The sequence below is a fragment of the Mixophyes fleayi genome, chromosome 4 (genome assembly GCF_038048845.1).
Source record: "Mixophyes fleayi isolate aMixFle1 chromosome 4, aMixFle1.hap1, whole genome shotgun sequence".
Taxonomy (NCBI): Eukaryota; Metazoa; Chordata; class Amphibia; order Anura; family Limnodynastidae; genus Mixophyes; species Mixophyes fleayi.
In genome coordinates, this window is record NC_134405.1 from 1622321 (window position 1) to 1678061 (window position 55741).

Consider the following 55741-nt stretch of genomic DNA (forward strand, 5'->3'; position numbering starts at 1 on the left):
TATTGAAATAATCTATCTTTTATCTGGTGCCCGAACTGCACCTTGCGGTGGATCCTTTATTATTATATGTTTGGATTCCAAATTGAGCCCGCAAAGGAAATGATTATTATAAATTGCTAAATGGATTGGTATTAAGAAAAGTTTGGATGGTGGCTTCTCTTTTTGGAACACAAGTAATCCATACCATTCTCTAAAAATAGCTCCAAAGGAACAATTCTATCTCACAAAGCAGGCGGCGGATTGGATTTCATTAGTGGTATTTTATTATCAATATTTTTTACATATGGTACCATATGATAACTATATCTTGGCCATAGCTTGATTGTATTTCTAAGATAAGTTTGCTTTTGTACAGCTGTTTGATATATTTAGCATTTGGTTATAGGCTTAATCCATTTTAATATTTGTTTATTTTTGGAATAAATTTTTATTTAAGTACTTGGTGCTTCGCGCTCCTCTTTTTGCACTTGGTAAGTTAATTGGCTGCACCCGGAGGAAACCCACACAAACACGAGGAGAACATACAAACTCCACACAGATAAGGCCATGGCCGGGAATCGATCTCATGACCCCAGTGCTGGGAGGCAGAAGTGCTAACCACTGAGCCACCGTGCTGCCTTTTTCATATTTTATTCAAATTTTCCTCTCTTCCTCACCCTCTTTCCCCTGCACAGAATTAGCCAATGATTGGGCCAAAGATCACTGCATTGTCACTCAACATTTGTCTCTTCCCTAATAAAGCAGTGTGATATATTCATAGGAAGCAAAATGACCAGTATGTTGTATGTGTACAGCATGCACTGTGCTCTCTTAGCAGCTCCACACTCCTTTACATATGTAGCCCCGATTCAGGTCACATGGTAGGTCATTCCACATTTGAACTCGTCCAAGGATCTCTGCACAGTGTTCATTATTTTTGTCATTATTGGGTTCTCCTTCATTCCAGGCACTGTAGTAAGAAAATCAAATATGCCATATGAATAACATGTTCCCTCTGACGTTATAGTTCAGAATTTAGTGAAACAATAAAGGTGAAACAGTGTCTGTGGGATGGGATTCTGTATTATGCTCAGTTGCATATTGTCCACCATGACAGCCACTGTGTGCATGTATTATGTGTAAACAATTAACACAAAAAAATGCAGGATCATTGGGAATTCACCTGGCAACTCCAGTTGGGGGCCCTGACATCAGACTATTCTATAACTATTCTGTTTGGCTAGTATTGGAATACTCCATAGACAGACGTCTATACATCCATTCATTTCCATTTAGTTAGCTGCTGTGGAAACAATATTGAAATAATTGGGTAAAGGACGTATGTTTTTATCTCACTGATTTTGACCTGTCTCTCTGAAAACCGTGAACCATTTTTGGATGGAATTCATGATGAATGTATTACCTGATCTTTCATAGATTTAATTTGTTCTATATATATATTAGTGAGAAATCAGTTTTTTCCATGATTTTGCAATGGCAATTGTTTGTGGGGGTTATTTTCCTTTAATATATTTGGTGATTAGGAGATCAACCTGTAAATCCTTAAAATATAGGGATTGTTATTACTGTTTGTGAAAATAGACATTTAGTAGATTCCAATCCCCTCTGCTGTAAATCCTCACAATTTAGGGATAGTTCCTGTGAGTTCTCAGACATAGTCCTACATGTAGGCAGCGGCTAACTCTGAAGCAAGATTATCGTAATATTCCAGTGTTCTTAAATATACAACTGCAACTTCTTCCAAAAGTACAAAACCTGTTTATTCTTTTCTTCATTACCATGATGTTCCCCCAAGGAGGGGAGAGTGCTGGTAATCAGGCCCGTAGTATGGCTACACCAGCTACATGCTGATAATGTTATTATGGGAGGAATGCAGAATGCACTGTTTCTATTTCAAAGTCCGATTCCAGGGATTACTAACTACCATCTGACCATACTCACCTGAATGACAGAGGTGTCCCATCAGTCCATACCCACGTATCAGTATCCTCAGGATCCCGCTTCAGTCCTATCCAGTATCTTTCGCTTGCTATGGTTGGCAGTAAAGCATTCTGGTAATAAAATATGAATAATTAAATACATACTGTAATTACATTACCATTCTTTCATATCATAGTGCCTGCATATTCTGGAGCGGTGTACAATGGTTGATGTGTGGGGACTTGCTGGTGCCTGGAGTTTACCAAGTTAAGAAATTGTATCCAAAAGAACTTTAAAACAAACACAAAGCCCTCAATAATAGCACTGTACCATTTAATACCATCAATTAGAGATATTTCACTAGCATGATTCATATACGCCATACTTATCTATTTCTGTTACTTGTGAGCACATTTTAAATCTCCTATTCAGAAAGTCCCGACATACTCTTACTAGACAGACATATACAGTGGGACATACAAGGAACAAAAGGAACATGCAATAGCACAGGTGAGAGGAGGCTATTTTGATGCACAATATACAGGCTACAATGTAGAATGTGTTAACATCTTACATAGGCATTTATAGACAATTATTGCGGCAAGCGGCTTATTTGTCTCACCTACCCTCTAGGGAAACAGGTAGATACCCAGCTAGTCTGCAGGAGCAGGGTGCAGACAGTGTTAAATTCCCTCTGGCTATTTCTTCTAGCACACACACATACACAGATATACCACATGGGTGTAGTAATTAGTTTGTTGAGTTGTGATTGGTTGGTTGTGTTTGGGTGGATGATAACAACACTGTTTGTATTTGTGGGTGGGCCCACCTATGCCAGTTAGTGGCCAGCTAGTAGTGAGGGAACTACTGTTTAGCCAGACGTTGGGCTGTGGGAGAATTGTGATGGTTTACTGGATATGTCTCCTGTAACCATAAATGAAACTGTTTAAGCCATCCTGACAACTGCCAATAAACAGTGAGATGGTTCAGCCAAGCTGTGTGAGACTCCAGTAAATGCCGTACTTTACCACACTATGTACTATCATAGTTGTTGTTTTTTATCCATGTGCAGAACAGTAACTAAAATATTATACCAGGTCTACAGAATTTAAATCCTGGCCACAGTCTACAGCGGTTGTGCTACATGGACACTTGCAGTGACATTTTTCCAAAATGTCCTGATGGAAGTGTAAAAGCTTCAAAGGACTACTCAGACCCAAAATGGAAATCTTCACACATGAAGGATGAAGCTAATATACATAATTCTGTGTGACTTTCCCCTGCATCTCTATTAAAAGGTAATGTTGTGTAGTATTACAGCCCAATTGAATTATAGGCAGATGAATTTTACTCACATCTACAGGAGCATGTCATAATGGAATCTCATTTAGATTAAAAAATATATGAAATTGCAGTGAGTTAAGCTGCTGTGATATAACCAGCCTAGATGAATCCACAAATCCTAAATGTATAGATACAGAGCAAATCTAAGTCTACTGCTCACACCCTGTCTTCTCAGTATCAGAATATCCTTCCTGCCAACATGAAAACCTGCTGGAAGAGAGCATTACGGACATATTCAGGTGTGTAAACCACTTCATGTATTGCATATATATATATATATATATATATATATATTACACAATACACATATACATGTGTCAGTTATGCACAGCCTTGGAGAATTTATATATATATATATATATACACAAGTTAACCCGTGCATTATACGCATGCATTCTAGTCAAATCAAGCTACTTAAGGTGTTAAAAAAGTTCTTGTCATGCATTTGGGCCTCGCCGAGGCCTCCTCAGGGGAAGAGCGTTACTTCCCGACGCAAGAGCCCTTTTTTAACGTGGTTTTGTCCACATGTCACCACCTCATCATTTTTCTCCATCACCTCATCCTTCATCTTTATCGCCACATCCTTCATCAAGCTACTTAAGGTGTTAAAAACTCCCCACTGTTGCCCCCGGCAACCACCAACCACTCCCAACTGTCACTTCTCCTTCAAGAAATATATAGGTCAGTGTATAACTCTGCCCAGCAGGTGGCGCTGCAGCTTTTTTTTTTTTTTTTTCACACGCCACTAGGCATTTATATAGTAGATATATAGAAATATAATTTAGGTTGAAGATAATGTCCATTAACCTCCTCAGTTCCCAAGTTGTTGCTATTATCATTGCTATTATTGGTAACATCACCTCTTAAATACAATGTAAATGTAGAACAGTTTTCAACATGGTCTCAGAATGTGTCATAAAGGACATTGTGGTGCCAAGGAGAAGACGACCTATTCTGTAACCAAGGTTTGGGACTCACCATTTCAGATGTGTCTGTCATTACGAGGAGGACAGCGTTACGTGTTGCACATTCATCCACACTCCTCTGCCATGATGTAGCAGTGGATTGAAAATAATAACAATTGGAACGAATCAACTTCCATCCAGGGGCGCAAGTCTTGCAGGAGACTTCTGTGGTGTCCACTTGGGAAGAGAGGGAATAGTGGGGTAAGTGCACAGACATTGAGGGATATGAGAGCTATCATTAAATCCATGAATGGAGAAACATTTTATGAGCCATTCAGCTTTTGCGCTATGTGTAACGATTAGAGAATAGCACATGGAAAGGTGAGTATCTAGCAGACAGGAAATATGATAAGCTCTGGCCATTTTTTGTCTGAGTGTTAGAATAGGGGGCAATAAATGCTGGGACTTGTAGTTCCTAGGCAGTTGAAAATCTACAGTTTGCTAAACAGTGAGTGGAGTAATATAAGGCACACAGTTTGTATTCTTGTATACTCAGGCCCTGATTCATGTCCTAATGAATTTTAAAAATGAGCACAAAACGTGTGCGTAGTTATGACCGTATGCAAATCAAAAGCGAATCTCCATTTGAATCTGGGTGTAAGTTTGCTCTGTCTAAACATTACATGCCCCTACTGAATATGACTTACATTAGTCTGCCTCCTCCCTTCCCCATTCCACCTCTCAATTCGTAGGCAATGGTGTCATTTGTATATGGCAAGGTGTGGTAGATGCAGATCAGGCAATACAAGCAATGGTATTGTACGAGCAGCTGTGTGAGTAGGAGTTAACCGCACTCCTAGATAAATATTAGTAATAGGGGTAGTTCACTAAGCACTCAAAATACAATCAATGTTATAGCAAGGAGTGTAACGCGGTATTGATGTATAGTGTCGGTACATTGAGCAGATATGACAGCATGTGATTCTTTACATGACAAAGGATAGTGTGTTAATCCAACCAATGGGTAGGTGAGATTATGAAGTTTCTCGAGGGACTGCACCTTGACTCTGGCGACTTAAATATGGCGGATATATACAGATATAATACATCATATCAGAGCAATCTCACCTTATGTATATAAATTTTTTTATTAAAATAATGATTTTGTTCGGAGGTTCAAAACAGTTCTTTATTAATTGAGATTATGAAGGTGTAATAATGCCAGGATGGGATAAGGGGGTACACTGCTAAATGATGACGAACTGGAGGAATAGGATTAGGATACGAAACAGAAGGAATCAGAAAGGACTGGAAAATGGAAATGAACTTTCATGCTGTGAATCTCCCGTTCTACCTCATCCCAAAGGTTCTCTGTTGGACTGAGGACTGGTGACTAGAGGACATTGGAGTACGCTGACCTCAATGTCATGTTGGTGGAACCAGCTTGCGATGACGTGTGCATTGTGACATGGTATCCTGCTGGAAGTAGCCATTAGATGGTAGACTGTGGCCATAAACGGATGTGCATGGTCAGCAACAATACTCGGGTAGGCTGCAGCATTTAAACCATGCTCCATTTGTATCAAGAGTCCTATTGCGTTACAAACATTTCAACAACCATTACATCACCACCACCAGACTGCACTAATGACACAAAGAAGGATGGATCGATGGATTAAGTGGCCACCGAGTGTAGGTATAGTTAGACTATGTCCACAAACGGAATATCTCCTGGAAGCTCCTGTACGTCCATGTGACAGTGTGTCGGCTACTGTGGGAGGCGAAAACAAAGCTGCTCTACCAGATGGTGGTGTGCAGATGGAGCAGCGCTGCTACACTCGGTGTGAACTGGGCTCCGTTAATGGACATTGCTTTAAAGAATCACCTTCTGTAGAAATTGTTGGTTTGGTGGAGAAACGCATCGATTGGTAAACTTGTATATTATGTGTCTGCATCTTTGCAATTAATGAACACAGATTACCCTCATTTATGTTTGGTTGGAACTTTGATTTTTACAGTCACACTGCTTTATATTGTTAGTTCTGGTTTCAGAGTTCATACTGCCCTCCCAGGACTTGACAGGGATACAGGGGGACGTCATTTGTGGTTGTACAGCAGAAAATGTGCCTAATAAGTGTTCCCTACCAGCCACCACCCCTCCCCCCTCCAGCTGAACTACTCATAGGAGTTCATACACTAAGATCACTAAGATATTGTGGCCTCTTTGTATCAAACCTATTCCTGAGTTAACCAATTAATATAAAAAGATGAAACCATTAAACATTTCTGCCAGTCCAGATTGATTAATATTATACTCGCAGACTTTCATCGACTGCGTTCCACAACTCATCCTTTGATACTAACATAATGATACATGTCATATGTCACAGATAGTATCGCTCATATCAATAACATTTATCAATTAATCAGATTCTTTATTTTTCCAGGAACACAACATTGAGCAAACTCATTGACTTATTTTGAATTCTAAAAACAATCAGGACATTAGAGATAATGATTTTAGTATCTGTAACAATAGATTGTTATAGTAGGGGGGTGACTGATACATTTTTCTCTCTCTTGTATTCTTCCTTATATTTAACAACATGAGGACATGGGAGTCAGTGGCCCTAATGCTACACTTCCAGCTGCCCCCTGCAGACTGTGTATGGAGTTAGGCTCAGCTCTTAGTGCTGATAATGGAGGGGATGTCACACACGGTAGATATGTCTTTCCTTACAGGTGTCACTGAGGACTTACTTGTATTTATTTATGATGACTGGTTTGTAAGATGTATAATGTGACATTTACCTTTCTGCTTAATCTTTGACAGGTCACCCATGATGTTGGAAACTGAAAAAAGAAAAATGCAAAATTAAACTTCATAGAAGCACAGAACATTCCCATCTCTTTATTTTTCTCCAATGTTGCTTCAAACCCTTCATCCCATTGTCATTCCTAGATCCTTCATGTCATACTCTATGCTTTCTGTCTATAAACCTCAGAAGACTTCATGAGTTGACACCAGCCTGTAGCATTGAGCTTCCAGTCTCCTAAGCCTGATTCACGAGAAGTTGAATGTGATACGTTAAATGATGAAAGAGAATCCATCCTCCCCATACTAAGTTAATAAACTATTGTTTTCCTGGTGTGAACCCCATTGTCCCCAATGTTTCTCTCCAGTTTCCATGGAGCTAACTTCAGCAGGAGGTACAAGGTAAACTCCCCATCACACCATTCGCTTCAGATAAGAAGGACAAATGGCTTCAGACCTGTGACTCCACACCAATGACCTGGGCAAGGGGTGTGGGAACGAGGAAGATTATATTAATTAAGGTCAAAAGACAGTGAGAGAGACTGGACAGTACTGACTGGGATTAGGCTCCTACTGGAATGAAGTCACTGAGGTAGGAAGAACCACTATGAAGTAGCCAAAGAATATAGGGAGCCTTTGGGTGATCAAAAATGAGTGCATCTGCCAAAAGTGTGATGGCACTGGAACTTTACAGCTAAATAGCTTGTGGTGAGGAAGAACTCTCAAGGTACCTAAAAAAATACTCTCTCCTGTACCCCTTGTATGCTTATTCCAAGTCTTTCTTACTAGCTACCGTAAAGATAGTTAAATGATTATTGATATTGATTGTAAGATCTTTCGGTGGAGTGGTAATAAAATTAATAGTTTGATTGCACTGATATCTATCTAGATGGAGGTTCTTACCCACACAACATTAAAAGAGAAAATGAGCGTAGGCTATATTTTTCCTAAACAGGTGCTACACCACTAGCAGTTTATACATTAGGTATAATACATATAAGCACAATTCAATGAAGTGGGAGTAGACAAGAAGACAGGAGGAGAGGAGGCCTTGCTCATGTGAGCTTACAATCTTCAGACAACTTTCATCAACTTGCTTGTCCATATCCGCCTGCAACTTTTACTAAATTAATTAAACTAACTTCTGTGTCTTCATCAATGATTATATACAAAACATGGCCCCTTCCACCCAGTACAAAAATCAGTACACCTGAAGTCCTCACGTAATTTAGTAATGCAGTAACTGCAGTCAACTAATTAATTCATATATATTAAAAGAACACCTTTCACCACATGTAACTGCAATAGTAAATTAAGCAGGATATTCTGAAGACGAGCATTAGCACAGGGTGAAAGGTTCATCCTGGATGGTCTGTTTATATCACCTGGTAGAGATGGGATACAGTCCTGCTACGCTCTCAATATTGGATACAACTGTGTGTAGTATGGAGTGCTGAGAGAAAAAAATAATCTGCCCATCACTGGCTTTCGAATGCAGAGTTTGTGAAGCTGGCGAATTGTCGATAAGAGAACTTAGGTGGAGAGAGGAGTATCCCATCTATGTACAGAGGTCCTGATGCTGAGCTGATGGTTGTAAATAAGCAATTTTTATAGATGGCTTCTATGAACGTAAATAGTGTCAGGCCCAGAGTAAGCACCTAGTGGAATGATTATTAAACTGGAATAAAGGAGTGCTCCATGCTACAATGAAGGGTGTGTAGTCATTTTAATTCCACAAAAACACAGCAATTTTGCCCCAGCTCTGAGCTGGCAGAGATCATGTCTTCTCCTACAGTTTTGTTAGGACAGAAAAAGATGCTTAGAACCCACAAAGTGTCACATGTAATAAAAGCTGCCATGTTGTCTCCTCACCTCATGACCAATTAAGACATAAATGAGGCTAAACCGAGCAGTGTATTAGGAGAAAACCCAAAGGAATGGCTCTAGACTGGTCGGAGGTTGGACATCGATATCATTTGATTCCACCTCCAGGACCTACTGTTCCTTCCCGGGGTTGTCTCACAAGAGCAGACAATAAGCTTCCACATTGATGTGTGCAAGTCACACTAACTAGAGGCACCAGTGCAATCCAAAGCTATTTGTGTTACACTTTCAGTGCATTTCATTTATGAGGTGCAGTGATTGGGTGTTCTGCTGCATGGTGTGATATTACATCAATTATAATTACCTGATTTCCAGAGCTCTGAAACATCATTTCTCAGACTAGAATTTGAAGCTGGGGAAAAAGGAACAATACATTTTGTAACTTTTCAGTCTATAGAGTCTCTTAAGATATATAAAATCATTTGACACAAATGCTGACATATTCTTATATGATTGTAAGACTTTCTACCTTTATACCCTTAATATGGACCACACCTGGGAATTCTCTCTCAGTATATGGAAGAGAGTTATGCTGGCTGTTCAAATACAGATATGTTCCACACTACTGAGCAGTGTTGGACTGGCCCACTGAAGTATCAGTAAATCCCCGGTAAACCAGAATGACTGATGTCGCCGCCACTACCCAATGACGGCAAAAATGTGAAATGTATAAAATGATTAAGTCATCTAGGCACCAGTGTGGCTCTCCTAAGTTCTGCGTTGGTGCTGTTTTTCCAGCACGCTTGATCTGGAAGTGTTTCTGGGACCACCCAGCATGACATAATTTGTTGGCCGTCACACCCTGACTCTGACGAAGGCACAAGCATGGCTTTCCTAAGTACCGCACCGTGCACTTGTACTGCTCCTCCACTGGGCTGTGGTGCTGATCACCTCTCCTCCTTCCCCCCAGCACATGGAGCTGACAGCTTGGAACTGAAGGTAAGTTTGTCTAGATAAACACATGTTCTACTTTTCTTTGGAGTATCATACTTTACTCTATGTCCACTCTTTCTTACCTTCTCTCCTGTCTGTGCCGTTCCTTCTGCCCTTCCCCTATCTATGTTTGAATCTCTGCCCTTCCCCTATCTATGTTATTATCTCTGCCCTTCCCATGTCTGTGCTAGCCTCTCTGCCCTTCCTCTATCTATGTTAGTATCTCTGCCCTTCCCTTGTCTGTGCCAGCCTCTCTGCCCTTCCCCTATCTATGTTAGTATCTCTGCCCTTCCCTTGTCTGTGCTGACCTCTCTACCCTTGCCCTATCTATGTTAGTATCTCTGCCCTTCCCTTGTCTGTGCCAGCCTCTCTACCCTTCCCCTATCTATGTTAGTAACTCTGCCCTTCCCTTGCCTGTGCCATCCTCTCTGCCCTTCCCCAATGTATGTTAGTATCTCTGCCCTTCCTTTGTCTGTACCAGCCTCTCTGCCCTTCCCTTATCTATGTTAGTATCTCTGCCCTACCCGTGTCTGTGCCAGCCTCTCTACCCTCCCCCTATTTATGTTAGTATCTCTGCCCTTCCCTTGTCTGTGCCAGCCTCTCTGCCCCTCCCCTCTCTATATTAGTAACTCTGCCCTTCCCTTGCCTGTGCCAGCCTCTCTGCCTTTCCCCTATCTATGTTTGTATCTCTGCCCTTCCCTTGTCTGTGCTGGCCTCTCTACCCTTCCCCTATCTATGTTAGTATCTCTGCCCTTCCTTTGTCTGTACCAGCCTCTCTGCCCTTCCCCTATCTATGTTAGTATCTCTGCCCTACCCGTGTCTGTGCCAGCCTCTCTACCCTCCCCCTATTTATGTTAGTATCTCTGCCCTTCCCTTGTCTGTGCCAGCCTCTCTGCCCCTCCCCTCTCTATATTAGTAACTCTGCCCTTCCCTTGCCTGTGCCAGCCTCTCTGCCTTTCCCCTATCTATGTTAGTATCTCTGCCCTTCCCTTGTCTGTGCCAGCCTCTCTACCCTCCCCCTATTTATGTTAGTATCTCTGCCCTTCCCTTGTCTGTGCCAGCCTCTCTGCCCCTCCCCTCTCTATATTAGTAACTCTGCCCTTCCCTTGCCTGTGCCAGCCTCTCTGCCTTTCCCCTATCTATGTTAGTATCTCTGCCCTTCCCTTGTCTGTGCCAGCCTCTCTACCCTTCCCCTTCTTTTTTTTGGGAACCTGTCTTGATAATGTACGCCAGCTGAAGCTGGCGTACATTATCAGAATTGAAGAAATCTAATGCTGTCAGCTCTGCTCCGAAGAGCAGAGCTGGACAGCGCATGTGTGGAGGGATAACATGACCCCTCCCTGTCACTCAGCGCGCTCACTCTGCAACGATAGTTGCAGAGACAGAGTGGGGACTTTGTGCGCATGTGCACTGCACATGCGCAATTGAAGGAAGAAGAGGAACGAAGAGGAGATCCCGAGACAGCGCATCCGAAGAGGGGGGTAAGTGTGATTTTTTCTATCACAGAAACAGCAGTTTTTCGGAACTGCTGTTTCTGTGTTCCCTTTGCGATAAGGATTGATAACTATTTCTCACTTTTGCCGATTAATGATAAATGTGCCCCTAAGTATTAATACAAGGTCCCGCTGCTGTAATAAAGCCGTAGGTTAGATAAAGACAATCAAAAAAAGGATACTTAACAACGCTGAGACCTTGGACTAAACCTAGTAAAGAATCCACGTTTGAATAAACAAAATTGTTTAATTAAATAAATAAAAACATATAGCAATAAGGACACATCACATCAATAACAGATTATCAGTGCACTGTTAGCAAATCCCACTGCGCTAAAGACTGCATGCACGATGTTAGTGAAAGTTAATGAATCAACGGCTTCAAAAATACAAGAGATCTAATCGCTTCTTTAGAAAAAAGGGATCAGTGATACATAAGCCAACAATTCCTCCAATAGTTATGGAAATGTAAATGTTAATACAGTTGAATCCTAGTACATGTTGAATAAAATGAAGCCATAAACCACATTCCTATTTCAAACTTCACCTTAAACGGCAATAATATGAGCGGACACATAGGATCATTCCTGGCCTTGGAATTATTACACTTTGGTAGCCAATCAATTGTCAATAATCACACATCGGAGTCAGAGTGGATAACTGTTAGTTAAAACTGAGTCAGGAAAGTTCCGATAATTAGCAGTAATGCAATCATGAATAAGTAATCCGTTACTTTCTTGAAATTAGTAGCCGGTTCTTCGACAGCCCCAGAGAATGTTCCCAATAATAGGATCTTGATCTTCACATAAGGGCTCACCGATCAAAGCTCCTGAGTAAATCAGTCAACTCCGTGTCTGCATGAACTGAAGCTTGTTAACATGCAAAGCTGCGTCTGCGTTTAGCTCTGTGATAGTAAATAATAAATGACAGACAAGTCCACGTCTGTATTGATAATCAAAGAGTGGAAAAGGCTGTGCTACAAAGGCTGACGCGTTTCTTCACCGAAGTGATTTCATCAGAGGTAGTGCAATTCCATTCAAGGTAAGTATTACACTTTATATAGAGTGCTTTGTGGACTCAGTGTTCGGCCTCTTCCGGCAAGTATGCAAGTGATTAATAAGATTTCAATGTTAACTATTCCCTCGCCAAAAGCAAAAAGTTGAATTAAGGGGAAATAGTTCTAAGCAATTTATACACAAGTCCACAATAATTTCTTTCATGTTATTAAATAAATAAACAAACGTGGATTCAGAAAATAAAAACCATAAAACAAAACCATACCAAATAACTTATAAAGATGTATTTAACTAATAATATTGATAACATCTGTAACCTCAAAATACATTGATCCAGATTACTTATCAAAAATTATTATTTGTGTTTGTATCTCATGATCAACACATTCTGGATCATTCTTTCACCCTACGTAGAAATAAATGTTAACAAATATCAATAAATAATAATATCCATAAAAAATAATAATTGATTTAAATATAATAATAAAAATAATAATAAAAATAAAAATAAAAATAAACATCAACACTCTCTTCAACCCATTGAGAAATCTCTATTCATTAACCAAACGAATAGTAGTTATAATCTTCAATTCTCAGCAGATTTACAGATTATAACCACAATAGAAACACATAAACTCCTTGTTGTTTCTAAAAACAATATCTTAATCTTAAACTAATCTATACATAGTCTAAGTTTCTCTGACACTTCAATGAATCCTTGTCCTTGACACCCTCCCAAGGTAAAGGGTAGAAATAAACCTCCTATCTCTAACCTAAAAATAGGCAATAGAGTCACTCAGTATAACCCAAAAAAGAGAAGGAAAAATGATAATTCTGTAAATGCACTGAAAAACCAAAACCCATGGTCCCTAAAACTCCTAAGAGAAAACATCATTCAGTTCCACCACCTCATTTAGTCCAGCTGGACTTAAAGTGTTTAATTGTTGAATCCAGTAAACCTCCTGTGTACATAGCTTCCTGTATCTGTCACCTCCTCTCAGTGTATGCGGTATATGTTCTACAACACAAACACTGAGATTTTCAATATCCCCTTCATGTACTAGATCAAAGTGTCTAGACACACTGTGAATGGACTTTCTATTAACAACATTCCTTCCGTCTTCTAGGAATCTCACATCTTTCAGTGGCCTCGTTGTCCTTCCGACATAAAGCATATTACAACTGCATTTGATTACATAAATGACATAACATGTGTCACAGTTAATAAACCCTTTAATCTTATGTGTCTTATCCATATGTGCAAAATTCATGGCTTTATTCTCTAGATGTTTACAAGTGATATGTCTCTGATGGCCGCATTTGTAGCAGCCTTTTACTCTATCCGGTATCCCGTTTTTAAGGTTCTCTTGACTAGAACATTCTAACAAATCATTTTGTAAGAGACTCGGCGCCAGAATGTTTCTTTTAAATATCACTTGTGGATTTTCTGGTAAAATCTTTCTCAGAGTATTATCTTGTCTTAAAATAGGATAGTTTTTTCTAATTATGTCTCATATTGATGTGGCTTTCTTATTATATTTAGATATAAAAGCAACAGATGGGAGAGTCTCATTCTTATCCCCCTCTGTTGAACCTATAACTAATTTATTTTCCAACAAATCTGATCTTTCCATTTTATTAACAACCTCCAACGCTTCAGTCAACAATTTCTCTGGATACCCTTTCTCTCTAAAATCTGTCATCATCTCCCTTGCTTGTCCAGCAAAGGCTATTTCAGACGTACAGTTCCTTTTGAGGCGCATAAATTGGCCTTTGGGTATGTTGTTCTTCCATTTATGGTAATGTGCACTCTTATAGTGCAAATAATTGGCAACATCCACCTTTTTCTTAAAAGCTGACATTTCCACTACCCCTTCATGAATGGAAAATTGTAAATCCAAAAAGTGCATATTGGTCTCATTATAACGACTAGTGAATTTTAGATTAAAATCGTTATTGTTCAGCACTGCTACAAAGGATTGTGCTCGAATCTCACCACCTCCCCAGATGACAAATAGGTCATCAATATACCGACCATAAAGGACCAGGTCCGCACCAAAGCCACCCCCCAAAACATGGGCCTCCTCAAAGGCGCCCATGTAGAGATTGGCATAGCTTGGTGCAAACCTGGTCCTCATGACCGTTCCCATGATCTGCAGGTAGTATTTTTGATCGAATAAGAAATAGTTATGGGACAGGATGAATTGGATTGAATCCACAACAAAGAGGCAATGATTTTCTGTCAAATTGGGATCCTCTAACAACACCTGTTTAATTATCTCAATACCTCTCTCATGAGGGATGTTACTATATAAAGACTCAACATCAAGGGTCAAGAAAGCATAATGGTCCTTCCCTTCTACATCTTTTAGCATTTCAATTACATGCAAGGAATCTCGTATATAAGATATATCCTTCTCCATCATGAAAATCACTCTAATCATAATATGAATTCTATTTATCATAGGGGCCAGTGGGGCTGTGGTAACTATAAATAGGTATTGCTGCATATCCCTGTGATACAGAACATTGTGCCACCACTATTTATCATCATCATTTATTTATATAGCGCCAACATATTCCGTAGCACTTTACAATTGAGAACAAACATAGTAAACTAATAAACAAACTAGGTAAAACAAACAAAGAGGTGAGAAGGCCCTGCTCGCAAGCTTACAATCTATGGGACAATGGGAGTTTGACACATGAGGTTAAGTCTACATTTTGCATTTCGGCCCAGCCAGACTGCAAAGGTAAAAGGGACTCATAAGCTAAATGATCCTGTCACACAACAATGTTGGTCGGGGGGTAGTTGTCTTGTGTGAAATTCTGTAACGGGTGGTAATAGGGTAATGTAGTGAGGTTAAGATGGTGGTTAAGAAATATTATAAGCTTGTCTGAAGAGGTGGGTTTTCAGTGAACGCTTGAAAGCTTGTAGACCAGAGGAGAGCCTTATTGTGCGAGGGAGAGAATTCCATAGAGTGGGTGCAGCTCAAAAAAAGTCCTGTAACCGGGAATGGGAGGATGTAATGAGGGTGGATGAGAGACGCAGATCTTGTGCAGAACGGAGTTGCTGAGTAGGGAGATATTTTGAGACAAGATAGGAGATGTTTGTTGGTGCAGCTTTGGTGATGGCCTTGTAGGTTAGTAAAAGTATTTTATATTGGATTCGGTAGAAAACAGGTAACCAGTGTAGAGACTGAAAGAGTGATTTAACAGAGGAATAACGATTTGCATGAAAAAATTAAAATAGATTGTAAGGGTTTGAGTCTGTGCGAATTCTGGAAATGATTTTTAGATGTATGTAACATTATTTAGATGTAGAGTCAATGTGGGGAACAAAGGATAGGTGTGAGTCAAGGATTACACCTAGGCAGCGAGCTTGTGGGGTGGGATTTATGGTCATGTTATCAACAGAGATAGAAATGTCAGGTATGCTCTTGTTGGTGGGTGGGAATATTATTAACTCTGTTTTAGAGAGATTAAGTTTGAGTTGGCGAGAGGACATCCAACATGAAATGACAGATAGACACTCAGTTACACTGGACAACAAAGATGGTGAGAGATCAGGAGAGGATAGATAGATTTGGGTATCATCTGCATTGAGATGATGCTGAAATCCAAAGGAACTTATTAGATTTACAAGAGAAGCGGTATAGATAGAGAACAGCAGAGGACCTAGGACTGAGCCTTGCGGTACTTCAACTGATAAAGGAAGCGGAGCAGAGGTGGCCCCAGAGAAATTAATAGTGAAAGAGCGATTAGAAAGGTAGGGTGAGAACCAGGATAGAACAGTGTCTTGAACACCTAGGGATTGCAGCATTTGTATGAGAAGAGAGTGGTCAACGGTGTCAAATGCAGCCGAGAGATCCAGGAGCATTAGGAGAGAGTAATGGCGTTTAGTTTTAGCAGTGATCAGATCATTGACAACCTTAGTCAATGCAGTCTCTGTGGAGTGTTGAGAACGAAAGCCAAACTGAAGAGAATCCAACAGGTTGTTTGCGGAAAGTAAGCGTGTAAGGCGAGTGTAGGCAAGTCTCTCTAGTAGCTTGGAAGGGAACGGGAGCTGAGTGATGGTACGGTAATTTGAGAGAGAGTTTTGGTCAGAACCTTGTTTTTTTAGAATAGGAGTAATCACTGAGTGCTTGTATAGTGATGGAAAGATGCCAGTAGAGAGCGAGAGATTACAGATTTTAGTTAGAGGTGGAATGAGCACAGGAGACAGGGATATACCAATTTGCGAGGGAACAGGATCAAGAGGACAGGAGGTAGAGTAGAAAGATAAGAAAAGAGCAGAAATTTCCTCGTCATTTGTGGTGTGAAATTAAGAGAGGGTGTCAGAGGGTGGTGGGAAAGAATTGAGCTTATTGCTTGTCGAGGAACTATTGCTTGTCGAGGATACTATTTCTAGTCTGATCTTATCAATCTTGTCCTTAAAGTAGGAAGCAAGATCCTGGGCACTTTAACAGGCTGGAGCTGCTCTGGGAGCCCTGGCGAAGACCCCACTCATCCACAATGATAAGTTGCCTAATACCGCTGTCACAATATAGGTGTTTGAGCACTTTGATTGCAGAGCACCGAACACAATCACTGTGATGTACATATCTACTGCAAAATATACTTTTAACAAAGTAGATCTAGATAGCCTGCACTACCAACAGAGACAAAGACATTTGTAAATGTGTTACCATATACTCCCCTATCACAGAATAAGTTATACGCAAATCCAGATAGATTTTTCCCAATTAAGACTATTTTATGGTACTTACCATTATATTTTAGCACTGTGAGCTCATTAATCATGTTGTCTTCTAAAAAAACAAACAAACAACAAATGTCATATAAAAGTTGTTTTATCACAGATAGTAGTATCACACTTACTCTATATGTATGTCCTGCTGCTTGCTTTTCTAATATAAGGCCAGGGCCATCTTAACAACATTATGGGATCCCGGGCAAAGCAGTGCACCGGGGCCCATATATATATATATATATATATATATATATATATATATATATATATATATATATATATATATTTATTAATATACATATATATCACTTTTTTTTAAAATCCCCCTTAACTTATCTATCAATCGCCCTGTTTTTCGAGTTCAATCCTCTTCTCTTATTCGTCGCTGTTCTCCGCTCCTCTGTGCTGCGCTCCCAGTGAATGTTGGGCATCATCACGCATGACATTCACTGCGAGAGCAGCACAGAATTGGGGACCAGTGAGGGAGCCGGATCACCACCTGACCCGAACTGTCAGGTGACCGCAAAAAGTAAGTTGTTTTTTTTATTATTATAGGAGTCCTGCCTTGTGCCCTCTTGTCCGCTGGGTCCCTGGGCACCTGCCCATCGTGTTCAGTCAGATAGACGGCCCTGTATAAGGCTCTGGCATTTCCTCTTTGTACAGCAGCTTTGACAGATACTATACATTTCAGGGACAGTTATTTTCCTTATTTTTAATTCTTAAACAATCAGGACATTAGAGATAATGATTTTAGTATCTGTAACAATAGATTGTTATAGTAGGGGGGTGACTGATACATTTTGCTCACTCTTGTATTCTTCCTTATATTAAACAACATGAGGGCATGGGAGTCAGTGGCCCTAATGCTACACTTCCAGCTGCCCTCTGCAGACTGTGTATGGAGTTAGGCTCAGCTCCTAGTGCTGATAATGGTGGGGATGTCACACACGGTAGATATGTCTTTCCTTACAGGTGTCACTGAGGACTTACTTGTATTTATTTATGATGACTAGTTTGTAAGATGTAAAATGTGAACATTACCTTTCTGCTTAATCCTTGACAGGTCTCCCATGATGTTGGAAACTGAAAAAAAAAATTGCAAAATTAAACTCCATAGAAGCACAGAACATTCCCATCTCTTTATTTTTCTCCAATGTTGCTTCAAACCCTTCATCCCATTAATATTCCTAGATCCTTCATGTCATACTCTATGCTTTCTGTCTATAAACCTCAGTAGACTTCATGAGTTGACACCAGCCTGTAGCATTGAGCTTCCAGTCTCCTAAGCCTGATTCACGAGAATCTTATTGTGATTATCACACATCTCACCAGTTTCGCTTTATGTGGTTCACTGTGTGCTTTGGTTTCCCTTGGTTACCACTATCTACTGTTCAGCCTGGCGTTCCACTATCATCGGACGCCATCTTGCCTAATGCATTTCCCTGGGAACCTTCAAAACCTCTGTTCTGCAGTGACTGGATCATCTGCAGCCAGTTCTCTTTATAAGGGCCCTCCTCCCTTTAATGGGTATCAGATCATCCAGTCTCTCTACCTGATAGGAAGCATTTCCTCTGACTGTTGTTTCTGATATTGTGGATGGTGCAGCCTGTTGTTACTCAGAATTCCTGTGCTGCTCATCTCTGCTCGGCAACTACCTGTGCTGCTCACTGCTTCCCAGCAATTACCTGTGGAGCTCATCTCTACTCAGCAATACCTGTGCAGCTCATCTCTACTCAGCAATACCTGTGCTGCTTACTGCTTCCCAGCAATTACCTGTGCAACTCATTTCTACTCAACAACTACTTGGTGGTTCGCTGCTCTGCTCGCCCTAGAGGGCCACGACCTGTGGTGGAGAGCAGCCAAGGCCATTTTCCCTTGCGGGAATCCCTGGTGAACACCTCTCCACAGTTAGACTCCGCACCTCTCTGGGGGTAAGCTGTCACTCTAGCAGCAATCAGGACCATTCCCATTATCTGGCTTTCATGATAATAATTCATTAAATGTTGAAAGAGCATCAACCATCCCCATACTAACTAAGTTAATAAACCACTGTTGTTTCCCTGGTGTGAGTGCCATTGTCCCCAATCTCTTTCTCCAGCCTCCATGTAGATAAATTCAGCAGGAGGTATAAGGTAAACTCCCCCACACCATTCCCTTCTGATAAGAAAGACAAATGGCTTCTGACCTGTGACTCCACACAAATGACCTGGGCAAGGGGTGTGGGAACCAGGAAGACTATATTAATTAAGGTCAAAACACAGTGAGAGAGACTGGACAGTACTGACTGGGATTAAGGTTCCTGATGGACTGAAGTCACTGAGGTAGGAAGGATAACTATGAATTAGTCAAAGAATGTAGGAAGCCTTTGGGTGATAGAAAATTATTGTGTCTGCCAAAAGTGTGGTGACACTGAAACTTTATCGCTAAATCGGTCGTGGTGAGGTAGAACTCTAAGATACCCATAGAATTATTATGTTCTGTACCCCTTGTAATCTTATCCAAAGTCTTTCTTACTGGATAGCGTAAAGTTAGTTAAATGACTATTGATAGTGATTGTAAGATCTTTTGGTGGAGTGGTAATAAAATTAATAGTTTGATTGCACTGATATCTATCTAGATGGAGGTTCTTACCCACACAACATTAAAAGAGAGAGGAAGCTTAGGCTATTTTTATCCCAAACAGGAGCTGCATCACTAGCAGTTTATGTATCAGGTATAATACATATATGCACAATTGGATGAGATGGGAGTAGACAAGAAGACAGGAGGAGAGGAGACCTTGCTCATGTGAGCTTACAATCTTCAGACAACTGTCACAAACACGCTCCCAGTTGCCATGACTTTCAGGGTGTATGCTGTATGAAGTTACACACGATTTCAGTCCGCAGGCTCTCTCTTCCTATCACACAGGTTATAGACCTACGGAATTGCTCAAACACAGCGCTCTCACAGCCCCAGACACTTCAGGTTTTCTACCACCTATTGAATACGGACAACAGGACCCAAATATACTGTCCCTCACTGGCCCACAAGGCTTCTAGATATCCACAGACTAGCTAGACCCACATCATCAAGCAAAGGGTTACCTCTTCACACCTCCAGACTGTTGCACAGATGTAAATGCAAGCATATACAACTTGTTAATCAAATGTATCAACAAATCACACACTACCATTCCAAGGGTTAACTTGGTTGAGCTATTTCTTCTTAACAGGCTAATGGATTTGTTAGAGTATCAAGAACGCAATATATTAAATTATAGATTTAATATACAAAAGTACAGGGCATTCAGATATAAAGAAAAATAATGAATAAACAGTTAATAGATTGACATAACAAGCAAAACAGTTTAAAATTAAAGGTGTTACATTCAGAGTGTCACTTTCATGAATTGCATACTCTGTGGCAAAGCTGATGGGCAACTTATCAATGGGAATTGATTTCCCAAAGGCTTACCCTTGCCCATTCCCAACACAGGTTTTTTAAGCAAAATGAAATGGCATAGACTTCACAGGGGTAGTGTTTAATGTTAATAGGGGGCAGGTATGTCCCCTGGGTATCACTATAGTTCGCTCACAAATATTCCCAAAGTTTTGTCCTGTGGGTGATTTTTCACAGATATATTCCAGAGACATAACTCCCCCTTCAATAAACCGGTCATAATCTCCTGCACATTTAAATACCAAACATGATGGAATTATGACAATGTGACATATCTTTGGAAAAAATATGTGAGTAAAGCTGTTACCGGATACTGACAGTACTTGTAATTCACAACCCTGGTGTGATTTCTGCTCCTCAGTATGGAGTTCCACCCAGATTTCCCAAAATATGAACTATATACCTGTATAGGCTTTCACATGCAGCCTACAAGGATGTCCAGCTGGGATCGGCCCCACAAAGTCTATTCAAGTGTCCAAAACTCCATCCCAGGCCAGGCTGTCTCACAGCAGGAGCCCTTTGAAGCTGTCACAGTTGACATCTTATCTTGTCACACTGGGATGTGCAAAGCCATCAAATACATTTACATCAGACTCTCTGTCTTTACATTTTAAACTTTAACAGCTCAATTTATTCATGGATTCATTTGATATAACCTATTTACATTGCAGTTATGATTTATCCCTTATAAAAAACTGTAAGTTCTCTATGTTCATGAAAACAGCTTTCATCTATTTGCTTCTCCATGTCCACCTGCAACTAATACTAAATTAATTAAACTAACTTCTTCATCAATGATTTTATATAAAACATGGCCCCTTCCACCCAGTACAAAATTCTCTACACCTGAAGTCCCCACTTAATTTTGTAACGCAGTAACTGCAGTGAACTAATTAATTGATTATATATATTTATATATATTAGAAAAGCACCTTTCATTACATGTAACTGCAATAGTAAATTAAGCAAGAAATTCTGATGAAGAGCATTAGTACAAGGTGAAAGGTTCATCCCGGATGGTCTGTTTATATCACCTGGTAGAGATGGGATACAGTCCTGCTACGCTCTCTACATTGTGTAGTATGGAGTACTGAAAGAAAAAATTAATCTGCCCATCACTGGCTTTCGAATACAGAGTTTGTGGAGCCGATGGTTGCAAATAGACAATTTTTATAGATGGCTTCTTTGAACGTAAATAGTGTCTGGCTCAGCAACAGGCCCAGAGTAAGCACCTAGTTTTGCAAAGCAATGTAGAAAAGAGAGTGGAATGATTATTAAACTGAAATAAAGGAGTGCTCCTTGCTACGGTTAAGGGTGTGTAGCCATTTTAATTCCACAAAAACACATCAATTTTTCCCCAGCTCTGAGCTGGCAGAGATCGTGTCTTCTCTTACAGTTTTCTTAGGACAGAAAAAGATGCTTAGAACCCACAAAGTGTCACATGTAATAAAGGCTGCCATGATGTCTCCTTACCTCATGACCAATTAAGACATAAATGAGACTAAACCGAGCAGTGTATTAGGAGAAAAACCAAAGGAATGGCTCTAGACTGGTCGGAGGTTGGATATCGATATCATTTGATTCCACCTCCAGGACCTACTGTTCCTTCCCGTAGCTGTCTCACAAGAGCAGAGAATAAGCTTCCACATTGATGTGTGCAAGTCACACCAACTAGAGGCACCAGTGCAATCCAAAGCTATTTGTGTTACACTTTCAGTGCATTTCATTTATGAGGTGCAGTGATTGGGTGTTCTGCTGCATGGTGTGATATCACATCAATTATAATTACCTGATTTCCAGAGCTCCGAATCATCATTTCTCAGACTAGTAGTTGAAGCTGGGGAAAAAGGAACAATCCATTTTGCAACTTTTCAGTCTATGGAGTCTCTTAAGATCTGTAACATCATTTGACACTATTACTGACATAATCTTGTATGATTGTAAGACTTTTTACCCTTAATATGGACCACACCTGGGAATTGTCTCTCAGTATATGGAAGTGAGTTATGCTGGCTGTTCAAATACAGCTATGTTCCACACCACTGAGCAGTGTTGGACTGGTCCACTGAAGTATCAGTAAATCCCCGGTGAACCAAAGTTACTGATGGTGCCGCCACTACCCAATGATGGCACAAATGTGAAATGTATAAAATGATTAAGTCATCTAGGCGCCACTGTGGCTCTCCTAAGTTCTGAGTTGGTGCCGTTTTTTCAGCACACTTGATCTGGAAGGGTTTCTGGGACCACCCAGCATGACATAATTTATTGGGCATCACACCCTGACTCTGACCAAGACACAAGCATGGCTTTCCTAAGTACCGTACTGTGCACTTGTACTGCTCCTCCACTGGGCTGTGGTGCTGATCACCGGTCCTCCTTCCCCCCAGCACATGAAGCTGACAGCTTGGAACTGAAGGTAAATTTGTCTAGATAATCATTATTTTGCTTTTCTATGGAGCATCATGCTTCACTGTATGTCCACTCTCTCTTACCTTCTCTCCTGTCTGTGCCGTTCCTTCTGCCCTTCCCCTATCTATGTTAGTATCTCTGCCCTTCGATTGTCTGTGCCAGCCTCTCTGCCCTGCCCCTATCTATGTTAGAATCTCTGCCCTTCCCTTGTCTGTGCCAGCCTCTCTGCACTTCCCATATCTATGTTAGTGTCCTTGCCCTTCGATTGTCTGTGCCAGCCTCTTTGCCCTTCCCCTATCTATGTTAGTATCTCTGCCCTTCCCATGTCTGTTCCTCCTTCCACTCCCTGTGACATTCTCCTTTATTCTACAACCTGTGCCCAATCAGTTTCCTCTTATCCTGTCTGTACCAGTTTCACCCATTCCTCGTCCTGTGGCAGTAACTCTCACTCATTCTCCTCATCTTCGCCTCTGGCCCACTTTTTGTGTGTCTGTCTTAATTTGGTATGTGCAACTCTGTCTCTTCATCTATATTCTATTCACCCCCTTTGTGTTTGTACGTTCCTGTCCTAATATTGTAGGTATATGTCTATCATTTCTCCCCCTTTCTTTCTGTCTGTCTTACCTTCCTCCTCCTCTTCTACTGAGGTTTATGATAGTGTCCTGGTGGCTGCTAATCAGAAACAATGAGGACGATAGGAAGCACAACCGTGTCCAATGCCACATAGCTGAACCTGAGGATGGCAGATAACCACGATCTTCTGATTTTAATAAAACATTTTATATACTACACTAAATACAAAATTAAACTCCATAGAAGCACAGAACATTCCCATCTCATTATTTTTCTCCCATGTCCTCCATAGGCCGTCCTCACCCCCTGTCAGGCAGCTGGCCACACCCCCTGTCAGGCAGCTGGCCACACCCCCCTCTGGTTGCTGGCTATGTCCTTTTCGTTTTCTGCCAGCACGCACTATTTTATGGGCTCTACCATTGCAATCCCCCAATGGACCCTTCATGCCCCAAGTCGAACACGGTGCCACTGAGGGTTCTACTGTGACATGTATGGAACATGCTGTGATAAACCCTGCACATCCCTGGATATGTCCTTCTCCGTCATGTAAATCACTCTGATCATACTATGAAATCTATTTACCAGTAGGTCCAGTGGGGCTGTGGTAACTATAAATAGGTATTGCTGCATATCCCTGTGATACAGAACATTGTGCCACCACTATTTACCAGGCTGGAGCTGCTCTGGGAGCCCCGGCGAAGACCCCTCTCATCCACGATGATAAATTGCCTAATACCGCTGTCCCCATACAGGTGTTTCAGCACTTTGTGTTCGGTGCAATCAATGACTGTGATGTCCATATCTACTGCAAAACATGCTCCGAACAAAGTAGGTCTAGATAGCCTGCACTACCAACAGGGACAAAGACATTTGTAAATTTGTTACCACATACTATTCTATCACAGAATTATTTATACCCAAATTTCATATTAAAGATGTTTTATCACAGATATTGCGATCACGCTTACTCTATATATATGTCCTGCTGCTTTTCTAATATAAGGCTCTGGCATTTCCTCTTTGTACAGCAGCTTTGACAGATACTATATATTACAGGGACAGTTATTTTCCTTATTTTTAATTCTTAACAAATCAGGACATTAGAGATAATGATTTTAGTATCTGTAACAATAGATTGTTATAGTAGGGGGTGACTGATACATTTTGCTCACTCTTGTATTCTTCCTTATATTAAACAACATGAGGACATGGGAGTCAGTGGCCCTAATGCTACACTTCCAGCTGCCCCCTGCACACTGTGTATGGAGTTAGGCTCAGCTCTTAGTGCTGATAATGGTGGGGATGTCACACACGGTAGATATGTCTTTCCTTACAGGTGTCACTGAGGACTTACTTGTATTTATTTATGATGACTGGTTTGTAAGATGTATAATGTGAACATTACCTTTCTGCTTAATCTTTGACAGGTCTCCCATGATGTTGGAAGCTGAAAAAAGAAAAATACAAAATTAAACTCCATAGAAGCACAGAACATTCCCATCTTTTTATTTTTCTCCAATGTTGCTTCAAACCCTTCATCCCATTGTTATTCCTAGATCCTTCATGTCATACTTTATGCTTTCTGTCTATAAACCTCAGAAGACTTCATGAGTTGACACCAGCCTGTAGCATTGAGCTTCCAGTCTCCTAAGCCTGATTCATGAGAAGTTGATTGTAATAGATTAAATGATGAAAGAGCATCAACCATCCCCATACTAAGTTATTATTATTATTATTATTATTACTATTATCATCATTTATTTGTTAGGCGCCACAAGGTATCCGCAGCGCCGCACACAGTACTAACAGTAGACTATACAGGGTGAAACCATACAGAACAATGAACAAAAAGTACCAGTACTTCAGAAACTCCGGCCAGTCATATTCAGTAAAGACGGAGCGGAAGAACAGGTATGGAGACAGGAGGGGAGGGGGCCCTGCTCATACGAGCTTACATCCTAAGGGAGGGTAAACAGACCAGGCACAAGAGGAGCCAGTTGAGGGAGGAGAGAAGGAAGGATGAGCAAAGGGAGGAGATGGGGGTTAAGTTAATAAACTATTGTATTCCTGGTGTGAACCCCATTGTCCCCAATGTTTCTCTCCAGCCTCCATGGAGCTAACTTTAGCAGGAGGTACAAGGTAAACTCCCCATCACACCATTCCCTTCAGATAACAAGGACAAATAGTTTTTGATCTGTGACTCCACACCAATGACCTGGGCAAGGGATGTGGGAACCAGGGAGACTATATTGATTATAGTCAAAAGACAGTGAGAGAGACTGGACAGTACTGACTGGGATTAAGGCTCCTGCTGGACTGAAGTCACTGGGGTAGGAAGGATAACTATGAAGTAGCCAAATAATGTAGGAAGCCTTTTTTGTGATTGAAAAACTAGTGTGTCTGCCAAAAGTGGGGAGGCTTTTAATTTATTAGGATAGAATGTTCCCTATTGTGAATATTTTACGGTACTTACCATTATATTTTAGCACTGTGAGCTCATCAGTCATGGTGTAATCTAAAACATATATAGATAAAAAGTGTCATATATAAAGCTGCAGAAAGAAGAGCTCACAGTGAACATGCTTTCTGAGATGTAATGCTTAACATGTCCAGGTGGTGGCGACTGTGGTGGTGCAGATTTTTGCTGCTGCTGAAGAGGTGGATCAGAGCATATATTACACTGACAAGCTGTGGAATGATATGTAAACAAACTTCAAGGAAACAGCATTCCACTTTTTTGAGTTAGTAACTGGTTTACTGAATAGAAACAAAGCTTTTCTCCTGCCACAGAACAACCTGACTTTACCCATCCTCACAATTAGTAAACATAAGCCATCGGCCCAAATAAATCATGGGACAGTTTACATAAAACAAATAAATATGATACATGACAACACCAATGAACCTTTTACTCTCATGATTTATTGTTGTACATTTGCCGGTAAGTGTACTGACATGTATATGTCCACAGGGGCATAATCGGCACCTGTGTGACTAATTTAGGGAGATGATTTTACAAATATTACTGACTCTCTCCTCATGTGATGTACTAGAATAGAATACCAAATCAGCTGCGTTCTGATCCTATGCAGTGGTCAAAGTGGACATTTAGAATTGGGGTTATGGAAATATAAATGAATGAAGTATGATAGGCTGTCCCTCTCACACATCCCCTGCACCATCTTCTCCCCTGTCCCTCTCACACATCCCCTGCACATTCTTCTCCCCTGCCTCACTCACATATCCTCCTGCACCATCTCCTCCCCTGCCTCACTCACATATCCTCCTGCACCATCTACTCCCCTGCCTCACTCACATATCCTCCTGCCCCATCTCCTCCCCTGTCACGCTCACAAATCTCCTCTGCACCATCTTCTCCCCTGCCTCTCTCACATATCCCCCTGTACCATCTTCTCCCCTGTTCTTGTTACATATCCCCTCTGCTCTATCTTCTCTCCTGTCTCTCTCACATAACCCTGCACCATATTTGCCACTCTCCCTGTCACATATCCCCCTATACCATCTTCTCCCTTGTTCCTATCACATATCCCCCTGCACTATCTTCTCCCCTCTCCCTATCACAAATCCCCTCTCAACCAGTCATTTATTCTCATAAGGGAAGGATTATCATTGAACGTTCCTATTTACAAGATATTTCTGAGAATTGTACAACAGTCCTAATATCAATCTTTATGAATATTGAATTGAAAACAATGTCTCACTATTGTTGTATTCTTGTTTCTCTGTTTTCCACTGCTGGATTCATTTGAACAACATTCATTTACCAGTACGACTTAAGTATATTTATTACATCCCTTTGTTGTCACGTGATTCACCTATGTGTTTGTATGGGAGATAAACAGTGATTAACTTCATCCTTACTTGTTATTTCTCTTTCTCAAACTAGAAAAACATTCACCTATTTACAAACAGGGTTTTCTGTATTCCGTTACACAATCATGTTTCCAACACTCAGCATTCTACAGATCATTATGCATTCGCCTTCTCCTATACCTTCTTCTCTAATACTCACAATAACCAAACAAGAGTCCAGACAAGATGGCCAAGATAAGAAATATTATTACAAATAGAACCGCCAGAGCTGCTGTGAGCCAACTATGCGTATTCTTCTTCTTGTCACCTGTTATAAACAATAGTCGGATAAAGACACAGATCTTAGCTGGCAACAGATCAGAATGAAAACAAGTCAACATCTTCACAAAGTAGAGACTTGGGTCTATTTATCAAATGAAAAAGCCCTAAATCCTGCATAATGGGAGTGTTTGCTGGCTTTACAGCTTCTACCTATCTATTGAAGGCCCCTCTTGGTGATGACTATTGCTCCTCTTGGTGATGACTATTGCTCCTCTTGGTGATGACTATTGCTCCTCTTGGTGATGACTATTGCTGCAGCTAGTCTTCATCCCTGATTGGAGCTTGAAATAATTTTTTATTAAGAATTTTGTCATTAATGACTATATGACAGGTGACAACCAGTGAATGCTTCTAGTTTATTTTTTCATGTGTGTTCTTTTGGGGCTTTATTTTCCATATATGTATTAGATGCATCCTGCAGTGTATTGTGTCTGTCGGTGCAGAGTGTACCTACACCTGTATTCAACAAGACACGGTTCTCCAGGTCTGCTCCTAGTTCAACACAGATGCACGATTTACCTGCATTTTTAAACAAGCGTAATATCCATTCAAATTTGCTTGCCTTAAAGAAACAAGCCCCTAGTTATTGATTATAGGAGAAACTTTGTAATTTCTCACCTGAAGTTCTAAGAAATGCTTCATTGAAGGGGTTTGAAGGGTTCTCAAAATCTGAAAAGAAATGAGAATACAGGTAATTAATATTGTAACTCATTCATAAATACCAAATTGCGTGTCCTCGTTGTTGGCATGAATCATCCAAATGGGGATGTCTGTACAACTAGCAATAGACGATTGCTAGCCCAATTGCATGAAGTCTATGGGAACCCTGGTTGATGAACTTTGCTGACATTCTGGTCCCGCTAGGTGGCTGCAGACTATCAGGGGAATAATGAATCCAGAGGAAGGTCTGCAGTGACAGTACTGGGTTATAAACATTTAACAAAGTCAAGGGTCTGGGTCAGAAGCAAATTAACAGACTGGGAGCCAGACATGGTGGAGTGGAATGACTGAGATGGTACATTGTTAAAGACGGAATTGTGACCGTCCCACCAATCAATGCGAGTACATTGGTCAAACTTTAGTTATCTCCACTGAGAGACAGCTCTAAACAAAGGACAAGCACAACTGTGAGATACACACTCTAGAATATCACAGTCTATAGCAGGCACTTGGCCCGATATCACAGTATTCATGACCTGAAAATGACATTGAAGCTCGATAATTATCATTGAAATCAATAGGATTATCATAGCGCATGTAGACAAATGCAGTCGGATATGGTCCATATTGCTCTGTGTATGGGGTCATCTTCTAACCACACGAGCAGTAACCAATTACCTAACAAGTGATCCTGGGTTTGGGAGTGATGGGATCTTGGCCAATTTCTCCAGCTATGTTCATTAAGACATTAATCATGTTATCCTACACTTGTGCCAAGCAGCAGGATTACCCCATGTACGGCCAACTTGACCTCAGTAATTTGCAAACTTTAAAGTCCTGGAGAACTTGAAAACCTGATAACCCTAACCATATAAAGCTAAATAATAAAGGATACTGTGTCTAGATGGGAAGAACTTTACTGTGCAGCGTCCATTCTGCTGTCCTCCACTGACACAATGACATACCCGGAACTCAACAAGAACAGACCTCGACATATTCATGGATACAAATTGGCCACAGCATCTATCAATTTCACATATTTATACACCGATCAGCCACAACAGAAAAACCACTGACAAGTGAAGTGAAAAACATTGATTATCTTGTTACAATGGTACCTGACCAGAGTTAGGATATATTAGGCAGCAAATGAACAGTCAGTTATTGATGTCAATGTGCTGGAAGCAGGAAAAATGGGCAAGTGTAAGGACCTGAGTGACTTTAACAAGGGCCAAACTGTGATTGCTAGACGGCTGGGTCAGAGCATCTCCAACAAGCCAGGTCTTGTGGGGTGTTCCCGGTGTGCAGTGGTTAGTACCTACTACAAGGGGCCAAGGAAGGACAAGCGGTGAACCCACGACAAAGTCACGGGCACCAAAGGCACATTAATGTGTGTGGTGCGCGAAGAATAGCAAGCCAATCAAATTAAGTACCTCTGCCAAACTAATTATCTTCCGCTCCTCAATGACATAAAAAATTACTTGGGACTCTTGAAAAGGTCTCTTTTTATTTCTTGGGTTGGGCGTGTCACCTCGGTGAAAATGGAGAGGCTCATGTATCTTTAAAATAACTTACCCATTAGAGTTCCCCCTCCCTTCTTCTCTACTAAAGCTGGTGATGTGATTCATTTGGACTGACAATCAGCGGCAGATCCAAGCTCATATTTGCCAAAGATCCACTGGAGCAGTTGGCCTGGGCTTCCCTGGTTTACGCACATACTATTATGCAGCCAGGTAAGTACAATTCATCAAGGCACGTATTTGCCATTTTTGTGTGTATCGCATGCAAAATCACACTGCGCATAACTAGAGCCAGGTAATACGCAACTAAATGCAACAATGTCCACTGCATCTATGCACGTAAAGAACACTTACTGCAGCCTACGATTTCTGGGAAAGTACAGGGTGGGACAGGGACGTTTCCGATTTGTCCCAATTACCCAACTGTAAAAATTGGAAGGTATGTATTGGAGACAGCTGCAGCTCCTCCCACATTGATAGGACAGTGTACCAATGGGATCTGATAAAACTCTGATATCTCTGGTCCTGTATGAAGGCATGCATCTATGTTGTACATTTTGCAGTGCAAGCCTGCCAAGCTGTCAGATACATTGAGTCTACTGGCAGTGGCGGAACTACCATTGGTGCTTCAGGTGCCGTGTACCGGTGCCCATGGAGATAATGAGACATGCTGCAGGGCAGATGCAGACAGTCGGTGGCCCCCGGTTACCTCCTCCCCAGCTCTCTGCACCGGTGCCCATGGAGATAATGAGACATGCTGCAGGGCAGATGCAGACAGTCGGGGGCCCCCGGTTACCTCCTCCCCAGCTCTCTGCACCGGGGCCCATGGAGATAATGGGACATGCTGCACGGTAGATGCAGACAGTCGGGAGTCCCACTTGCCTCCTTCCTGCCTCCCTGCACCAGGGCCAACAGTCTGGTAGTTCCATCTTCGTCTACCATACTAGAGAAGCACATCACTACGAACATGGCAAACTGCGGCAGAGTAAAAGATAGCAGGATGCACATATATAGTGAAGTAGAAACACTCCAGTTATTTCTTATATATTATTCAGCTTGGTACTATAACCTTTGAATTATATTAATGTGAAATAGTGGCTTTATATGTTCTTTAAATGGGTTGGGTACAAATTTACGATGGTAGAATTATCGACACAATAGTTCCGAGAGGCTTAATACCAGTACGTAAATTTCCTGAACACGGATAAAATAGCGACATTGTGATTGCTGACAGTGAAAGTGGCGATAGTCAGACTGTTTCCATTAAAACGACATCCCTGACGATGGACACATTTTTTTCGTGGACCCCACCCCCTAGGTAATCCAGCCCCGTGATGACCAGCCTGGGGCTGGTTGGCATCATGGCAGGGGGACACCACGCTGCAGGTTCCCCTACTATGGTGCTACCAGCCCCGGCTGGCTAAGCCTAGGACTGGTTGGAGGAAAATAGGGAGAACCCCACGGTGCTTATCCCCACGATTTTCCTCTGACCAGCACTAGGCTGGCAGCACTAGGGTTAATATGAATGGGGTGGGAGGGTTTACATTTTTGTTTTTAACATTTACTTATTTATTACACAGTTTACTGTCGGCAGCCACTGGAGCCGCTGGCATTTCTGTTTTAATGCTGGTAGTGTGACTGTCGGCATTTTCACTGTCATTAATCACACTGTCGGTATTTATAGTGTCAGGATTTTCATGTCAGTATTATTACCTTCAGTATTATTTCTGTCTGAAACATTACCATTGGCTAATACTTGTAGTTCAAGAAGTACTAGCATACTCAAGCAGTTTATATCTGCCAGGGCTTCCTGGGACCAGTAGTGCCACATAGTAAAATGCTATGGTTTTTTTTAACTATTGTTATCCCAACTCCCACTGCTGAGGTGTGTGGGAAGAGGCTCAATGCTATCATCTCAGGGCTGCTTTTCGTGGGACCTTTTTTTTTATATTTTGCAGGCTGGTTTCCCATAGTCATAGTCTGGAAGCTGATTACAGCTTATATAGGGAAACTCAGACTCTTCATCTCCCCTCCCCCCACATTAGCAGTATCCCACATAGACTATAAGCGCTTGTGCTTGGTTCACTTTTTGTGGGGTGCTAGTTAGGGGAACGGGGTGCTACAACTGTGGTTTTATTTATTCATTTTCCATTTTTTTTTTATGCACGTTTAAACCGCCAGTCATCATCATCAATTTCATGATAACAACTGGTCTACCTACTATGTGGCGACGCTTAGATATACTCAAAGCGCTTAGACACGGCATTAGAGAAAAAATAGAAAGATGATTTATTATGCAGAACAGGATTAAATACAGCACGGCTCCTTAACAATAGCAGGTCCAACAAGTGAGGAGATCAGTTCAAATAAATCCAGGGAGATAGGTTCCACAGTGAATCTCTGGCAGAACACGTCTTGGCCAAAAGTTAGTCACATACGTGTCCAGCTCCCAGGGTAGCCTCTTTTATCACTTCATATTCCCACCTTGGGAACTGCCTGCCCAGGGGAGTTGCAAAAGGTCTTAATTGGTGGGTTTCTCACAATAACCAGTCCCCTCCCCTACCTCCCCCAGGTGTCTTCCCTCAGGTGACCCCTGCTGGGTCCGGCTCCTGGCTGTCTGTAGAGCTCACTAGTGGACAATAGGGAGCAAACAGAAATAACAATGGTACCTTAATTCACTCAACTCCTGAGGGTTCCCTGTGGAGGTGGAATTTAACCCCTTAAGTGCATTTCCAAGGAGATGATTTCCATCACTGATACTTCCTTATAACAACAGGGCTAAAACTTGCAGTCCGGGTATGGATTAGAATAAGGGGTTGTCACATTGGCTCCATTCACCATGCCTGTTTCTTTACACACACTATTATCTTAAGATACATACAGCTCAAAATAATTAAGCAAGAGTGCAATTTTGCGTGTTATATTCAGACTGGACTTTGCACACAACTCTAAATGAGCTGGTAATGTTTTATTTAGGCCGCATGTAACTTGTACAACAAAGTGCTGCAGGGTAACTAAGTCCAGTTTTTTAGTTCCTTGAGCAGAGAATTGTTGTAGTCCATATTTCAGATCAGAATCCGCTGCTTGGATTGAATAGTAGAATAGCCATACATTGCCTGGCTGCTAGGATCAGGTTAAATATGGGCAATATATACCAGAGTCCATGGTAGAATCACTGCTGTACATTTATGGCTGACTTCCAAAAATCAATATAATTAGTCCAATAATGAAGCCTCAGTAGCATAGGCCATGGGGCCGATGATACATTTTTCATACTAATACTTAATAATGTCAAATTAATAACAAAAAGAAAGTTATAAGTCTTCAATGCGTTAAGTGATGAATAAGACTCTCTGCACAGTGGCCGGGATGGAAGCAGATAAGATGGAAGGAAGGATATAACAAACGTGCAGGAAGACGGAGGTTACCACAAGAGCAGAGATACCGGTTATCTTCCTTCCCTTATATCTCCCTGGACTGCTGACTGATGGACCCTACAGAGTAGTGGAAGCAGGAACCCGGATAGATGACTAGTAGGAATTCTGGCCTTTCTGTTTTGTCCCTGTTTACTTGGTACAGGGCACAAGGAGTGAATGTGGACATGGGTGGGACATTTTCCTCTTCATTGCACTGGCTGATTCTAAACAGGGATCAGCATCAACATAATTGTTGGGAAAACGGAGGTGCTGAGGCATTGATTACATGCATGTCGTAATAATCCCGGCCTTCAATGGGTGACATATTGAATGCATTCCTGCCGACCATTGGCCAGCGCTATGTACTGGAGAAATATCTGCTTTAGATGTTCCCAGCTGTACATATAACATACTTTGCAGAGTAAGCCGAGTTCATGCCGGTGGTGAGGAGAAAAATGTAAGGATTGTAGCATGGATTTGAGGCAAGCTAGAAAAGGAAAACAGGGAGTGAAAGATTCCAGCCTCAGCGCTGAATGCAAGAGCGCTGCAAAGCCAAAGCAGAGCTCAAAACCTTTGCACCTGTGCGAAATGGCCATTTCCCCCATAATCCCCGATTCACCAAAATACTTTCCCTGATTTCACGGATCTCTTACCATGACGGCTAAAATAAACATTTCAGTGGACACTAGCCTCACAAAACAAGAGGAACATTCTGGTGATATGATTGGCTGTAGGTTGTTATTTTCCCCCACTTAAGGTATATTATCTGCAATTTCTACTAATAAGGTTCACAGAATACAACTGTCCCCAGATTGTAGGGACAGTGGCAGGTTATAAAAATTTATCTCGGCAAATGTCCTTAATATTTAATATTAACTCCACAATAGAAAAGAAAGTTCAGCATAATATATGAAAAAATTACCATTGATTTTTATCTCTAAGCTTAATAAGTTAATGTTTATTTTATGGGGTATTTAAACAAAGATGTATACTATAATCAGACTGATTAAACACGACATGAGGGTTATTGTAGTTTTTCAATATCCACCAAAACATGTTGTGTGGCTGGAAACGAATTTAAATTGTTGTCAACTATGATGATTTAATAATACAAAACATAAACACCTTAGTCACCGTCGGTGCACTGATCACAGTACAAATATATCTTATCTCTCTCCAGATACTTTGTCTCTTATGTGTACTGTGAGGATATCACCCTTAGCTGGGATGACAGTTACCCTCTGTGAGATTCAACTCACTAGGGCAGACCAGACTATATCCAAAAGAAGACTTTATCACGACAGCACAACACCACAAGACATTCACACGATACAGGGTAATAGTAGCATGTATCCTCCAGCAGCCTCTTGCAGTCAGTGCTCTAAAGTAGTAATTTCAGTATCCATCAGAGTCTTATCCTCCCGCAATATTACCACTACCGATTAGCTAGACAGTTACGGTGTTGCCCAGCCTGAGTTACTGGCTCACACAGACCCTGTCCTGGTAGGGTTTCCTCCAGTGGCACCACAAAGCCTGGCCCAGAGTCCATTTTGCTGATGTCTTGTACACCAGGATCCTCCAAGCTAGAATCGCTCTCTTGGCATTCTGCTCTCCCTATAATATTGACTGTATACACAGGAAGTAGGGTAAAATGTCTCACTCCTCCCCCTTACAGCAGGGGTCTATCAGTGGACACTTAAGCTGTTAGACATACAGTCTCTGTTACCTTGATTATACAATGAAATGGATTAACTAAATTAGCTGTTTGGCTGAATACACTATACATGGGGTTACAATATTACATCAAGGAATGGCACTGCACGCTTACATGAAACAATAAGACTTTTGACACATTGTATCAACAGTGTTACGCCATCTGAATCTGTGATTCATTTTGATACAACAACATTTATATTGATACATTGATACATTTCCCAATGCTATTTCAGCCAATATATTACTTTGGAGACACATTGCATATCATTAGAAGTTCTAACCTAATTAACCTAACCTAATTACCTCTCAGATTACCTGTTGACCTAGCTAATTAACATGGGCTGCCAGCTAGTTAACTCAGACATTGTTCTGATTACAAACCAAATCTAAGCTGCACCTCATAACAATGGACATTAGAGACAAATGGTAATTACATTAGCTGACACAAGCAAAATGACTTCTGCTGTCCTGTTAGTTTCACAAAGTATCGCAATATTCTTTATATTTATACTCATACAATATTGAAGGTAATAGCAATGGCAAAATGTTCCTAATAACATGAAATAATAATACACATAACACACCGATGCTCTGGTGTATATACTTAGATTGGGCCAAGGATTAAAAAGTACATTAAACCGTGAGAAACGGGTGATGAATAAAAAGTCCTCAGTCCAGTAGTACCCAGATTCTTACATGTACCTAGAGATACAGATATTTCCCACTATACTCTCCGGACCTAAGTCATTAAGGAGAGAAAGGCAAATAAAGGAGTAACTGCTCCTGGACAAACCATGTTACAATGCAAGAGGTGCAAATTACTTCATCATTTTGCACATAAGATAAATACTGGCTGTTTTTTCATGTAGCGCACAAATACTTGATAGTTTTATTTTTACACTGATATTTAAAGTTGATCTAGGACAAGCCCCAGTGCAAAGTTACTTCTTTTTTTGTTGCTTTGCTCTCCTTAATGACTCAGGTCCTCCATCTTCTGTATTTCTCACTATTTTATTTTTTTAGTATTTTCTGTTACCTGTATTGGATTCATCCAGTGACTGCTCATAAGCATTCTTCATTTCTCACACTAGTAATACTCAGACGTCTCTCCTCCGTGTCTGTCTCTCCCCTGTCATAGATCTCATCACTGGAGCAGAACATGTCCACTGTCTCCTCTGCCCTTCCTGCGAGCGTGGGGGGAGAGGGTTACCGTAACTGTGTGGATAGAATTCAGGAAGCTGATTACAATGCTGACAGCAGCTTATTTCCTATTATCTGTCTAACATCCTACAGTGAAGGAATACCTTTCAGTCATGTTATTACAACAACCCATAGAAGATAGTGGCGGCCAAGGTGCCACCTTACGGATTTACTTCTCCTTCTTAGTGAAGTCTTGGGACATTGTAGATTCCAATTCACCCGCACCATCCCGTGAAGAGTGTACGTCAAGTTAACCAGCGATGTCACCACATGAACACAGCGCGTACAGGGCTACCTTTCAGAGTAGTACCCACCGTGGATGTGGGAAAGTATTTTCACACCCAGGCAAATATCCGAGCAAAGAATGTTTAAGTTTATTTAACAGAAATCACCATTTATAGCACCATTTATGAAATGGTTATAACAGTCACACTACAACATTGCAATATGACATACATGGAAACAATATGTTACAATCTGCCATGGGTCCTGTCTTGCTTCAATGCCATCCTGCTTTCGGTGCCATCTTATGTTCCTTGTCAAAAAATAAAAGTAGATTGTATGAGCTTCTAGAAATAATTTGCCCTCTATAAATGTGGTGACTAAATTATTAACATTTACTAACTGTGACCGTATGGGCGTACGTCATCACCCGGTCTGTTGCAGGAAGAAGGATAAAGGGATGTTCTTCCTGTACTGGTGATCTGGGTTTCTTTCTCACCGTTAGTAAATGACTCTTACTGGCCCCTCCTACTGGTGTCACCTTGTCACCAGACACCCGCCGACCGCAAATGCCAATTGTGCAATAGTTGTACGAGAAATCAGCTACCGCCACTGGGCTCCTTCAATGACACCTAGAACCGCTTACTGATGGAAAGCTTGTATAGCTGCTGCAGCACCTCTTTGCTGTGGTACTTCCTGACTGCTTACTAGATTTTAGGACTGCTGGGTAGTGGGCAGAGCATTAACACAGAGATGTTGGGTTCAACACAGGACAGCCGGGGAATAGATTAGAGTGTAAGCTCTGATCTGTTGGTCACACTATACAGCAGGCAACAGGCCTCAGTCAGAATCTTCAAGCAGTGATGTTTTATTGCTCAATAGTCCTGACAAGGACCATTACACATTAGATAGTGGGATTAGTGAGCTCCAGAAGTACCAATGGTATAATGCATTACATGGTCAAACAGGCCTCTTTTTATACAGTTTCTGACACACATGTTAGTAGAGGGTAACCCAGCACCCTGATCATAGCAGGCACTTAAAAGTCTGAAATATTACATCCAACGTTTACCCTCAGTATGTTATATTCTCTAGACTTGGAGATAACACAATTTAAGAAACTTGCATCAAGAAACTTTATGTAATGTTTCCTATCTCTCTAAGACACAGGATGCAAGTCTAACGACCCCCTCCTGTGCATTCAGGCTAAAGGAAGTGTTGGTCATTCATAAATGAAGGTCTAATTAGCATGGCATATCACTACATTTCCAATACAAAAATGCAACACAATATCAAATATCAGTACATCTGCAATGATATAGAGTAGTGCACTGTGCCACTAACTGAAATACATTTCTACAATAAATTAGTTCTGGGTGATCCTGCCACAGATGTCCAATGCTTGAATCGGGCTCTGAGGCGTGTGCCTTATTTTGGCATATCCTTACTGTAAATTAACTACTTGCATAAGTTAGATGGAGATGTAGTGCAAGTGTAGATATAGTGTGATATTTGGGGTATTATAAGGGCACAGTCATGCCCTTATATTAAGGTTACATGTAAAAAACGACATTCTGTCATTGGAAATCTGTGAGAGGGGGGGCATGGTGTTTGAGGCTCTACATCTTAAAACGTATTAAAGCTATTGAGCTGAAATTTGGCATGCGAATGGAAAACTGTCCGCAGGTGCCGCATGTCAAATTTCAGAAAAAAAGAATAAAAAATTACAATTTAAGAAGAAACTAAATTTCAAAATCTCGCCGTTTTTTTCCACTTCCTGTTTTGCAGTGTTTCTGTTTTTTTGGGAGACAGTAACTCGGTGTACAGGGCATTTAAAGACGAGCAGTAACTTTTGTTAGAAAGCTATTAGGGCTGAGGAGTGCCTTCGAGGGTTCACAAGTTTGACAAAGTTACAGTTTTTGTGCAATTTGGTAAAACATGCCCCATTTTAAAGATAGGGGATTTCAGAAAAGTTCATAACATTGCACATGTCAGATAGAGTCTTGTGCTGGGTGTAGTATATGAGGCTTAACTTGGGAGCACAAATATGGCTGTGTGTTCCTCCGCATACCGATTTTGATTTGTAAACTACAGACAAATTAGAGATATTTACTGGCTATAGGTGGGCTGGTTATTGTTTTGGGTCTGAGGGGGGGCACACTGTATAATTTTTAGCCCTGGCACCAATTTTATTTAAAAGTTTATCCCTCAGTGCGATGCCAGAGGAATGGATGGGGAATGCACTCAGCACACCATTCCGGCAGCCGGAATGGACGGAGAATGCACTCAGCACTCCATTCCGGCAGCCGGAATGGATAGGGAATGCACTCAGTTCTCCATTCCGGCAGCCAGAATGGATGGGGAATGCACTCAGCACTCCATTCCGGGAGTGGAATGCACTCAGCCATCCATTCCGGCTGCCCGAATGGATGGGGAATGCACACAGCCATCTATTCCGGCAGCCGCTATTGATGGGGAATGCACTTAGCACACCATTCCGGCAGCCGGAATGCATGGGGAATGCACTCAGCACTCCATTTCGGCAGCCGGAATGGATAGGGAATGCACTCAGCACTCCATTCTGGGAGCGGAATGCACTCAGCCATTAATTCCGGCAGCCAGAATGGATGGGGAATGCACTGAGAAAGCCATTCCGGGAGTGGAATGCACTCAGCCATCCATTCCGGCAGCCGGAATGGATGGGGAATACACTCAGTACTCCATTCCGGCAGCCGGAATGGATGGGGAATGCACTCAGCACACCAATCCAGCAGCCGCAATGGATGGGGAATGCACTCAAAACTCCATTCTGGCAGCCGGAATGGATGGGGAATGCACTCAACACACCATTCGAGCAGCCAGACTGGATGGGGAATGCACTGAGAAATCGATTCCGGCGTCCGGAATGGATAAGGAATGCACTCAGCACTCCATTCCTGCATACATGAAGTCAGTTATAACAGATAACTGTAATGTATAGCAGTAACCACCAATATATTTTGGGAGACAGTAACTCGGTGCACAGGGCGTTTAAAGACACGCGGTAACTTTTGTTAGAAAGCTATTAGGGCTGAGGAGTGCCTTGGAGGGTTCACGAGTTTGACAAAGTTACAGTTTTTGTACAATTTGGTAAAATATGTCCCATTTTAAAGATAGGGGTTTTCAGAAAAGTTCATAACATTGCACATATCAGATAGAGTCTTGTGCTGGGTGTAGTATATGTGGCTTCACTTGGGAGCACAAATATGGCTGTGTGTTCTCCCACATACCGATTTTGATTTGTAAACTGCAGACAAATTAGAGAAATTAACTGGCTGTAGGTGGGCTGGTTATTGTTTTGGGTCTGAGGGGGGGCACACTGTATAATTTTTAGCCCTGGCACCAATTTTATTTCAAAGTTTATCCCTCAGGTGATCCAGCCACAGGGTCCTTTTTTCAGACAGTTGCATAATATGCCTCAGAAAAAAAAACATTTCCTATACCAAAGTTCCACATGATATAATATAAAATCAGTACAGTTGCAATGATATAAATAAGCGCCCTGCGCTATTTCCTTTAAGTACATTTATATAGTAAGTTTTTTATAAGTGATCAAGCCATAGTGTACAAAGAGAAGAGCAGAGGGCCAAGGACGGACTCCTGAGGGACCCCTCCGGGAAGTGGGAAGAGGCGGAGGAGGAGTCAGAGGTAGAGACAGAGAAGGAGCGGTTAGAGAGATTGGAGGTGAAGATGTCTGCCCCTGACTGCAGCCTTGTGCTCACCGCCCATCACTTTCTGCTCTAGTTTCATTTTCTGCCTCCATATATTTGACAAATTAGGAAATGCATCATATTCTATGCTGGCTTGTGAGCTATTTCTCTACACAACTTTCACAGACAACACAAATATATGTACTAAATTGCCAACTCTGCATATTGTAAATATTAATTATTATTATATTCATAATATTTTGGGTTATTTGGTATCCTCAGCTCTCCCTGTGTATTTTGGATCGATTTGTCTCCAAAGAATCAATCAGAATAGAACAAGAATATTAAAATGTCAATTATATCAATATATATCTTCTTCTGCCATTTTGCATTTCAGTGCCAACAATGCCGCGGTGTGCATCTATATTCATATTTTGTAGTATTATTAGTGCAGCACTACCACTAGCAGTTACATGTATTATAGCCTGACATGAAGCTGATGTTTATAGGACTGGAGAGGTAACATGAAGCAATCAGTTACAGAGTCTAGGGAAAGTGAAGGAACTACCATGGGTACAAGGAGCGCTGCTGCTACAGTTTCAATGGGGGTCCAGCATTGCCGGGATCCCTACCCAAACTTATCTATGATTCCTGGAGATGCAGCATTCCCCCCTGGCTAGAAGAGGATGTGAGAGTGGTCCTATTTTTGCCTGACACTCTGTATATTAGCCTATATTAAACTGTTCGTTTCGGTTATTATTCATGTGATTTTATGAATGATGTATATTTGTGGTGAACCTTAACAACCTAATTTTCTGTGTACAATGGATAAAGCAATTTTCAACTAAGAGTTAGCTAACTGCTTCTGATTGGCTGATTGCAGACGCTCTATGCTGCTTTCTGCATTAATCATTGCTATATGATATTTTTTGTCGGCATATTTTAGACATAATTTTTTTTTCTGACATAAACCTGGCGCATGTGCTACTGATGAAGAGCTGAAGAAATCTTCAGATGCCTCTGACTCCACGTAAATATGATATGTATGTACCACTTTTTAGAGCTTACTTTTGGATGTGTCCAACTTGGAATCAGCCCGACTGTGACAGGAAAGTGGGTACAAGGTCATGGACCCCTCTCATGAAGCATACTGTGCAGTGCTGTAAGCTTCTCCAATATTTTAATATTTCTATGCTATTTAGTGTGTAAGTGATGCTTATGCATAAATGCCATATACCTATACTCATAGCCTGCTGCCCAACCCATATGTCTGATACCTAGGCCCCAGAAAGAAGCTGATCAGGATTCTCTCCTAGGGCAGAGACAAACTGAGGATAACTGGACCACCACCCACCAGAAGCCCATTACAGTGTCATCTCACAGGTGTTTCTAAGGGGTTAACCTGCCCTCACCCTAAATTTTCACTCAAAAGTGATCAATGTTTACTGGTCCCTTAGAATAATTTCTCATTGCCCTCATCTGATATAACCTGACCAGGAAGAGCCAGCAAAGAACAAAATGGGGACATGACTATCTCCTAAAGATAGGTGGAGCAAATTATCCTCCATTCTGAGCTAAACTCCCCCAGTACCTAGGGTGCACCAGTGTGGAACCGTGACTGGTATAAGGATAGGAATCCAGGAGGACAGAAGGAAGACAAGGGCTGGCTGGGGATTATCTGAATGAAAGAGAGGTTTATCTGAAGATTCCGCCATGTATCCAGGACATCCTCTGAGCCTTTGTGTCGGTGTGTGCCCATAGAAAACAGGGTGAAGCTTGGGCTGGACGGCTGACAGATAGGCACTAAGGCAGGAGTAAGCTGGAATGTCACTTTTATTACTTTCATGATAAATAATTATCTATCATACTTAATTCTAAAGCAACAGCGTGTTAGAAATGCAGAATCTTTACGTTGTGCTTCAGGCTCTTTAAGTGTCCTCAGCAGTTTCGGCCCTTTTCCGAGTGTTTTGGGATCACTCACATTGACGTACAAATCTTCCTCGTCTTCTTGGCAAGAGTCCTCTAAAGAAAATAAAAGACAATAATGATAATTTACGACCCACAACATATGTGGATGGCAGAGCATAACACTGCATAACCAGGCACCATAGCAAAATTTAGGTAGGGACATGGAGATGCTGTTCTCCTCTCCCGGACTAAGCGTTCTGCACTTCCGTAGACCATGCTCAGAAGAGGCCTCAGGGGTGAGCATGGGTTTCGGGGGTGGGTAACCTGGCATGGTCCAGTCCCCCTCACATGGCCTATAGCAGCTGCATTCCCTGAACCCTCCGTAGAGCCACCCATCTGTGGATTCTTAGTGTGTTACATTTTACACAAATGGGTCTGATTGCCTTCTTCATGTAATGAAACTGAGCGCATAGGGCCATAAGTACATATCTCTCTCCCACAGTCCCAGCCTACAACCATTTTAAGCATTTTCTCAAAAAAAAAACCTGCATTACCGTATGTATTACTATCTGTGTTTACCAGTGGTTATTAAGTTTATTATGAAATACACCATCGCAAAATGCTCAAATTTGAAGTGCCCACATCATGCAGGTGTCACAAAATATCACACATAACTCATTTGGAATTCCCATCATTTATTAAGGAAAATTTGCCGCACCCATGTGGTAGGGGGTAGCACTAAAACCATAGTGAACATAGCACTAAGATCATAGTGAGCACAGAAGCCTAGTACTAGCACCTTAGTGAACACTGGGACCATAGTAAGCACAGAAACATAGCACTAACACCATAGTGAGCTCAGCAATGGACCATATCACCATACTTGCCAACTGTTTCGGAATGTCTGGGATACTCTTAAAATACGGATAGGACTCCCGGGAGAGCAATAATTCTCCCGCATCCTGCCCACTTCCTTGTAAAGTTAGCAGGATATAAGCCTCAATGATGCTATTCACAGGGAATTGCATCATTGAGGCCCCACCCCAGTGGCAAAATGTCCATTTCGCAGCGGGGCCAAAGTGATGTGACTGCCTGTGACCCACCCACTTCCACCCTCCCGCCATGCCCCCCTTCCCGGATCTACCGGAGTTAAAAATAGAATAGTTGGCAAGTATGACTGTCACCAAAGTTACCATTGTACTGGGACCATAGTGCACACAGAAGCTTAGCACTAGCACAATAGGGAGTATAGCACTGTGAGCACAGTGAACACAGAAGTGTATAACTACCACCATAGTGAGCATTGCACCAGCACCATAGTAAGCACAACAACGTAGCACTTGAACCATAGTGAGTACAGAAGCGTAGCACTAGCACCATAGTGAGCAGAGCACTGGGACAATAGTGAGCACAACAATGTAGCACTAGCACCACAAGAGCATAATGAGCACAACAATATAGGACTACCACCATGGTGAGCATAGCACTATATAATCATAGTGAGTACAGTGAGAGTATAGCACTGGAACCATAGTGAGCACAGAAGTGTAGCACTAGCACCATAGTAAGCATACAAGCATAGCACTAGCATCACAGTGAGTATAACACTTGGACCATAGTGAGCATAGCACTGGGAGTATAGTGAACACAACAACATAGCACTAGAACCATAGTGAGCATAGCACTGGGAGTATAGTGAACACAACAACATAGCACTAGAACCATAGTGAGCATAGCACTGGGAGTATAGTGAACACAACAACATAGCACTAGAACCATAGTGAGCATAGCACTGGGAGTATAGTGGGCACAACAACATAGCACTAGGACCATAGTGAGAGCAGCACCTTTTTTCAACAGATTTCTCAAGTTTTCTAAGTAACTTTTGAGCATTTGATGTTTGGTCCATGTGGACTTGAATCGCCCTGTCGAGCGTAGCAGGTCGGCGGCTAAATCATTAAAATGGTGCATGCGGGCTGCTTGTGTGTCGAGTCTGATGCATGCATACTTTGTCCGCGCTGGTAGTGACGGCACTGCTCAGTTTGTGGCGCTGCTCAGCTTGTGATTGCTTGTGAGGTCGTGCGCTGAGTGCTTACGGCGGGCAGTGACCATTATGTTTCGTTACACAACTGACGTGTGTGAGTGTGTGTACAGTGATTGTCTATGTGATGCGAGTTTCGGCAACTTTTTTCTTACAAAAAAAGCACTGGTGAAATGTATTCCTGAGCTGGAGGATATTCATGCCCCCTCTTGTCCATACAATTTGATATATTAGGTTTCAAAGCTTTTCTACATCCACTTATTTACAGCTGCTTCTTGGACCTCTATAAGTATCACCACACTCTGATTCCACCCTTCTGTATATGAACAGAGTGTCCTGTCCTCACAGTCCTCCTCCAATCTCTAACAGACCAGCAGAAGCCCTCATCAGTCCTTACTTTAAGTCTTCCAGAGCGTCAGGTTCCTCCAGTCTTTGTGCACCATACTATTATCCCTGCTCTGGTTCCCACACTGGCTGGATCTGGGTTGTCAGGATACTGGGGCACTTACTGGTTGTCTTCCTGCACCAACTTGTGGAGAGTGATCTGGCCTTAACCAGGTCAGAGCTTACTTGGATATCTGTCAGCCTGTCGCCAGCCCCAATACTGTGTTAATCACTATTAAATTATATGTATGAATGTACTATATTAACATTGTAGGAAATGCTGGTGGGTAGATTATGATAATCATTGATATCCATCTCCTGTGCAGACATTGTGCTGGTTCCAGGAGATGTTATTATTATTATTATCATTTATTTGTTAGGCGCCACAAGATTTCCGCAGCGCCGTACACAGTACAAACAGTAGACTATACAGGGTGAAACAGTACAGAACAATAAACAAAAATACCAATACTTCAGAAACTCCAGGCAGGCTGCTGCAATAAGCACGGAGCAGAAGAACAGGTGAGAAGACAGGAGGGAAGAGGGCCCTGCTCATGTGAGCTTACATCCTAAAGGAGGGTAGACAGAATCAGGCACAAGGGGAGCCAGTAGAGAGAAGGGAGAGCGAGTAGCAGAGGTGAGGGGTTAAGTAGATGGTTGGTAGGCTATGCGGAAGAGGTGAGTTTTTAGTGCACGTTTGAAGCAGCACAAAGTAGGAGAGAGACGGATGGAACGAAGAAGGTCATTCCAGTGAAGGGGGGCTGCACGGGAAAAGTCTTGGATTCTGGAGTGGGAAGAAGTGATAAGAGAGGAGGAGAGGCGGCGGTCATTGGCTGAGCGCAGGGAGCGGGCCGGAGTGTGCATGGAGAGGAGGTTAGAGATGTAGGGGGCAGTAGAGTGGGAGAGAGCCTTGTAAGTGGTGGTGAGGAGCTTGAAGAGGATTCTGTAGGGGAAGGGTAGCCAGTGTAGGGCGAGGCAGAGAGGGGAGGCAGAGGAGGAGCGGCGTGAGACGAAGATGAGTCTTGCAGCCGCGTTGAGTATAGAGCGGAGGGGAGAGAGGTGGGAGTGGGGGAGGCCAGTGAGGAGAAGGTTGCAATAATCCAGGCGGGAGATGATGAGTGCGTGGATGATAGTTTTGGTGGCATCCTGAGCAAGGAAGGGACGGATGCGGGCGATGTTGCGTAGTTGGAAGCGACAGGACTGGGCAAGGGAATGAATGTGGGGGGCAAAAGAGAGAGAGGAGTCAAGGGTGACACCTAGGCAGCGGAGTTGGGTGACAGAGGAGATTGTGGTGTTGTTGACGACAATAGAGAGGTCATGGTGGTATGGGAGTCTGGGCGGAGGAAAGACAATGAGTTCCGTCTTGAAGATATTGATTTTAAGAAAACGCTCGGACATTCAGGAGGAGATGGCGGAGAGGCAGTCAGATACCCGAGAGAGGAGGGTGGAGGAAAGGTCAGGAGAAGAGATGTAGAGCAGAATGTCGTCAGCATAGAGGTGATACTGAAGACCAAAGGAGGAATTGAGAGCGCCAAGTGAGGAAGTATAGAGCGAGAAGAGTAAAGGACCGAGAACAGAGCCCTGCGGGACTCCAACAGGGAGAGGGTGGGGGGAGGAGGAGGAGCCAGACATTAATACAGAGAAGGAGCGGTTAGCAAGGTATGAGGTGAACCAGGCAAGGACAGATCCAGAGAGGCCAAGAGAGAGAAGGGTTTGCAGCAGGAGGGGGTGGTCCACTGTGTCAAAGGCTGCGGAGAGGTCGAGGAGAATAATTATAGAGAAGTGACCCTTGGACTTGGCCGTTAGGAGATCATTAGTAACATTAGTAACCTAGTAACCTTGGCCAGGGCAGTTTCGGTGGAGTGGAGGGGACGGTAGCCGGATTGGAGAGGGTCAAGGAGGGAATAGTCAGAGAGATGTTTGGCGAGGCGGCTGCAGACAATCCGCTCGAGAAGTTTGGAGGCGAAGGGGAGTAGTGAGATAGGGCGATAGTTAGCAAGAGAAGTGGGGTCGAGATTGGGTTTTTTGAGGATAGGGGAGATAAGAGTGTGTTTAAAAGAGGAGGGAACTATACCAGAGGAGAGTGATAAGTTGAAGAGGTGAGCGAGGTAAGAACAGGCAGTGGGAGAGAGAGAGCGAAGGAGGTGGGAGGGGATGGGGTCGAGAGGACAGGTAGAGGGTGGGGAGGAGAGAATAAGGGAGCGGACTTATTCACCTGTAGTGGGGCAAAAGGAGCACTAGAGTTGGTTGTTGGGGGGAGGTGAAGCAATGAGGGTGGCGGGGGAAGGGGAGGAGGAGGTGTTCAGTCTGATGGCCTCAATTTTGGACGAGAAAAAGGTGGCGAAGTCAGAAGCGGAGAGGGAAGGTGGGACAGAGGGGGGGAGAGAGTAGGGAGTTAAAGGTGGCAAAGAGGCGGCGGGGATGGGAGGACTGAGAAGAAATGAGGGACTTGAAGAAGGTTTGTTTAGCGAGGGAGAGGGCAGAGCAGAAAGAGGAGAGGATGAATTTGAAGTGAAGGAAGTCAGCCAGGGAACGAGATTTTCTCCAGAGGCGTTCGGCAGTGCGAGAGCACTTTTGGAGGAAGCGGGTGAGTTTGGAGTGCCATGGTTGGGGGATAAGGCGGCGTCGGTGGATAGAGGAGGCCGGGGCGACCGCGTCGAGGGCAGTAGTGAGGGCGAGGTTATAGAGAGAGGACGCCTGGTCAGGACAGGCCAGAGAGGGAAGGGGTGATAGGAGAGTTTCAATAGAGGAGGAGAAAGAGGTAGGGTCGGGTGGGAGAAGGGGAGGAGGAGAGAGTGAAGGAGAGGAGATGGTGGTCAGAGAGTGGGAAGGGAGAGTTGGAGAAGTCAGAGAGATCACAGAGGTGAGAGAAGACAAGGTCGAGGGAGTGACCAAGGCAGGAGGAGGTCCACTGAGTAAGGCCAAGAGAGGAGGAAAGAGCGAGAAGTTTGATGGTGGCGGGGTCAGAACAGTTGTCGATGGGGATATTAAAGTCGCCAAGTATGATGGAGGGGAGGTCAGAGGAAAGGTAGTGGGGGAGCCAGGCGGCGAAGTTGTCGAGGAAAAGGGAGGTGGGGCCAGGGGGACAGTAGATGACGGAGACACGGAGGTGTATAGGGGAGAAGAGACGGATGGAGTGAACTTCAAAGGAGGAGAAGGAGAGGGAAGGTAAGGTGGGAAAGACCCGAAAAGTGCAGTTAGGAGACAGGAGGAGGCCCACTCCACCTCCTGGACGCTCATCCGGTCTGGTGAAGTGGTTGAAGGAGAGGCCCCCGTAGGAGAAAGCTGCAGATGAGGCAGTGTCAGAAGATGTAAGCCAGGTTTCGGTGATGGCAAGAAGATTAAGAGAGTTGGAGATGAAGAGGTCGTAGATGGAGGATAGTTTGTTTCGGATGGACCTGGAGTTCCAGAGGGCACATGAGAAAGGGAGGGAGAGAGCTGGGGAGATGTGGATGAGATTATCTTGGTTGATGGAGCGAGGGGGAGGGTGAGAGTTGGGCCAGAGAAGGGTGCTATGGGAGAGGACAGGTATAGGAAAGGAGCGAGGCGGCATGGTACAGAGCAGGAACAAAGGCTGTGGCAAAACCAATATGAACAATAAGAGATGCAGCCAAATTAGAAACGCAGTAATTAAATTAATTTAAAATACAGTGCGGATAAAATGAATTTAATGAAAAGCAGATAAAATTAAGACAAAATGCAAGTGAAAATAGCCAAGACTACAAACAATAGGATAAAATAGAGTACAAAACAACAGGATAAAATTAAGTTGAGGTAGAGTGAGAGAACTGAAGGTAAATGTGAAATGAAAATGCAATATGAGACACAAAAGTCGGTATCAGGTGTGGAGGAGGGGAACCGGAGAGTCCAGGCTGTCTAGGGCAGACTGAAGAGACCCAGGTAGAAGAGTCCAAGGCAGGAGTCAGGCTGGAGAGACCAGGGAGCCCAGAGTAGGAGAGTGTGCACGAGGCCGCATAGAGGAGGGCAGCAGTGTGGCGTTGGTGTCTGGCGTTGGAGTTCCGGAGCCGGAAAGTAGGTTGCAGGAACCGAGCAGCTCCCAGAGGCCGGGGAATGGATGTGAAGTAGGTGGCAGGATCAGGCTGTAAATAGTACATCCAACTGAGGACCCGGCAGCAGGAGATGTGGCAGACCAAGCAGCGGGACCAGTCAGCGGGAGGCGAGACGATAGCCGAGATGGATGATGGCAGACAGTAGGAGACCAGGCATCAGTCAGGCAGACGGGAGGCCAGAGGACGTGGCAGGCACAGTAGGAGACCAGGCATCGGAGTGGAGGCCAGCTGGAGCGGCGGGCAGGCAGTAGTAGCGGAGGTCAGTCGGATGGAAGGCAGTAGGAGCGGAGGCCAGTTGGAAGGCGGAGCAGGCAGAAGACCAACTACCGCTGACGGCATCCGATCCGGGGATAGCAGGAGACGGCAGGCAGGCAGGTGCAACGGGACCGGAGCAGCAGACGGCGGAGGATCAGCAGTGCACAGACCCGAGAGGAGACCAAACGTGGCGGCATTGAGACGGCATCAGCGTCCGTCATGGACCGGAGCAGCACAGGGGAGCCGCGGCGTGTATGATGGCGGGAACGGAGGCGGCACAACGGCAGGCGATCCAGGTAAGAATCACCGGGATTAGGCCACGTGTAATGGTAGTAGAGAGCAGTCCAGGTGGTTTTGCAGGCTAGCAATGGTAGTAGTCCAGGTGGTTCAGAGTGCTAGCAGTGGGAGGTAAGGCCCAAGCCGCGGCATAGAGTGGAGGTGGCAGCCGGGGAGCGGGCACGTGAGAGGTGACCGACATCATGGGCTGCAGTAAGCCAGTAGCAGCAGGCAACATTAGAGAGGCATCTCGGTGAAGTGAAGTTAATAGCGGGCCCAGAGAAGGATCAAGCTGGGCTCAACGGAGAGCAGCAGGACACGTCTGTCCTGTTCGGATGTGTAGAAGCTAGAATCTATATACAATATAGTGTTCAGGCCTCATAACACCTGAGGTAGTGATGAGAGGTGGGGAACATGTGAACATGTTGAAGGGAAGGCAGCAATACCAATCCCAGTTAGCCTGTATTCTGCTGATTTCACCATCCAAGATCAAGACCAAGATCCAAGGTAACCGCACACCCTCTTCCAGGGGGCCGGAGTGTTGGAAAATGGGAGAGATTAATATTCTCATTCCAAGGGCAAGTTTTCTGGGATTGACTTAAATAATCCTGTATTTGTCATGTTATCTCTGTGAGTTGAAATTTTAGATTGTCATTGTTAACACTGTCATAAAAGTGCTATAGCTGATGGTGATTGTGTTAAATAGATTACATCCATTTTATTCCGATATTTGTCTGAATGTGAACATATCTTCCACATCCCTAGTATTGGGGTGAGCAATAGGCTGGATCCTGGTGAGCCCTGGTTCGGTGCAGGAGCCGGTGATGGTTAGCTCCGGGTACACTCTCTGCAGGGTCGGTGTGGTTAGGTAGCCTATTGGTGCCCCGGTAATATAACAAGAGGAAATAATATACTTTATAGCAGAGCAGCACTGAGTGTTAGTGTAACACTGAGCAATGTAGTTTCATTTATATCTGAAAGTGTCAATTCTGGAGAATAGAGCTTCCTGAAGAGAGAAAACAGGAAGCCAATAGAAGGGAGATAACTAAAGTTTATTTAACACTCAGTATGAAAAAAAAGGATGTTGTTGTTCTATTACCCCTCACCAAGGTTTCCTTTATTGCTCTTGTTATGAGTTTGGGTGCAGAATTTGTGATCAAAAAATTGAAAGCTAAGATAAATGTGTGTAGAGCAATCAGTACACATTTTGGTTCCTACGACCGTTCATGTTATTATTTCAGATGGATGGAATTCATTTAGGTAAGGATTTTCAAAGGGAAGAAGAACCAACGGGCCAGAAACAAAACCAGTTCCCACTCACATATGTGACGGTTCTATAGTATGTGTAATAGCATCAGCATCATAAGTCTGGGCACTATGGGACATGCCCCAACTCTGCAGAATGGGGACAGATCATATTCCTAGATGCGTCCTAGCAATCTACCTGCAGGGCTCACAGTGGTATTACTAAAGACACCCTTCAGCCATAGTACAAGGGGCAGCAGGACGGGACAGCAGCAGCAGCACATACCAGACCAGAGAGGACACCCCAGGGTATGTGAGGTGATCATGTGATGCTCACATCCTGTCCTGAGACCACCTCTATTCCAGGTTCTGCCACCATCCAGTGCCCGAGCTACACAGCGATACAGCGATGGACGGTGATGATTGGTGGCCTATATACACATTATATCCTGTATTATTCACATGGTGTATATACATTGTATAGATTGGACAATGTACAGACATATTAGGATTGCTCCAGCAATATTTGATCCTATTCCTATAATATAAGGTATAAGGTGTCTCCTATACACTATATAATAAGAAAACAAGTAATGGGAGGATACGGAGTAACGTACTGTAGAGGAGAAATAAAATAAGTGCAGGGTATAAGTAACAGAATGGACGGTTTATTGGATAATGGGGAAACGTGTGGACAGTGGATAATAAATTGTTGTATGGAATATGAAATATTATGTGGGATCAATAGGGATGCTGTACAATGTGAAGGTAGATCTAAAATTAGATTAATAGTATCCTACATAAGTGTCAACATGTTACACAGGGCTGTGCAATAGGAGAACATATAACAGATCTATCACACACAGCGTTATCATTCCAAATTGGCTATATCTGGATCAACAGCACTTAGATCTGTCAGTGTAATTGGCAGATGACCATGGGCCATGCACAGGTTGGCAATGGTCTTATGCTGACTCAATCTTGAGAGATGCCCGAAAGTTAGTTGATCGATCAATCTAAGGGATTGTGTTTATTTTGGGAACAGACACATAGTGATATAGAGCTACGCAACTGGTGTTATTTTGGCTACACAAGTGGTGACATTGGGCTACAAGACTGGTCATATTAGACTACTGAGATGGTGATATCTGGCTACACAAGTGATGATATCGGGCTACACAATTGATGATATCCGGTTACACAAATGATGATATTTGGCTACACAAATGGAGGTATTGGGCTACACAAGTAGTAATATCGGGTCACACAAAGTGTGATATTAGGCTACACGACTGGTCATATCAGACTACTGAAATGGTGATATCTGGCTACACAAGTGATGATACCTGGCTACTCAAGTGGTGATATCGGGCTACACAAGTAGTAATATCGGGTCACACAAGTAGTGATAGTAGGCTACGAAACTGGAGAAAACAGGCAACACAAGTGGAGACATTGGGATACACAAGTGGAGACATTAGGATACACAAGTGGTTATATCTGGCTACACAAGTGATGATACCTGGCTACTCAAGTGGTGATATCGGCTACATAAGTAGTAATATCGGGTCACACAAGTAGTGATAGTAGGCTACGAAACTGGAGAAAACAGGCTACACAAGTGGAGACATTGGGATACACAAGTGGAGATATTGGACTACACAAGTGGTGATACCTGGCTACACAAGTGATGATACCTGGCTACACAAGTAGTAATATCGGGTCACACAAGTAGTGATAGTAGGCTACGAAACTGGAGAAAACAGGCTACACAAGTGGAGACAGTGGAATACACAAGTGGTTATATCGGGCTACACAAGTGGTGATATCGGGCTACACAAATAGCAATATCGGGTCCCACAAGTAGTGATATTAGGCTACAAAACTGGAGAAAACATGCTACACAAGTGGAGATATTGGGCTACACAAGTGGTGATATTTGGCTACAGTGTGCACTGTCCCAGCATCCTTGATATGGAGCAGACAAGTGTGCATGCAAGTTGCATTTTGAAAGAGAGCACAGAACTTAAGCATAGTTCCCACCATAAACATATCCAAACATATCTCAAGATGCATTTCGATTTTAATGTACGCTCTTCCAAAACAGTATGTGCCAGAGTAAAATAGGCAGACCAGACCGCAGAATACGAACAATCATATGTACTCTACAAGGTCACATCAGAAAGCGTAAAAAAAAATTGGTGTAAACTGGCCAGAACTTTGATCCCTCTTCTGAATGAAAATTTCAAAAGACTATTAACATTGGATCCCAGAAGATATACTAGGGGATGCAAGTCACGGTCAGACTTCCAGTTGGTAGACGCTGGCCAGAACTTTGACCTGAGGAGCCTGTTCTGGGAACCTCCACTGGATGGATTTGGTTTGTTTGCATTCGGAAACCTCTGCACAATTGGGATGAAACCAATGTGAAATTGTCCAGTTGGATCCTGGGCAGGTTTTAAGGGGGCTAGGGTCCCAGGCAGTTCTCCCATTGGTGTACACTGGGCAGAACTTTGACCAAGGTAGCCTGTTCTGAGCCTTCCACTGGATGGATGTGGACGAAAACTTCACAGACTGGTAACATTCAGACTCCCCTGAACTGATTGGGATGAAACCAACACTAGGTGGTCTAGTTGGATGCTGGCCAGGTTTTAAGGGTGTTAACGTCCTGGTCAGACCTCCCGTTGGTGTACACTGGGCAGAATTTTGTCTCGGGGAGCCTGTACTGGGCCTTCCACTAGATGGATTTTGATAACATTTAATATAAAAACCAAAACGACACTGGGCAGCCACCTCATGGGTGTGTTGGAAGAGCTGCTAAGCTAATTATTTTTAAAATGTTGACAGTCACATCCAATTCATTGATAACTTAGTAACTTGGAGATTGAAACCCGGGCAATGATGGGGATTTCAGCTAGTACATTAATAAAGATGCTTTTTGGCATACTGTATAAACAATGCATTTTCATTGGATATTTTACTGGCATATACATTCTGTGCCAGCTAGTGGCATGCATACGTGCAGTTTTTAAATCAAAGACTATGTGAGTAATCACTATCAGTTGGCACTTACACCTTACCGGGTGCAACTAATAAGTCTGAAATCAAGCATATCGAGAAACGCCCTTATTGTACACTGCCTACATTAGTCCATCCATTCCCTCCGCCCCTTCTGCGTTTCAAATTATTGGCAGCTGTGACATTTATGTTCGGACAATCTTTTGCATGCAATGGCGTTTGTTGGCGCAAGGTCAGTTTCAGACCACAAATGGACTTTTGTCCAAATATGAATCATACTATTCACTGTTCCAGCATCAAAGTCATGTACAGTCATGGCCAAAAGTTTTGAGAATGACACAAGTATTGGTTTTCACAAAGTTTGCTGCTTCAGTGTCTTTAGACCTTTTTGTCAAATGTTGCTATGGTATACTGAAGTTACATTACAAGTATTTCATAAGTGTCAAAGGCTTTTATTGATAACTACTTTAAGATTATGCAAAGAGTCAATATTTGCAGTGTTGACCCTTCTTTTTGAAGACCTCTGCAATTCACCCTGACATGCTGTCAGTCAACTTGTGGGCCACATACTGACAGAATTTGTGGGTTTTTGTTTGTCCACCCGCCTCTTGAGGATTGACCACAAGTTCCTAATGGGATTAAGGTCTGGGGAATTTCTTGGCCATATTTCTATGTTTTGATCCCCGAGTCACTTAGTTATCACTTTTGCCTTATGGCAAGGTACTCCATCATGCTGGAAAAGGCATTGGTTGTCACCAAACTGTTTTTGAATGGTTGGGAGAAGTTGCTCTTGGAGGATGTTTTGGTACCATTCTTTATTCATGGCTGCGTTCTAAGGAAAAATTGTGAGTGAGCCCACTCCCTTGGCTGTAAAGCAACCCACACATGAATGGTCTCAGGATGCTTTACTGTTGGCATGACACAGGACTGATGGCAGCGTTCATCTTTCCTACTCCGGACAAGAATTTTTCCAGATGCCCTAAACAATCTGAATGGGAATTCATCAGAGAAAATGACTTTACCCCAGTCCTCAGCAGTCCAATCACTGTACCTTTTGCAGAATATCAGTCTGTCCCTGATGTTTTTCCTAGAGAGAAGTGGCTTCTTTGCTGGCTTTCTTGACACCAGGCCATCCTCCAATAGTTTTCAACTAACTGTGCGTGCAAATGCACATACACCTGCCTGCTTCCATTCTTGAGCAAGCTCTGCACTGTTGGGGTCTGGTCCCACAGCTGAATCAACTTTAGGAGACAGTCCTGGCACTTGCTGGACATTCATTGGTGCCCTGAAGCCTTCTTCACAACTATTGAACCTCTTTCCTTGAAGGGTTGATTTAGGTGCACTCTTACTATCAGCAATATCCTTGCCTGTGAAGCCTTTTTGGTGCAAAGCAATGATGACTGCACATGTTTCTTTGCAGATAACCATGGTTAACAAAGGAAGAGCAATGACTTCATGCACCACCCTTCTTTTAAAGCTTCCAGTCTGTTATTCTAACTCAATCAGCATGACAGAGTTATATCCAGCCTTGTCTTCGTCAACACTCTCACCTGTGAGAATCTCTGACCTGATGTCATCTGGTCCTTATGTGGCAGTGCTGAAAGGTAGTGGAAATGTTGTTTTTGGGATAAAGTTAATTTCATGGCAAAGAGGGACTTTGAAATTAATTGCAATTCATCTGATCACTCTTCCTGACATTCTGCAGTATATGCAAATTGCCATTATAAAAACTGAGGGAGCAAACTTTGTGAAAAATAATATTTGTGTCATTCTTAAAACTTTTGTCCATGTCTGCACATGATGGCCCACGCTAGGCTCTTTGCATTAACAATTTCCTTGCAAACGTTACAAGGATTCACATGGTCGAGCAACGCTCTTTATTCTGGATTCGTAGTGTGTCCAGGACAGAATTTTTTGCATGTTAGATCCGTTATACAAAGATATAGGGTATTTGGGTATAATAACATACAGAGACCTACTGACATACCATTAACGAAGGCATACCAGTTATAAACACAAGTGGGCTGTCGTTTCTGGATTTTAACTCACGTATGATAATCTGTGTACCTGGGCCGGCAGTAGAGTTGGACATTCCTTAAATTGGAGGGAGACTCATGAGATGATGACATCTTGGGAGTGGTCTCTTCTGTTAAAGATAATTTGCACCTTTTTCCTCCTACAGGAGTTGGTCTTCAGGGAGGCCTGTAACAAAGTGTTTCGACCCCAATTTGCATCTTCCCTGTATTTTTCCTAATGCTCAACTGAAACATATCTTTTTCGGTAGAGTCACACAGACTCAATTTTAGTATTCAAATACCCGACAAGAAATTCCCTATCTACTGTACTGAGCGGAAATCAGTCACAAAGTTAAGCTGAGCGTATATGCCTTTCCCCTCATTCCCTGTGGGACAGACAGCATGCTTTGGAGTATGGTGTGCCCTTCCTTCTTCTAGTCATGACTATGGGTTTGATCAATAGTT

General features: G+C 42.7%; 1 protein-coding gene across 2 annotated transcripts; it reads right to left on the reverse strand.

The window, feature by feature from the left end:
* Positions 1–240: 240 nt before the first annotated feature.
* LOC142150929 (uncharacterized) lies at positions 241–36129 on the reverse strand. 2 transcript variants are annotated; one of them, XM_075206126.1, is made up of 13 exons: positions 35990–36129; positions 28260–28310; positions 27520–27627; positions 25960–26001; positions 24892–24933; positions 22294–22341; positions 18105–18146; positions 17080–17121; positions 9173–9220; positions 6981–7022; positions 4243–4406; positions 1942–2051; positions 241–949 (listed from the first exon to the last, which is right to left on the reverse strand). In XM_075206126.1, the coding sequence occupies exons 1-13, from the start codon at positions 36030–36032 to the stop codon at positions 811–813; spliced, it is 921 nt and encodes a 306-aa protein (XP_075062227.1). In that variant the 5' UTR covers positions 36033–36129; the 3' UTR covers positions 241–810. The 2 variants fall into 2 exon arrangements, with proteins under 2 accessions (XP_075062227.1, XP_075062228.1); XM_075206127.1 differs by lacking the exons at positions 9173–9220; positions 17080–17121; positions 18105–18146.
* Positions 36130–55741: the final 19612 nt, after the last annotated feature.

Coding starts and splice junctions, on each gene's coding strand:
- LOC142150929 (XM_075206126.1), bottom strand. CDS start 36,032: ATGAAGAATGCTTATGAGCAGTCACTGGATGAATCCAATACAG. Junction 26,002..27,519: donor TGGACTCTTGTTTGGTTATT/GTGAGTATTAGA, acceptor TATATGTTTTAG/ATTACACCATGACTGATGAG. Junction 22,342..24,891: donor GTCAAAGATTAAGCAGAAAG/GTAATGTTCACA, acceptor CTTTTTCCCCAG/CTTCAACTACTAGTCTGAGA.